Genomic DNA, 69,030 nt, shown 5'->3' on the forward strand with positions numbered 1-69,030 from the left:
GATATACCAAAGACTGCGTTCCGCACCAGATATGGCCATTATGAGTTTACGGTAATGCCTTTTGGGCTTACCAATGCTCCAGCTGTGTTCATGGACCTAATGAACCGCGTGTTCCACCCGTACCTGGACAAGTTCGTTCTGGTCTTCATAGATGACGTGCTCATCTATTCGAAGAACGAAAAGGAACACGAGGAACATTTGAGAGCCACCTTGGAAACGTTAAGAGCCGAGAAACTCTATGCTAAGTTCAGCAAGTGTGAGTTCTGGCTCAATGAAGTGAATTTCCTTGGACACATAGTGACAGCAGAAGGGATCCGAGTAGACCCCGCTAAAGTTGAAGCCGTGCAACGTTGGCAGTCACCAGCAACGCCCAATGAAATTCGAAGTTTCCTAGGTCTGGCAGGATACTACCGAAGATTCATTGAGGGGTTTTCTAAAATAGCAAGGCCGATGACTCAACAACTCAAGAAAGGAGTTAAAGTCAACTGGACCCCAGAATGTGAAGCAAGTTTCCAATTGCTTAAGGAAAAGTTGACCACAGCGCCAGTGCTAGCCGTACCAGAGGCGGGAGTCGACTATGTGGTGTATACCGATGCATCGAAGGTCGGACTCGGGTGCGTGCTGATGCAGAGGGGTAAGGTGATAGCATATGCGTCACGCCAATTGAGGCCGCACGAGTTGAACTATCCGACGCACGATCTGGAATTAGCAGCAGTGGTCCATGCGCTGAAGATTTGGAGACATCACCTCTACGGAGTTCGATGTGAGATCTTCACAGATCATAAGAGTCTCAAATACTTTTTCGAGCAGAAGGATCTGAATATGAGACAGCGCAGATGGCTGGAACTAGTCAAGGACTACGACTGTGGTATAAACTACCACCCAGGCAAAGCCAATGTAGTAGCAGATGCCTTGAGCAGAAAGACAGCGCCTCAAGTAGCTGTTTTCCTCACACAAGAGGAAGAGCTCATCCGGGAATTCGCCAAGATGCGACTGGAAATAGTAAGAGCCCCGGAGACAGTGGACAGCAGAATTTCCACCTTGGTCATAGAACCAGATTTAAGAGCCAGAATCGTGGAAGCCCAGAGAGACGATGACGCTCTAGAAAAGATCCGTCTCAGAGTAAGGACGGGAAAAGGGGAATACTACCGCGAAGAGGCGGATAATGCTCTCACTTTCAAAGGGAGATTATGCGTACCCAATGAGGAGACACTCAGAAATGAGATCATGAGTGAAGCTCATGAGACACCCTATACTGCCCATCCTGGAAGTACGAAGATGTATCAGGACTTGAAGAAGCAATTTTGGTGGGATGGCATGAAGAGAAGCATAGCGTCGTTTGTGGAAAGATGCCTGGCTTGCCAGCAAGTGAAGGCTTTGCATCAACGACCCTATGGAAAGTTGCAGCCTCTCGAGATTCCAGAATGGAAATGGGAGCATATAGCAATGGATTTTGTGACAGGATTGCCAAAATCACAACGGGGAAACACAGCCATCTGGGTTGTAATCGATCGCCTCACCAAAAGTGCTCATTTCATACCAATTCGTATCACATACGGTTCAGACAAGTTGGCACAGATTTACGTGCGAGAGATCGTACGTTTACATGGTGTCCCAGTAACGATCATCTCAGATCGAGATTCAAAATTTACTTCTAGATTTTGGATAAGCCTACAGCGAGAATTAGGCACTCAGCTGAATTTCAGCACAGCGTTCCATCCACAGACGGACGGACAGTCCGAAAGGACGATCCAGACATTGGAAGATATGTTAAGAGCTGTAGTGCTCGACCGTGGAGTAAGCTGGGAGACAGTACTTCCACTTATAGAGTTCGCCTACAATAACAGTTACCAGGCAACTATTGACATGGCTCCATACGAGGCATTATATGGGAAAAAGTGCAGATCACCACTTTACTGGGATGAAGTTGGTGAGAGAAGGATTCTCGGACCGGACTCGGTAGAGGAAATGATAGAAATTGTCCGAAAAATCCGAGGGAGAATCAAGGAAGCTCAAGATAGACAGAAATCCTATGCAGATGCTCGCAGAACGGATTTACAGTTTAAAGCAGGAGACAAGGTCTTTCTGAAAGTATCCCCATCAAAAGGGATAACCAGATTTGGCGTCAAGGGCAAGCTGAAACCGCGTTTTATCGGACCTTACGAGATCCTAGAAACAGTCGGCCCTGTGGCGTACAGATTAGCGCTTCCGCCAAGCTTCGGGAATGTTCATAATGTGTTTCATGTATCACAGTTGAGGAAGTACGTGTTTGACCCCAAACACATAGTGCACCAAGAAGAGATGGTGTTAGAACCAGATTTGAGCTATGAAGAAAAGCCAGAAGCAATTCTGGACAGAAAAGTTAAAGAACTGCGAAATAAAAATATTGTAACAGTGAAAGTCCTTTGGAAGCATCACGACCGCAAGGAGGCGACGTGGGAGCTCGAGGACCAGATGAAAGAGAAGTACCCACAGCTTTTTGCCTAACCGAGACAAAATTTCGGGACGAAATTTTTGTTAAGGGGGGTAGAATGTAATAGCCGAGACTTAGATTTCTCGGGAGTTATGAAATAAAATACTAGAACTTTTATTGACAAATGAAAGAGTATTTTTATTTCTTGAAAAAGGGTACAATTACAATTTTCAGAATCTCAAACTAAATTACAATCTTTGACAATGAAAATAAAAGTCGAGCTACACTACTACATTTAGAAATCCCTAAGGGCTACTTTGGCCTTCGTCATCGGGCCGTCTCGGCCCCAGATTTTTCAAACGAGCCGGGAGGGCGAGACCACGAGGGAAGACAGCCTCGTTGGCCAGTCGCAACTCCTGCCAAAGCGCACGAAAGAGAACTAGTTGCATGAATAGAGACTGTTGGTGGATTGTGATAGCTCGGCACCAAGCTCAGCAGTTCGCCACCAAGCTCGGCAGTTCGGCAGGGAGCTCAGCAGTTCGGTACCAAGCTCGGCAGTTCGGCACCAAGCTCGGCAACTCCGTGATCTGGAGAGAAAGATCAAAACATGAAGAAGAGCTCGGCTGTTATGACAACTCGTTTCAACAGCCGTTAGATCTCCTCAATTGTTTACAGAGACAACAAGAGAAGTGTATTAAGAAAGGGAAGGGGAAACAATACCTTTCAGAAATGTGAGTGAGTGTTGAACCGAAAGAGGCAAACTCCAGCCAGCAGGCTCCCCTCCAGCTAATACTCTGCAAAGCTGCAGGTAACAGCCCTTGCTTCCCCTACCCAAACCGGTTATAGTCCGGAAATCAGCCCCCACAATGCCACCTCTAGTGTGCACCTGCAAAAGAAGACAAAATTCATGAATGAATCAGAGTACAAGGCAGCACAAAACACCAAAATCAGTTAAAGGATGCTGCAAGGTCAGCCAACACTCAGCCTCTGCAGCTTTCAGTTACAAGATATGTGTTTATATACACATTCTAAGCCCCTCGGTTACTATACCACACCACAACACCTTCCACTTAGTAGCAAAGTAACAAGCTAAAGAGAGGGAGGGAGAACCGAGAGAAAGCGGAAGGAATCGAGCAAGAGTAAGAGCAGCCTCACTCAGCAATCACAAGAGGTAAATCCTCCAAACCATACTAGCATCATGTAGTACACAGTAGATAGCCAAGAATGAGAACTTAGGAACACATGAGCTCAAGAACATAGGAGTATGCCTTAGAACCCCACATCAGAACATAATCAGTAACATAGAAACGGCTACCACTGGCTCAACCCCTCCATGAAATCAAATCAATCATAGCAGAATGTAAGAAAATCCCCTAATGCTCAAGTCACAGTATCTTTTTCGCAAGCTTCACTTAACAACACTAGAAAGATTTAAACAAGAAACTTAGCTTTGGAGGGAGAATGGCTCTGGCCGAGGTGCCGTGCTGCCAGAGGCGGAAACGCTAGACGAGAGGCAGCGACCCGACGGCGGGGTGTCAAGAGCGGTGGCGAGCCGAGACAGCAGGCGATCCCGGCGTGCAGTAACGGCAACGGACCCTACCGTGTTCAGCCTAACCCCTGCGAACAGCGACGGCGTAAGCCTCGCGAAGCTGGATGCCTCCCCACTGGCCCCCGACGGTGGCGGCTCGACGAGCTCGCGGGAAGGGGGGACAGCACCGACGAGGGACTGCTGCCTCGACGCGACGGAGGGTGAATCGATGGTGATCCCGCCGAGGAACGGAGGAGCGCGGAGGGTCGCCACTTCCCTTCACTGGCGAGAACGAGACGGAGCCGATGGATGGGAGCACGGCAAGACTCGCCGTGGTTGGAAGGGACCGACGCGGCGAGGATATTCCCAAATCAGGGAGAGAGTTCGCCCTTGCAGGGATGAGCGAGGGTGAGACAACGCGTCGCGCGTCATCGGACCTCTGCCGGAGCTGGAGCTTCGCGGAGGGAGCGGACGTCGAAGAAACTAGGGCATTCTCAATTTGGGGTTTTAATTTCGGAGAAAGGAGGAAATGAAGAATGGGGAAAAGCCGATGGAATCGGCTGATTGAGGAAGGGAGTATGTTTTTTTGGGCCTCCCCAATTTAAAATATTTGGGCCAGAAATTATTTAAGTTGGGCTAGATTTAATGTGAAGGGAGTCTTTGGGCCTTTCCATTTCATCTTTTGGGCCTCTTTTAGAAAAGAAGATAAGGAAAATGCATTTTGGGCCGAGATTAAATGAGCGGGCCGAAAGTTAAGGCTGGGCCAGAATAATTAGTTCCAACCGAGCCCGAGAATTTCATTACTTGGACCCGGATTCTTTTGTTGAAATCTTTAGTTAATTCCATGAATTTATGGTATTAATTTCCTAAGCTACGGAAGAAAATGAAAAGAATGTTCGCCGTGATAAAATAAAAGCCAATAAATAATTAAGCGAACTCTTAGCCCGGAAAGTATTTTAAGATATTTAAATTAATGCGGGAAATAGTTTTCGGCCAGTTTCCGAATAAATTAAATCGCAGATTTAATTAAGAATTAAGATTTCCTAATTTTAGAAGAAAGGAAATAAAATAATAAAGGAGCACGCTTAGGCATGCATTCATGCAAAATCAGTAAATTTTTAAGCCTAATTCAAATATACGAATTTTTGTAAAGGAACGTCGTCGCTCGACGCATAATCTCAGGACAGGGAAGCACCTATTTTGCAAGAGTTAAGCAATTGAGGTGTGGGCTTCTTTCCTTTTTATTTACAGAACTCTATGAGAATAAGTGTGAATATTTGAATGAGTTGTCATGCCATATTTTATTTTGTGATAGCCATTCATGGTTAAATCGAATTCGGGTCCCAGTAGGTCAGTAAATCCTACTCGGACTAGTGTACACATAGGGACCGTGAGCTAGCGCTAGGTTGGCCGGTCCGCGGGTCGTGAGCTAGCGCCAGGTTGGCCGGCCCAGTGATCGTGGAATGTGGCCACATTCCCGATTCACACAGCTTGATATGGTATATCATCAGAAAGTTAAAAGACTGCAGTCTATTTCAGAAAGAAATAACAGATTTTAGTGACCGGGACTTATTTTCAGAAAAACCCCGCGTTCACTCAGTTTGGCTGACAACTAAAAGAAATAGTTTTCGGCATAAGCCACTGAGTATACAAAATACTCAGCCCTGCATGTTGTTTTCCTTAATGTGCAGGTTGATCGATCGGCAAAGGAGGTGTTGGGACTGAAGATAAAATAAAAGAAGGGTAGCTAGTGTAGTATGTCTCCATACATGTTATACTTGTCTTGGAACTCTTCCGCTGCATAGACCTAGCTTTGTCTCAGTAAAGACAATGTCCCACATTTCACTCTGATTTAATAACTTGCTATCTTGATGACTTTTAGACAGTATTTTCCTTGATTTCAGTAATTATGATGATGTGTTGAGACAGTTTAGTATTTTTAGTCGCGAAATAGCTGCGCTTTCTTTGACTAGGAAGATGTGGTCGTGACACAAAAGTATCATTTTATCAACTCAGAGTATCATTCTATCCTGAAAAACTATCATTCTATGCAACAAACCTAACATATATCATTTTATCATTTTAAGTATTATTTGGCGAAATTCAGAATTTAAATGAGGGAAATTACATATTTACCCCCGCGCTTTTATACATACCTACAAATCATTAAAAGTATCATTTTATCAAGCAAAACACATCACTCTTGTTCGTATTTTACTTCACTCTTGTTCACAAAACATTAGTTTCTTATTCAGTGAAGTAAATAGATACAACACAATAGTGAATTAAATAGTAAACAAGATATTAATGTACAATAAGTACTTGCTACCGAATTTAAATGAAGTTTTCTACAATAGTTCATGAACGCTTGAAGTTTACAATCATTTTTTCCACATCTGTATTATTTGTTTTCCCATATTCTTCATAATGCTTTGATGCTAGTGACAAGTTATTCAATGACTCATGGTTTTTTTCCGACAATAATAATGCGCTGCAATACTTTGCTCTTAGTCTTTGGAGTATACCCTTGCTTCTTGTAGTTAATCCACAATTCCAATCTTGTTCACGCTCACCGTAATAACATTCCAAATGTCGTATCAAAAAAACTCCACAATCTTCTACATTTGATGTTGTTCTCCAAGGCATTTTGAGCCTTACTATGCTCGCATCCTTTATTGATTTGCTTTGGTTGTGATACCCCATTTTTGTCAAAAAATGACAAAAAAACAATATCTGCAATATATCATTATGAATATCAAATGTAGTTCACTGTAAAGAGTGATATACTTCACTGTAATCACAAAAATACTTCACTATATATCATGTATACTTATCAAGTTTTCAGGTATGCCACCATATTTGATTAATACGTCCTCATCGTCAGCGTTCTTCGAATTGTCAATCACTACTATACTTTTAGTACTAAATCTTAAGCATATGGTATAGTAATGTTCTGCAGCACATATTGGAAAGAACACCTACATAGATAATAATAATTTCAGAACAAAAACAATTAGTGTAACGCCCCGTCTTTCAAAACCTAATTTGCGAACCCTAAATACTTGTATTTAATGCAATTGGTTTTTTTCGAGGTCCGTGAATTAATTGTTGCGTGGAATGATTGCTGGACTAGATATTTGTGACATAAATTACTACGCGAATTTAAAATAATTTCTTTCCATGAGGAATAAGTATATTGGACTCAACCCGCGAGTTAGATCGGATTAATTGAATAAATGATATAAAGATCCAGTCCGTGATAAATAAAATGTGGGCGGCACAATTTAAAATAAAATACAATGGACTGCGAATTAAACTAGCCTAATTAAATATTTTTTTCCTGTTGACTTGGTCTCCAAGGAAATAATTCAATTTTAATTAAATATTCTATAGAGATTTTCCTCCTCCGTGATGCGATTTTCCTCCTCCGTGATCTGCAAATAAATATCAAATAATTTCAAATTAATCCAAAAAAAAAGAGAGAAGAATTCGAAAATTACTCCCCTCAACGCACGATTAAAACCGTTCCCTCTCACCCCCTATATCTCTCCCATATCTTTTAACCACTCTCCCTCTATATTAATCTTCAAATCAGTTTATTTTTCTTTTCTCTCCTATCGTTCCCGGCAATCAAGAAAACAAGCTCCATTCTCTCAAGGTAATCTCATAAATTCCTCTCTATTTTTCATGATTCAAACCAACTCATCTAATCTCCTTCCGGCAGAAATCGAGAACCCAACTCGAAGGAGGGAGTCATCGGTTATTTTCTCAAAATCCATTCAAGGTATACACCTTTTCACAAACTCAAAGTAAACTACTCAGTTCCATTCCAGTTTCAAACATGTGCAATCTGTGACAGAAACGGATCTGCCAAGCCCAAAGAAATACTCCTTTTTGCACCCCAAATTCAAGTTCGACAGAAGGTACAAATCCCCACCGCTCAATTTCAAATCATGAACATATATTTTACTCCCAACATAGCATCATACATTAATCTCCCACACAAAGAACTAAATCAATAACACAATCGAGCAATGAACAATTTAACCACCTCTTGCTTGCAATAATTCAATCTTTCGAACACACAAACGAACGGAACTGCAATTCGTAAAAACTTACCTGCGGGGCTGTTTCGAGTTGAATCGGAGTTGTTTTCGGATTGTGCGAGTGTAGTCGGGACTGCCGGAAAGCAGATGGTGGCCTTCTAGCAGAAACGCGCAGCGGAGGAGCCTGACGGCAGAGACCGAACGGCGACCACCTCTCTCGCTACAGCGGCGGAGGCGGGCGAAGGGTGACCCGGCGAGGAGGCTGCGCAACAGCGACGGGTCTGGGCAGCGGCTTCGGCCTGACCCCGCGACGGCGACTCCGGAAAGGAGACTGCACATCAGAGACGATCGGCGAACAGCAGCGGCTGACATCGGCCCTACCATGCCCTCGACGACTCTGTGCAGACGGATCTGGACGGCGACGGAGCAGCGGCGCGACAGCAGCACCGGTTCTCCCGGCGAGCGGTGGTCGCCGGCGTGAGGGTCGACGCGACCGGGGAGCGACGATGGGGCAGCCGGATTTTGGTGAAGACGACGGGATGGAGTTTCCCAATTCTGTCGAAGAGAGAGAGAGATAGGGAGAGAGAGGTGTGGAGATGGTGGAGTGTTGGGCTTGGGCCTCTTTTGATTCATTTAAAAAAAATTGGGCCTTTGCTTTACTTAAGGAAAGTGGGCTTAATAAATTAATTGGGTGATCTATTTTAAGTTTGGGCCTTCTTTTATTAGGGGATTAATTAAATTGAAGACATAAGGCAGGGAAAGAATTAAGTTTTGGGCCGATAATTAATCGTGATGAAATTATTTAATTAAATCCCAAATTAATTATGAAGTATGAATAATTTATCTCAAGCCCGGAATATATATACATAATTTTCTTAACAAAGAGAAATGGTTGCAATAATCCAGTTATGCACATAAATAAATTTTGGGAATTTATTTGACATCGTGGTAGAAAGTACGAGGAGCCAACGGAGGAATTAGGGGCGTAAGTGGCCGCCGAATAATAAAAAAAAACGGGAAAAAAACGAGATAAACAACTTTAATTAGGAAGCATGCTTTTTTATTTGAAAAGTGTGTTGATTTATGTATTATCTAAATATTAAAGGTGAATCATCGCAAGTGAAACGTGATACCAAGGGGAAGAAAGTGCTTGTGAATTAAGCAGTCGAGGTGGGCTTTCTTTTACTAAACTCTTTTACGTTTTCAAAAGTATGATTATGGTGGAATAAGGGTGGTTTAAATTGTTATGTCATGCCATGTTTGTTTTGATGATGAGATTGTTGCCTGATGCCTAGTTTGTGAGTTCGCTCCATTAGGCTATAGGGCTATGTTGAGATTGTTGCCTGATGCCTAGTTTGTGAGTTCGCTCCATTAGGCTATAGGGCTATGTTAAACGAATTCGGGTCTGAGTAGGGCCGCAAACCCTATCAGGCTAGTGTACACAAGTGAGATCGTGAGCCGTCCTTGCTAGTCGGCCGGTCTCGTGGGCGAATAGTGTGGCCACACCTTCGTCGCACCATGGAAAGAGGATGTGATTAAATGATGGAAAGAGGATGTGATTGAATGATTGATGAGAAAGTGGGGAGATTGTTTTGACTGGCCAGTCTATGAAATTGTTTGTGATACTCGATGATATTTCTTTTCTAAATGTAAAACTCGAGTTCACTATGGTATGGATGACATAACTTTCATCAAATGTTTTCGGCATGAGCCCACTGAGTATATTTCATAGTACTCAGCCCTGCATGTGTTTTCCCTATGTGCAGGTTGAGCGGCGACGAGGATGTGGTGGTGTTGAGCAAGTGAATTTAAGAGATTATTATTGTCTTTGAACCTTGAGTGCCGTTGTGTCTTCACACATGGCGTCACTCTTTCTCTTGGTCGTTTCCGCTGTGTCGCTTCATTTAATTATGTTATATTTGGGCCGACAACTTTAATTATTAGGATAATGGATATTCTTGGTTATTTATTGGGATATTAATTGTTGGTCCAACTTGTGATTGAAACCCTAATTCTTTTCGTCTGTTCATTTAATACTTTTAATCACGATCGCCCGTATTTATTAACCCTAAAAGGGCGGTCGTGACAATTAGTAATATAACAAAGAATCAATTCTGTTCAGTATTTACCAAATCTACATCGTCCCATTTGAAATACAGAATTTGTTCAACCTCAGTTTGTACATTGTCACAGAATCTATCAATCAGAGTCATGAGGTCGACCCCATAAGGCCGGTCAACAATTGTATACAGCTGAAAGATGAGACAAGTCAAATCTGGATGGAAATAATTGAAAATGATAGGTTCTGGGAATAAAATGATAGTTTCAGTGGGTAAAATGATAAACTTACTAGTTGCACTTGATATAATTATAGTTGCACTTGATAAAATGATGGTTTCAGGGGATAAAATGATAGTTTCAGTGGATAAAATGATACTTTGACTTTATATAATGACATAAATCGTTTAACACACTGAAATCTTTTGTGTATTAGGAGAGAAACTTCCTGATGCTGCTGCTGATGAAGATGATAGACAAGCATATATATAGACATGCTTTATAATGAACATATACCATGCAATTTATTTTTCAAAATTTATATTATTCTTACGGATGGGTATGTTGTGAAAAAGAGGCGCCTTGATGAAGATAGAGCCATGTATCCTTCCATATTATTCAAATAAGAAGCCCATGCATTGATCACACCCACTTCTATTAGAATACGTGGCAATAGTGAACAGAATTCTCTTTTTGTTACCGTTATGACATTATCATCATACACTATGGCATCCCTGTTCAAATATGTGTGTGTGTTAGCACATCTTTTGTATATTTTTCTTCTAAATCACAACTATAATATAAATCTTACTCATTTGATTCATATGTTGTCATAATCCACAAAAAGATTTGTGACTCCTTCAAGGTAAACTTTGTTTTGGCCTGGACCATCCTCTCCAATTGTTCAATCCTAGCAATTGTCTGTCAGGGCAAGAATGATATGAAAACTTCACTATATAAGACATATAGTTCACTTCATGTTTGTTAAAAGTGTTGGTGAATGGATGAGATATATCATTGCTTAACACTTACCTTTTCTGGATTGTAAACTACTATTTCGGTTGAAGGATTATAATCATTTGTCTCCTGCAAATAGTGAAATGTGATATAACATAAGAATAAAAACTCAAAAAAGTAAATAAATTGTTTCCAAATCTTCAACTTACTGGTTTCTTTCCCAAGTTAATATCAGGCAAAATTGATGTGCCTTCATTCACTAATTTGCATTTTTCATCATGGGCTTCCATCATTTTTTCCATAAGCTGAATCCATTCTGGATCATCTTCTTGATCCTCTTCCATAGCTTGTGTCATGTTTTCAATTGTCTTAGACACAGCTTGCTCCCCTTGATCAACCTCAACACCAACCATCTTTAGTGCATTTATAGCTGCAACTTTGAAGCAATTGGTGTTATTGGTATTTCCTGGAGCCTCCTTTATATACCTCATCATTTTACTAATAGCATCTGCAGCCTCCCAAATTGAACTTTTAATTTCATCAGACGAAGGTACTTCCATAACACTCTTTCCTTTATTCTGTTTCTTTCTGGAAAGCATTTCTTCTTCATCGTTGGTTTGTGAGCTCCCACGCTTTGAGGGTGGAAGATATACAAAAAAAGTGGTCAAATTCATGAATACACACTTAATATAGCTCAAAATTATTCACTGAGATACTAAATAATGATAAACTTCTTCGAATAAACCGCTGATTTAGAATCTAAAAACCGCTGAGTTAGTATATGGAACAAGGTATGTATTGATGATACAAAACTAAGTATGAAGTAAATTCGAAGTAAATTCATCATGCTGTCATATGTAACTCTAAATCTACAATAAAAAACTATAGAATATAAAAAAAGGAGAATCGCAGGTAAAATGATAAAATCGAGCAAAAACAAAAGAAAAATACGTAAAAAACTTCATCCAACCTTTCTTCGATGATGCTTGAGGGTTTTCCGACGTCATATTACAGAATTTTGGATGGATTTACCTTCGAAACTGAAGCAACTACGGTTTGAATGCGATCGGAGAGTTTGGAAGCGAATTGGAGGGTTTGAGTGTCAGAGAAATTAAATTTAGCGTCTAGTTCACCTTTTCTATCGACGCGCCAATTTAAAAACGAAATGACAATTTTGCCCTTACAAAACTATCATTTTTTGCCCTGACAATTTTGCCCTTACAAAACTATCATTTTATCGGCTGCAAGTATAATTTTGTCATTTTATAGGTTAGAAATATCATTTTATCTGCTGCGCGTAACATTTATCAATTTATCAACTCAGAGTATCATTCTATCCGGCAAAACTATCATTTTATACAGTAAACCTATCATTTATACACCAAAAATATCTATCATTTTATTGGCTGAAAGTATCATTTTATCGGCTGAAAGTATCATTTTATATCAAATGGCTTCAATCTGTCTTCTCATTCATTCTACCACAATTTCTTGAATCATGACGACCCATCTCATGACATTTACCACACCGTCGTAGAGGCTTATTTGCTTTCCTTATTGCACTCTCCCTCTTTGATACTTTGTCACTAGCTGATCCTTTGGTTCTAACAACATCTGGAGGATGTACATCAATTACATCAGGTACTGTCATTTCATAAAATTCCTCAACCATCTTTTTCTTTTCAATGACTGAAGGTATTGCACAATTTCCAAATATATGCTCTTCCAAATCATCAAGACCAGCACATAACAAAGACAGATGGTCCATACTTCCCTCAGACTTTTGGACTAATCGATAAAAGTTGGAGAACAACTTTTTCTTAACTTCCTGCTTTTCATCCAAATCTGCAAGGTAAAAGATAACATTATTACAATAAATACTATCATTTCTCTGACTGAAAAAATAGAGTTTTTACAATAAGGTTAAAAATGGAGCACACGTTCAAATGGTTGTATCTCCTCAGATGGTAGACCATGTGCTGCCTTAAGTAAAGAGCTCTTCAACCACCTTCGACCAAAATATTTCTCGGGAATGAGATTAGCAGACTAATTCTTCAACAAACAAAATATATGACAGTATAACAAACCAATTCTGGAAAACTTCTTACAACTACACTCGAATGTGTCTTGCTTACAATCATACTTAACATCCCATGTTCTACCATATTGGTCCTTGACCTTATGCATCTTGATGTTATCCTCAACAGTTATCGAAACAATCTCACATACCATACATATTTCATGTTGTACATGTTTGAAAATATTATCAGTGTAGATTGTAGATGCATGCTTCTCAATAGGCAATTGGGTTGACAAATCAGGAATAGTTGAGTAATCCAAGTAGTTCAATCGTGAATTGGCATTCCTTTGATCTCCAACATCACGGTTAAAGAAATTCATGAACTGTACAAGATTTGCACGAGGCTTTGTGTAGTTTTTAAAAAAGCTATTCTCTGATTCAGACATCGATGTAGTCCTAAGAAGCGACCCCATGGGAAAATCTCAAAAATAAGCAGGAACCCAGAATTCTCTATCTTCAAACATCGATCCAAACCAGTGGACGTCTTCTAATCCATACCGTTCCATAGTATCATTCCATATTATATCAAACTCATCAGGCTCTAATAAATCAGACCAAACACATGCATTAAACTCTTTTTTGAAATCTTCACTACCAAGCAAGGATTTGGGCAACTTATCTGACACCTTAACCATAATATGCCACATGCACCATCGGTGCCTTGTTTGTAAAAGTACTTGTTGAACAGCAAGTTTCATCCCCCAATCTTGATCAGTGATAATCATTTTGGGTGCAACCCCCATACATCGAACAAAACAGCCAAACAACCAAGAATATGAGTCTCTGCCTTCACTTGATAACAATCCAGCTCCAAATGTAACTGCTCTGGAATGGTTATCTTTTCCAGTGAATGGAGCAAAAAACATGCAATACCTTCAAAACATAACATAAAACTGAGTTATATTTTCATGCATACAGAAAAGTATCAGTTTATCAGCTATGACTATCATTTTATCAGCAAAAAGTATCATTGTATCCACTGAAATATAATTGTATCAGCAAAAAGTATCATTGTATCAACAAAAAGTATCATTGTATCAGCAAAAAGTATCATTTTAGGTCTTTTAGCAACAAAAGTAATATACCTGTTAGTGTTGTATGTTGAATCAAATGAAATTACATCTCCAAACATATGATAATTTCGTCTTGAAATAGCATCAGCCCAGAAGAGTTTAGTTAACTTTCCATGAGATCCTACATCAATTTCATAATAGAAGGCATCAGATAATTCCTCTTGAGAACGCATATAATCAAAAATCATTTGAGCATCTGAACCATCAATATTGGACATAATACCACGATAACCATTTCTAATATCAATAATATCACATCCAACATTTTCAGGTCCACCCATTATCTCCTTCAAAAGTTTGAATGTTTGAGTGGGACCAATATTACACCTGCCACAATCCTCCATAAAACTTTGATGGATAGGATCCAGACTGCGATTGGCCGTCATAAAATGCCTATGCTCATCCGCAACCATTAAGTGATTATGATACTCAACAAACTGATAAACCTCATACCCACTGCTAATACCATCTGAAAAATATCTCAAGTTGAGCTTAGCAAGACATTCACACCTAAACAACCGACACCTACGCCTCTTAATAGACACTTCAGTTGATTTAGATGTATGACCAGGTATAAAACTCTTAGAGCCTTGTCTGATGCAAGCCAAATACTGCCACTTAATAATATCATGAACTGATTTATTGCCCAGTTTACGAATGCCAAAACCAACTGAACGGGCATAGTGTTCATAGAAACCAGATGCTTATACTAATGTATTGAATTTCATACCAATCATTGGCTTCAAAGCTTCATCACAAACAGGAATGTACAAACCTACAAATCAGTAAAAGTATCATTTTATCAACTCAGAGTATTATTTTATCAGGAAAATCTATCATCAAAAACTATCATTTTATCATTTTTATGTCATTTTTTCAGTTTTATGTCATTTTGTCACGATAAAGTATCATTTTATCAGCTTATATGCAATTTCTCCAGCTAAACTATCATTTTTATAAGCTAACTGTCATTTTATCCGCCTAGATTATCATTTTATAAGGTAAAAGTATCATTTTATTAAACAAAAATGTCATTTTATACACCAAAAATACCTATCATTCTATCGGCTGAAAGTATCATTCTACCCGGCAAAACTATCATTCTATCGGCTGAAAGTATCATTCTATCCGGCAAAACAATCACTTTATCGGTTTTATGTCATTTTGTCACGTTAAAGTATCATTTTATCAGCTTATATGCAATTTCTCCAGCTAAACTATCATTTTTATAAGCTAACTGTCATTTTATCCGCTTAGATTATCATTTTATAAGGTAAAAGTATCATTTTATTAAACAAAAATGTCATTTTATACACCAAAAATACCTATCATTCTATCGGCTGAAAGTATCATTCTACCCAGCAAAATTATCATTCTATCGGCTGAAAGTATCATTCTATCTGGAAAAACAATCATTTTATCAGTTTTATGTCATTTTGTCACGTTAAAGTATCATTTTATCAGCTTATATGCAATTTCTCCAGCTAAACTATCATTTTAAAAAGCTAACTGCTATTTTATCCACTTAGATTATCATTTTATAAGGTAAAAGTATCATTTTATTAAACAAAAATGTCATTTTATACACCAAAAATACATATCATTCTATCGGCTGAAAGTATCATTCTACCCGGCAAAACTATCATTCTATCGGCTGAAAGTATCATTCTATCCGACAAAACTATCATTTTATCAGTTTTATGTCATTTTGTCACGTTAAAGTATCATTTTATCAGCTTATATGCAATTTCTTCAGCTAAACTATCATTTTTATAAGCTAACTGTCATTTTATCCGCTTAAATTATCATTTTATAAGGTAAAAGTATCATTTTATTAAACAAAAATGTCATTTTATACACCAAAAATACCTATCATTCTATCGGCTGAAAGTATCATTCTACCCGGCAAAACTATCATTCTATCGGCTGAAAGTATCATTCTATCCGGCAAAACTATTATTTTATCAGTTTTATGTCATTTTGTCACGTTAAAGTATCATTTTATCAGCTTATATGCAATTTCTTCAGCTAAACTATCATTTTTATAAGCTAACTGTCATTTTATCCGCTTAGATTATCATTTTATAAGGTAAAAGTATCATTTTATTAAACAAAAATGTCATTTTATACACCAAAAATACCTATCATTCTATCGGCTGAAAGTATCATTCTACCCGGCAAAACTATCATTCTATCGGCTGAAAGTATCATTCTATCCGGAAAAAGTATTATTTTATGATGCAAACCTAAAATTTATAAACCAAAACTATCATCTTAAGACAAAAACGGCAATACATAATTTAATTAAATAAGAATTTCAGTACATCAGAAACATAAACCAATCGACAGCTAATATTCATCAAAAATCAAATTCAATACATGAATCAAAACAATCAATAAAATAAAATATGAACACAATCAATAAGCTAAATAATAGATAATGATTGTTACTTTCGTTATTTGCTACGTTCTCCATCGAAGCAAATTTTGACAGCTATTGAACAGATAATCAATGAAAATCTGGAAATTATTGAATAATGAACCAAATCGGAAGGAAATCTGGAGTCTGTTGAAATAATCGGAAGGAAATCTCTATGGAAATAATCGGAAGGAAATCTGGAGTCCATGGAAATAATCGGAAGGAAATCTGGAGATTATGGAAATCTGAAACCAAATCGCGGAGAATAGGAAATAATCGAACTGAGAAAGAGAGAAAGAATGGAGCGAAATTCAGAAATTTAAATGAGCGAAATGACATATTTACCCCCGCACCTTTTTTTTATGAAGTAAATCTAAGTTTGAATCTGGACCGCGTGATTTTAAAAACGTGTGGTCCAGATTTGGTTATAGGGTTATTACGTGATTTAGGAGTTATCATATGATCACAACTCTATATATATATATTCATTTCCTTTTTGTATCTTTTGTTCTTTGTTCTTTTTAATGTCAGCCCCACGATTTTGTCATCCGACGGTTAGATTGGTGCCACATGTCATTTAATAATGCAGATTTTCAGTTGAATAATGCACACCGACTAATAATGCACCATTATTGTGTAATAATGCAGATCATCTGGACCGTTGATGAATGCGATCTAATCACCCATATTAAGAAGAATAAAGGATCTAATGAATGAATAGGAGAATAACGCTGCTTATATATATATATAGAGAGAGAGAGTTGTGATCAATGTCGAACCAATTTTAAAGACCGAACTAGAGACCAAATTTGGGCCATTAGATCTAGTTTTTTTGATGAGATGTGCTGCTGTGTAAATTTTTCGATCTTCATTACAAGCTCATTTTACTTCATTGTATAGGTTTATTACTTCATTCCGTACGTAATACCTTGAAACTACAACATGTTTTTACTTTCTTCCAGTAGGTTTTGAAATGATTCAACATATGTTTCATTTGAATTCATTGACCTGAGTTTTTACTTTATTTACATTAAAAAATGCTATTTATTCAAGTGCGTTTATTACTTCATTCAGAAACGTTATTACTTCATTATATAAGGTTTTTACTTCATTCCAGTAGGACTTCAAATGCTTCTACACATACTTCATTCCAATAATTTATTACATCATTCCATGTGTTTATTACACCATATCAGTGTTGTGGCGGTGGTGATAGATATTGTAGAGAGAAAGAACGGCATGCGACGGCTAAACCGCATTTACGTACTGAAATGAAGTAATAATCCTACTGGAATGAAGTAAAAACCTACTGAAATGAAGTAAAAACCTATTGGAATAAAGTTAAATATTCGTAACATGTTAGTATGACTTATTTACCTTCGGATGAATTAAAATAGGCTCGTGATGAAGGCGGAAATAATTGATAAATTTGTGTCTCTCATCCATAAAAAACTAGATCTAAAAACCCTAATTTGGTATGGTTCGGTGGTTCGGTCTTTAAAAACAATGACATCATCATGCATAATTTAGAAATCTGAAGTTCATTATATGTTTGTTATTAGTTCATTATAATGAACTTCATGTTATCATATAATGATGTTGTTCGGCGTTTAAGGTTTAAGAGTGGTTCGGTATTGATCACAATCTTATATATATATATATATATATATATATATATATATAGGGTAGTGATCAAGATATAACTAATCTTAAGTGTATAACTAGAGAACAAATCTCAGCCACACATCTTAATGGAACAAATATTATTTATTTTAATAATACAAAATAGGCTAAGGGTATATTTGGCAATTACATTATGAAATTTAAAATCACATCAGATTTTTCGTCAATTAGGGATTTCGGAGTAGAGATGGTTGGAATCTCCGATGAGATTAGTGGCATTAAGAAAAAACTGGTTGGAGGTGTGAGGCCATGCGGCATTTTCTGGATTGTTGGGAGGGCTGGCAGCGGAAGAACAGTTACTGCGAGGATCATCCTTGAAGAGCTGTTCTATTAATAAAAATTGCATGGCGACGCCCTCCTCCACCGGCGGAAACGGGGTGGGTGATGCCAGCGGTTAGATCGGGGTGCAGGGGCACCGTGGTGGAGTGTCTGGCCAACGAGGAGGAGGTATTTGAGCTGGATTCGGAGTCGAACAGGCGCATTCTAGCCGCGCGCCGCTGCTCACTGTGCTGAAGATTCTGAATTTATTTTGATTCAGATAATGAAATTTGAATTGAATGTATTGTAATTTTGATTGGAGTATGATAATTGATACCTTTTTTGGATAAAAATATTACTAACCTTTCATCGTTTTCAAAATTTTCACAATAAAACTCATGGCTGCCAATCAACTTCTGTTAAAAAGAAAAGGGTAAATGGAATAACACTGGAATGGTGTTATCATGAGGTTGAAGATTAAGATGAATTGATCTGAATTTTGAATATTTTCTGTTGATTCGAAAGCTTTTTTTGTGAACTCATTTTACTTCACTCTTGTTCACAAAACACGTCACTCTTACTCTGATTTTACTTCACTCTTGTTCACAAAACACGTCACTCTTATTCCGATTTTACTTCACTCTTGTTCACAAGACACGTCACTCTTATTCTGATTTTACTTCACTCTTGTTCACAAAACACGTCACTCTTATTCTGATTTTACTTCACTCTTGTTTACACAACACGTCACTCTTATTCTGATTTTACTTCACTCTTGTTCACAAAACACGTCACTCTTATTCTGATTTTACTTCACTCTTGTTCACAAAACACGTCACTCTTATTCTAATTTTACTTCACTCTTGTTTACTAAACACATCACTCTTATTATGATTTTACTTCACTCTTGTTCACAAAACATGTCACTCTTATTCTGATTTTACTTCACTTTTTTTAGGGTTTAGGTTTAGGGTTCTCTTGTTCACAAAACACGTCACTCTTATTCTGATTTTACCTCACTCTTGTTCACAAAACACGTCACTCTTATTATGATTTTACTTCACTCTTGTTCACAAAACACATCACTCTTATTCTGATTTTACTTCACTCTTGTTCACAAAACACGTCACTCTTATTCTGATTTTACTTCACTCTTGTTCACAAAACACATCACTCTTATTCTGATTTTACTTCACTCTTGTTGACTAAACACATCACTCTTATTATGATTTTACTTCACTCTTGTTCATAAAACACGTCACTCTTATTATGATTTTACTTTACTCTTGTTCACAAAACACGTCACTCTTATTCTGATATTACTTCACTCTTGTTCACAAAACACGTCACTCTTATTATGATTTTACTTCACTCTTGTTCACAAAACACGTCACTCTTATTCTGATTTTACTTCACTCTTGTTCTGATTTAAAACACATCACTCTTACTCTGATTTTACTTCACTCTTGTTCACAAAACACATCACTCTTAATGTTATTTTACTTCACTCTTGTTTACAAAACACTAGTTCCTTATTCAGTGAAGTAAATAGATACAACACAACAGTGAATTAAAGAGTAAACAAGATATTAATGTAAAATAAATACTTGCTATTAAATTTAAATGAAGTTTTCTATAATAGTTCATAAACGCTTGAAGTTTACAAGAGCAAATTTGTTCTTCTTAGCCTTTACAATTATTACGATGGGCATGATTAAACACGTAATCGGTGACGGCTTGTAGCACGGCGTGCTACCGGAGTCTCCCAGCCAGGAACAGGCATTCCTCCGCTATGTAATGGCTGATGTGGACGATCGTGCAATGGGGAATCTCAGTAAGTTCGTCCAATTTGGCGGAGGTGCCGCCGCAGATTTCGATTTTAGCGGCGGCTTTGGTGTGGTGGATCAAGGGATCGGTGGGGAGCAATTTGGGGGAAGCAGCTTCATGCCCTCGCTCCCAATTTTCCCAAACACCAACAGATCCAGTGTTGAGAAGATTGGTTTGGTTCCCAATCCCATTTCTTCAAACACTAATTTTAAATTTCCCCCAAATTTGATGAATTCATCTTCGGTTTCAAACAATCTGGGTGCAACATGTAATATAGGCGACGACTTGAATGCGGTTTAATCGGCGATTTTACGATGGTGAACAGAGAAGAGGAGAAGAGAGAAGAAGAAGCGGTTTCAAATGAATTCAATTTTCAAACGTAACCTGATTTTGGAGTTAATTCACTGTGCAATGACCATAATACCCCTGCCTTGTTATTATTGAGTAAATTTGTGATTGAGGGAGCTAAGATCTCATTAAATTCGAAAATTAATACTAGCCATTGATTTTTTTGATCTTGTGGCTATGATTTACTCTCTATTTATATGGTTAAGAGGTGTTTGCCATAGATCATGACCCTAGGGTCATGATCTATGGCAAACGCCTCTTAACCATATAAATAGAGAATAAATCATAGCCACAAGATCAAAAAATGGCTAGTATTAATTTTCAAATTTAATGAGATCTTAGCTCCCTCAATCACAAATTTACTCAATAATAACAAGGCAGGGGTATTATGGTCTTTGCACATACAAAATTAAGTTACGTCATTGGCAAATTCAATTCATTTGGAAAAGAAACATTGTTCTCCTTCGTCTACGCCGTTGTTGTCAGTTTTCCTCCAGGATTCCGCCTCCTCCTTCGTCTACGCCGCTTTCGGATTGCTCTCAGCCGCTGAATTCATGCTTTGGATTCGCCGGAGACTCATCGAGGAGGATGCTGCCGCTGTTGTCGGTTTTCCTCCAGGATTCCGCCTCCTCCTTCGTCTACGCCGCTTCCGGATTGCTCTCAGCCGCTGAATTCATGCTTTGGATTCGCCGGAGACTCATCGAGGAGGATGCTGCCGCTGAGCGTTAGATTCGGAGATGGCGGATACTCCGTTTCTTCAACACTGTCTATGGAGATTTGGGGGGCAAAGGATTTTGCCGAGATTGCCAGTTTGAACGTGTATGGCAGTAGAAACAGATTTTGTTGTTTTTTTTAGTATAGTTTATAACTCTTACGTTCTGATTAAATAAATATTCCACTGAATTTTATTTTATTTTCTTGTAAGTCTTACTACTATAGTTAATGATGTGTTGTGTACTCCATTTTATCTTGTAAATCATGCTAAGAGTGATGTGTTTTGTAAACAAGAGTGAAGTAAAATCAGAATATGAGTGATTGTTTTGTGAACAACAGTGAACTAAAATCAAAGTAAGAGTGATGTGTTCTGTGAATAAGAGTGAAGTAAAATCAGAATAAGAGTGATGTGTTCTGTGAACAAGAGTGAAGTAAAATCACAGTAAGAGTGATGTGTTTTGTGAATAAGAGTGAAGTAAAATCAGAATAAGAAGAGTGATGTGTTTTATGAACAAGAGTGAAGTAAAATCAGAATAAGAGTGATGTGTTTTGTAAACGAGAGTGAAGTAAAATAATGCTTTTGTGGGGCAGAAAAATGAATTTAAAAAAATGAAAAATGAGTAAACGACAACAGCTTTTCATCAAAACGGCATCTTCGCCAATTCCTCCACATCATTTCCGAGTACACTTCACTCTTGTTCAGAAAACACTTCACTCTTGTTCACAAAACACATCACTCTTATTCTGATTTTACTTCACTCTTGTTCACAAAACACATCACTCTTATTCTGATTTTACTTCACTCTTGTTCACAAAACACATCACTCTTATTCTGATTTTACTTTACTCTTGTTCACAAAACACTTCACTCTTGTTCAGAAAACACTTCACTCTTGTTCACAAAACACATCACTCTTATTCTGATTTTACTTCACTCTTGTTCACAAAACACTTCACACTTGTTCAGAAAACACTTCACTCTTGTTCACAAAACACATCACTCTTATTCTGATTTTACTTCACTCTTGTTCACAAAACACTTCACTCTTGTTCAGAAAACACTTCACTCTTGTTCACAAAACACATCACTCTTATTCTGATTTTACTTCACTCTTGTTCACAAAACACATCACTCTTATTCTGATTTTACTTCACTCTTGTTCAGAAAACGCTTCACTCTTGTTCACAAAACACATCACTCTTATTCTGATTTTACTTCACTCTTGTTCACAAAACACATCACTCTTATTCTGATTTTACTTCACTCTTGTTCACAAAACACATCACTCTTATTCTGATTTTACTTCACTCTTGTTCACAAAACGCTTCACTCTTGTTCACAAAACACATCACTCTTATTCTGATTTTACTTCACTCTTGTTCACAAAACACATCACTCTTATTCTGATTTTACTTTACTCTTGTTCACAAAACACTTCACTCTTGTTCAGAAAACACTCCACTCTTGTTCACAAAACACATCACTCTTATTCTGATTTTACTTCACTCTTGTTCACAAAACACATCACTCTTATTCTGATTTTACTTCACTCTTGTTCAGAAAATGCTTCACCCTTGTTCACAAAACACATCACTCTTATTCTGATTTTACTTCACTCTTGTTCACAAAACACATCACTCTTATTCTGATTTTACTTCACTCTTGTTCACAAAACGCTTCACTCTTGTTCACAAAACACACCACTCTTATTTTTTGAAAATCTCTTCAAACTAAACAATTTACATTTCATAAAATGAATAATTGATCAAGCTTGGGACCAAGGGCCACCTACCAATATACATACATGATACATCCCCTTTCATCACCAAATTCTGATACCACAAACCTTACTTCCAACAATGCCATCCAAAAAATACAAGCCCAAGAAATCATCCATCACTAACACACCGCAGCCGCTGCCGTATCGCTCTCAACAACAGTGTCCTTGGACGGAGTTTCTCTCAACTAACATCACCGCCGCACACAATCCGTGGCGCACCAACGCAGCTCCGCTCCCGCTGTCACCAAATCACGGCTACCACCACCAACATCAACACGATGCGACGCCCATCACAACCAACCGCCCCAACTCTGCCACGTCGCCAGTGCCTGCATCAGCGCCGCCCCAAATCGAAGGAGATTTGATCGCAGATTTGGAAGGAGAAAGAAAGGAAATCACGTAAATTTGAATTTGATAATGTAATTTCCAAAAATACCCTTGGCCTATTTTATATTATTAAAATAAATAATATTTGTTCCATTAAGATGTGTGGCTGAGATTTGTTCTCTAGTTATACACTTAAGATTAGTTATATCTTGATCACTCCCCTATATATATATATATATATATATATATAAAAGGAAGAAACAGCTTCACCGGATTCCTTTCTCTTCAGCTTTGAAGAAATTCGATAATCAATACCGGTGGGGGAGGGAGTATAAATTGAAAGAAAACCCCAATTTTCCCATTCGGCCCCCCCATTTTTCCACGAATTGCACCCTCTGCCACTCTCTTCTCGATCTCATTCAAATCGCTCCTCTCCTTTTCTCTCACTCACCCACCGTTTGGTTGCAGACCAAATACCAACACATATTTTGCTTTTTCTCCAATTTTCCGGTGATCTGAGATCTGTCTTCGCTTAATCACTGCTGCTGTGGCCGTTGTACGTTCAGAGATCCTTCTCGTGGTAAACACACACACACACACTCTCTCTCTGCATTCAAAACGCTTGCTGACATACATGTTTGTTTCTGCATTTTCTCTCTCTAGGTTTTAGCGGTGGCTTTTGGTGTATTAATGCTCAAATTCATGTTCATTTATGGCGAATTTTGGAATACGGACTTATTTTGAGTTGCTTTTTGGTGCAAATTGCTCCAGGTGGTCGAGGTTGCTCGTCGATCTGCCAGTTTTGTTCCTGAAGATTAAGCGTTTTTGAGCTAGAGAGGAGCTAGGGTTTTCGAATTCGTGGATTGTGGAATGTAAATGGGAAGATTAGGGTTTAACTTAACCATTATCGTCTTTTATTTAACTTGTTTTTTGGGATGAACCGGAGTTTTAGGGCTCCCGAAAGGGGGCAACTGGGGAGCCTGAGATTAAGGGATAATAAAGATGATGAGTTGGCGTTGTTTCGGGAAATGCGGAAGCGCGAGAAGGAAAGGAATGATCTTCTTCTTCTTCAAAACGACGAAGAGTTTGATGCTCCACTTGGTAATTTGAAATGAAATTTCGAATTTGTTTCGTTTTACTGAAGATTAAGTGTTTTCTTCTGTGGTTTTGTTGGGACTCGATGCAGGTTGGATGTTTCTTGATTACTTTGCCAGTTTAATTGTTTACTCACACTATGTGGTAGTTTTTCTTCTTGAATATTTTTATCTTAATGCCTTCTGTGATGGCATGTGAGAGTCATTTTTCTCTTGTACTCTTCTCCCAGTTTTGCTAGTGGTTTTTTTATTTAAGGTTTTTATGATAATTCACCCACATCGTCTTTGCAGGACCAAGAAGTGGTAGCTCTCCAATATTTAATATAACATCTGGTACCACTGGGCCGCCAGTCCGGAAGAGCGGTGCTGATGATTTTCTCAATTCGGACAATGATAAAAATGATTATGATTGGTAATTGGAACTGAATTATTGCATGTTACTACACTCTGTACTTCTTTTGATCTCCTGATAAAATGCCTTATATCGTACGTATAGTATTTAAAAAAGGAAGACTTGTCTTTGCTGGTAATGTACAAGCTATGGTGTATTGATCATCACCCTATGAAGGTGAAGTCTTAAGCTACTTATATGAAAAGGCTTAAAAACTTAAGCTGACCTCTTAGTAGTTGGAGGTCAAGGAATGCAATGTGTACATAATGGTAATGAGGATTAGTTTTACATTAAGATAATGAGAGCTAAGTGTAACGTAAGACTTCACCATCTATGGTGATCCCCTATGAAGATGAACTCTTAGTAGTTGTAGCTCAAGGAATGCACAATGTACGTACCATTTCTTCAGGTATTTCTAATGTTATACTGTAATTTTGAATGCTATTACTATCCTTGCAGCTTTTGTTAATTATTGTGTGTTCTTGCTTTGAATTTATGATATATTTGCAATCGAACCGATTAGTTTTTTTGTTCATTAATTAATGTATGTTGGTGCATATATTGTGATAATACACAATGAAGTAGCCCAATGTAGCTCACTATTGTTAAATGATCATGTTAGATATTAACCAATTAAGATAGATTATCGTATGTTGGTTTTGCTCTTGTGCAGATAATTGTTCTGCTAGAGCTTAACCACTGTAAACTTAGATAACCATTCTCCATTCTTTAGTTTTGCTCCCGCGTGTACCATTTCCCTGGAGAGATTACAGAAAAGTCCGGAATAGTCTGACAGTGGTTACTACAGAATTAAGTCCAGCCTTTTTTTAGCTTCTCTGTTTTTCTTATATTGGGAATAGTTTCTGTTGTGGTTGTCCACCAAGATGAATGCGTTAATACTTGAAGATCTTAGCATATTGGAGATGATTTAGCATCTTTAGGAATAATTCACATGTTACTCTAAACCGGAACTTGAAGTGTGGTTTTCTTAAATCTATGTCTACCACTACTGCTGGTGTTTAATTGGATATCTGTTTAGGTTTCCTTGAGATTATTCTTCAAAACTTCTGTATCTGAATCCCCTCCATCGTCTTTTTTATTTACTATTTATAGGTAATTGTGTGTTTTTCAGGCTTTTAACACCTCCGGGCACCCCACTTTTTCCTTCGCTAGAAATGGAAGGACAAAAAACTGTCATGAGCCATCTGGGCACTCCAAAAGCTCGCCCTACTGGTCTCAAGTCTAGAGTAAGTTAATTTTGATTTTTGATTCTGTGCTACAAGCCGACAACAACCATTTAAACGGGTGTAGTGTGAATATGCTACTGAAAGTACAAAAAACTGTTAAGTGACTTCACCCAGTCTGGGCTGAAATATGCGATGCCCATCTGTCCCAAATATTTACTTTTGGCCTTTTTGTGATGTTCCATTATTTGGTATCTTTTTCATAGTCATACAAAATGCCCTCATGTTTCCTGGAAATTAATGTCGACTGCTCATTTACCTTAAATAGTAATTCTCAATTTATGTGAGAGGCCACAGTGAACCAAAAAATATCCGATGGAGGCAGCAATTAATCAGAGCGTGATTAACCTCTGCTGTATGGGCATGTCTTGAACCAGTTGAGTGGAAATATATATAGCTTAGCATTTCAAACTTTCAACATTTATTTCTGTGCCAACCTCCTGAGCTTGTTCTTATGTGATCATATACATTTACAAACATTTTCTTGTACGAACTCTTATCCAATTTATTTATCTGACTGAAGCTAGCCAGTGTACAATCGGAGCCTGCTGCTAGGAGCAATTTATCATCTAGACAGCAAGTCTCATCTCCTGGGTTGAATACTTCAACTGGAGGACTTCGCCGGCCTACTTCTTCTGGTGGTCCTGGGTCAAGACCTGCAACACCAACTGGTCGTCCAACTGTGAGCTCAGTATCTAGACCCACCTTGACCCCAACATCGAATAAGCATTCATTGATTGCATCAGTTAAATCTACCGCCAATGGCACATCTAAAGTAATGTCAACCACAACATCAAAACCTTCAAGATCTTCTACGCCCAATTCTCGCCCCACGTTGTCTTCAGCAAATCCCGTAGGTCCTTCAAGATCGTCCACCCCGACAGCCAGGTCTTCTGTAAGATCCTCAACACCGACAAGCAGAGCCTCCATACCAGCATCTAAGTCGACATCCAGAGCCTCGACTCCTACTCGTAGACCAACAGCATCCACTGCTACAAAAACACCTGCTGTTTCATTGAAATCCCCAACAACCTCTTCAGTTGCGAAGCCAATTCCTACTGCCTCAAAGAATCCCATGCAATCACGGTCAGATTCTCCTACAGTGAGACCTAAGCCGTGGAAGCCTTCAGAGATGCCTGGATTTTCACTTGATGCTCCACCAAATCTGAGAACATCTCTGTCCGACAGGCCTCCTTCAGCCACAAGAGGTAGACCTGGTGCACTAAGTTCTCGGTCATCATCTATTGAACCCACTTCAAATGGAAGGATTAGAAGACAATCTTGTTCTCCTGCAAGAGGCAGACCCCCTAATGGCATGAATCATAATAGTGGAAGCTCTGTGCCTGTTCCTGCTTCACGTCGGTTGCATGCTAAGGCTAATGACAATGTGAGCCCTGCTCTGGTCGGAACTAAAATGGTTGAAAGGGTGATAAATATGCGGAAGCTAGCTCCTCCCAAGCAAGACGATAAACATTCTCCCCACAGCAACTTATCTGGAAAGTCCTCATCACCAGACAGTGCTGGGTTCGGAAGAACACTTTCAAAGAAATCCTTAGATATGGCAATAAGACATATGGTAATATGATTATTCATCATTGAAGTGATCCTTGGCATAATTTTGTCAGCATACTAGACTTAATATATGTGTTGCCTCATGCAGGATATAAGACGGACTATTCCAGGCAATTTGCGGCCTCTTATGACCAACATCCCTGCATCCTCGATGTATAGTGTGAGATCGGGGGCAAACAGAAGGACAACCAGCATATCGGATTCTCCACTTGCAACAAGCAGTAACTGCAGTTCTGAGTTGAGTGTCAACAACGGGGGTGAAGCAGATGAGGATGTGAGCAGTGAGAAGTGTCTCCGCTCTCCAGGTAGCTTACGGGGCAGGTGATGATGATACATATTTTGTGTTGTAGACACCCACTTACTACTGAACCACTACGGGCAAGCATGAGTAACATCTGAGACGTAACCCTCTTCTCCTGAAAGAAAAGAAGGAAAAAAGCTGAAGAGCTGTCTTATATGTTGGTGTAAATTTCAAGTATGCTTCATAAGTAATGTGTATGACATTCAACTATCCTGTATTAATCTGTATCAGCTGCTTCCACACGCACTGCTCTGTCTTTCAGTTTTTTGTTTGTTGGCTAATCGAATGTAACACCTATTATTAAACCCCTAATTTGTTCAAAGCTAATTTGAAAAATGTCCGTCAACATCTTGATTCATGTTAAACTGCAGTAGTTTCAGTTGTTTAGATAGCAGAAGGGGCTTATGAGTTATGAATACTAAACTGCAGAATATGGTATTGGTCACCTGTGCTAGCAAATTATAGTAATAAGTGATGATGCTGAAAACGCCCTTTAAACTGGACCACATTATCTCTGTTTCTTCACTTGTCTTTGTTGGATCAAAGGCCGCTAGTCTTGTTTTAATGTGACACAAGTAGCTGATGCTGTGTCTTTGTTTTTCCTTTTACGTTTGATATTACTTTCAAGACTGTTTTAACTTCATCTTTTCTTAAAGGGCTAAATTATGCGAAGATACGATTTACTCAAAAGACATTATTGAATCTTGTATGTAAGCTGTCCAAATGTAACACCAATTGAAAAGTTGTACTTGTAGAGCCATATCTAGCAACAAATCCTTTAACTACTTAGCAGCCATAGGTTCTTTGGTGACGACGAGCACTGGTTGAGGTGGGGAGGGGTGTTTTGCTTGAGCTTCAGTAGTAGCTGTCGCATTCTGGATAAATCAGTGGGTTTCCCAGGCTTAGGTCCTTGAAGCACCACAACCAACGCCTTCTTCTCCTGCTCTGTCTTTCCTTTCCTCCTCTCTATTGTAGCAACTTCCTTAGGTATCAATTCTGCTATAGATTTCCAATAATCCTTGTCAGCTTCAGCATGGAATTTCTCTAGCTTAGCAACAAGTACCTGATAGAAAACAAGAATCACTCAATTATCGAATTCTTGATTACATCAACCAAGCATCAACCGTTCACAATGATCCACTATTGTTTGCCACTATAAGATGCCAATCCGATGCAGCATGAATACAGACTAGAACAAGGAAACACACCTGTTTGAACAAATGACATTCGATGCATCATACGTTGAAGTAAAACAAGGTAAACTAACGCGATTCTTTAATGTACCTGCTCCTTCTCCCGGTTGGCCACTCTGTTTGTTTCTGATCTAATTTGCCTCTTTCTGTGAAATTCAACCTTGTACTCATCAGCTTCAACTATGACTTGGCTCAACAATTCCTTCTCTCTCTTCTCCTTCTCCTCTAACCGAATTGTGTTTTGTCTGTTAACCACATAAACAAGGAGTAAAAAATAAATGAGAACTTCGACTGCGTGTTTCAGCAGCAATGGTTTATAAAATGCTGACATATCTGGTGAAATATTTAACTATAGCATATATAAACTCTTCTAGCTATACTCTGATAATACTATATTCTTTGAAACATAAACAAAAATCCATTCATTTCCAAGATTAGGTACTAGTCGAATGCCAATATTAAAATTAACAATACAATACAACCAACTAATTAAATTTGACAGATTATATTAACAAAATGTTATCTTCCATTACATAAGCTTTTTGTTTCGAAGAAAAGATTTTTTCCCTAATAATTAATTCCGAATCACAAGAACATTTACACGAACAATGTTCGATTCTTCAATTCCCCAATAGAGATTTCACCCAAACAATTGAAAATCCAATTAACTGCGGAAGAATGCATAGAAAAACAAAAACCCTAAAATTCACTCTGCAAAACCCTCACACGAACATAAAACCTTCAATTCGACAATCAGAAAAAATAAAAAATAAAAGCTTTACCTTCTCCATTCACGGAGCGCATAACTCTCCTCGAGTTCCATCTCCGCCGGTGGCAGAAGAATCAGACCGTTTTCATTGGTATCCGACGAGAAATACGTCGGATCAATGAATTCTCCGCCGGAGACGTAGATCGGCGTGGGGGACTCGGCGACGGTGGAATCAAAGTTGGAAAAGGAGTAGCCGTCGTCAAACGATGCGTCTGCCGGTGAGTTGGCACCGAATTGATCGAGCGAGTCGTTGAAGGGAGACAACATTGTTTATGCGATGATGATAATCTGTTTCACTGATGTTCAGTTCTTCACCAATGGATGAACGGAAAAAACAAGAAATGGGATTGGAAACGGTTTGTAGGCACTAATTATCTGTATCTGATTATTGTATATGGTAAGTTGAAGTAATAATGGTATTCAGAGAAATTGATCAACTTCTTTTTTCCAAATCAAAGTTTTAGAAATTTATTTTTTGTTTTCTGATATTTTGAATTACAAACACAGTTTTGTGAAAATCAATTCTATAAAGTTGTAAAAATAATTTAATCATAAAATTTCAATCCTTTTTTTACACATTGTTTTAAAAGTCGTTTTTCTTTCTTTTTTTCAGTCCTTTTTAAATTATCATTTTGAATAACAAAAGGAATAAAAACTTATGTTAAAAAAATTATTTAAAATCCATTAATGTTTAAAAATTTCCTTGTCTTGTACATTTAGGAAAAAATGATTTTGTTGCATGGTATGCATTATTTGAATGAAAAGTTCTGAAATCCAAACTACTTTATACCAATAATATAACCACCTACAAAGCAAACCCTAACAAACTCCGCATCTCCACCACGAATCCTCCGAATCTGCATCAATGTTGAGCCTGTGGCGAGCGGCGATGAGCGCCAGCGAGGCAAATGGCGACGGCGTCGAGTTTTGGGGCATGGCAGGTGGCTCACGAAGCAAGGCGAATACATCAAAATGTGGCGGCGCCGGTGGTTCATCCTGAAGCAAGGGAAACTGTTCTGGTTCAAGGAATCGAACGTGACACGCGCCTCCAGCCCCCACGGCATCATCCCCTTGGGTGATCGCCTGACCGTGAAGGGCGCTGAGGATGTGCTCAATCGCCAATTCGCCTTCGAATTGTCCACTCGGAATGTATTTCATCGCGGATACGGACAAGGACAAGGACAAGGAGAAAGAGAATTGGATCAATTCCATCGGGCGATCCATTGTTCAGAACTCGAGGTCGGTTACCGACGACGAGATCCTTGACTATGATAGCCGGAAATAGATTCAATGAACTTGCACCTGTTTTGATTTATGGATATGTTCCGAGATTGGTGCGTGTGATTTGTTTCTTATACATTGCTTTCTCATCAGTATATTTCCATATTATTGTAATACACATATTCAGTTCACACACAATTATCCTATAAAGCTTTAAGTAGAAGAAAGAAACACAATGGACAATGCCTATATGATTGATACTCCCTCTTCCCACTATAACTGGAGCATTTCTAATTCGACACGGGATTTTATGTAATACTCCCTCCGTCCCGGGTTAGTCGCACATTTGCTTTTCGGCACGGAGATTAAGGAATAAGTGTATAGCAAAGTCAACAATTGCGGTTGTAGGTGATAATTTTTACTAAAAATGAAAAGAGTGCAAATAACTTGGGACGCCCAGAAAGGAAAATAGTGCAAGTAACACGGGACGGATGGAGTATTATTTTGTGAGTAAGACGGGGGAAAGTAGACAGAGTGATATTTCTACTGCACGATACCCTTCTTTCTACCAAGGCGACCAGCAACAACGTACTGCACGAGCAAAGGGCACGGCAGATACTTACTATCCCCTAAGCCGGCATGCAGGACTTTCATTATTGACAAGCAAACGCCGAGTCCAATATGATCAGCAAGTTCCAAGGGGATCCATTGGATGGTTTGTTCCCAGCTTCATTCCAGCATCGATGTCCTCCTTCGTTGCCACACCCGTATATAGTGCATAAAAAGCTTCATTTATCATTGGCATCAGAACCCTATTTACAATGAAGCCAGAGAAATCCTGGGAACAAACAACCTTCTTGCCAAACCTGCAAGACAGCCCACTATTCAATGTATATTATACACACAAAAAATAATGTTGAGCAATGAACCTCACTGAATGAAGTGAAAGGCGAGAAGAGAAACATGAATTCATTTCTTGATTTTTACCACTAAGACGATTAATTGACTAGTCAAACAAAAATTTGTTTCTAACTTTCCTTTTACCCAAGCTTTAGAAAATAGATTTAGTACCCAACTTTTTTCTTTTCTAACCCACCTCTATGCCAACGATTTTGTGGCACTGAATGTATCATCTGATGTACTAGCTCCTCGAATAATCTCAACTAGCTTCATAACAGGTGGAGGATTCATAAAATGCATGCCTATAACCTGCAAATAAAAGTACTTAGTTCGAGCAATTTACACTTGTTGATAAGTGGATAACAAACAGTTAATGCCAATACAAAGGTTATTATACTTAAACCAGTAAAAATGAAGTCAATCTCAAGTTCCTTTTCGCTTCAGTACCTTTTTCCTGTAGGTAATCGACTTAGAAAACCAACTCACAGTTCCTGTAGAACATATAAACTTGTCCAACATGGATAGAGGAATGAATAGAATTGAACGTATAAAAATAAGAAAATTAAAGGATATGCTGAAATTGTTCATTTAAAAAATTCCCAATCAAAGCTAAAATAAACATTCCTCTCTAACCCAGTTCCCCTCAAAGATGAAAGGTTAAGAACTAAAATGGTAGCTGAAGGAAATCAAGAAAACTTTCTCAACCGGCATTGACAACACATGGATTGCTATATGAATTTAATGCAAAAACAGTCGGGAACCTGCAACGTGCAGTAATTATCAATCAGAAAATCAAACATTAGTTACATCAAGTGAGCATGATGAGAAAACCTTGGTGAGATTGCCTAGGTTTTCAATTCTTGATGAGATAGATTCGCGCGCTTTTGAGAGAGCCATAGAGTCAGCATCATGAAGCCAGACCTCACAGCCATTCACTGCAGCGAGCTGTGCGATTCCCGAACCCATTAAGCCACATCCCACCACACCAATACACCTGCACATATATCTCATAATAACATAGTGTTACCTAAAATCTTACTTAAAAAAAACACAGGTGATATATCATATAATAACTAACAACATCAATCAAACAAAATAAAATATTGACAATTAAGAGAGCAATTTGCAACCACGTTACTAAATAAAAAATAAAATCACTTTAAACATGATACTAACATTTTAACATCTTCGAGTGGGAGACCTTATTCCTCACTCTGAAAGTCCATTTCATAATGAGTATCAGTATAATACTCAGCGGGGAAACAATATAAGCAGTTATAACCAATTGTCGTATGACTAATTCACTTCATAAGAAAACTAAATCAATTGGCATTATAATTCACCACCGCCGGCCATTGGATTGCCGAAGCAGCCTCGTGGTTGGGGCATGGGGGAGCGCGCCGGGTGGCTCATGAAGCAGGGCGAATACATTAAAACCTGGCGGCGCCGATGGTTCATCCTGAAGCAAGGGAAACTGTTCTGGTTCAAGGAATCAAACGTGACATGCGCCTTACCGTGAAGGGTGCTGAGGACGTGCTCAATCGCCAATTCTCCTTCGAATTGTCCACCCAGGATGAAACCATGTATTTCATCGTGGATACGGACAAGGAGGAGGAGGAGATCAATTCCATCGGGCGATCCATTGTTCAGAACTTGAGGTCGGTTACCGACGACGAGATCCTTGATTATGATAGCCGGAAATAGATTCAATGAAGTAGCACCTATTTTGATTTATGGATATGTTCCGAGATTGGTCTGTGTAATTTGTTTCTTACAAATTGCTTTCTCACAAGCATATTTACATATTATTGCAAATCACATATTCAGTTCACACACAATAGCAGAAGAAAGGAACACAGTGGACAATGCCTATTATTGATACTACACTTGATCACAACAGTCAACAGAAGGCATAGCTGAGATCCCAAGTGTGTTGCACACAGCCTGAAACGAACTCTTCAGATTTTACTGTAATTGTATACGCCGACACCCTTCTTTCTACCAAGGCGACCGGCATCAACGTACTGCACGAGCAAAGGGCATGGCAGATACTTACTATCCCCTAAGCCGGCATGCAGGACTTTCATTATTGACAAGCAAACATCGAGTCCAATATGATCAGCGAGTTCCAAGGGACCCATTGGATGGTTTGTTCCCAGCTTCATTCCTGCATCGATGTCCTCCTTCGTTGCCACACCAGTATACAGTGCATAAAAAGCTTCATTTATCATTGGCATCAGAACCCGATTTACAATGAAGCCGGAGAAATCCTGGGAACAAACAATCTTCTTGCCAAACCTGCAATCCAGCCCACTATTCAATGTATATTGTACACAGAGAAAAAATAATGTTGAGCATGAACCTCACTGAATGAAGTGAAAGGCGAGAACCTCTCCTACGATTAGTATGTTTGTGCAATGAATGAACATATGGAATATGAATTCATTTCTTGATTTTTACCAGTTACCACTAAGACGATAAGTGACAAATCGAACAATTTTTTTTGTAGCCGAGTTTTAGAAAATAGTTTTAACACCCAACTTTTAAATGTTAAACACCTACAGCATTACCTGCACAGTTACATAAATCATAATAGTACCAACAAAAATCAACCCTACCACCAACCCCTACAAGGGTATAGTTCTAACCAAAGGCCTAATCATATGATTAGCCCTTTATAAATCAACCCTACCACCAACCCCTACAAGGATATAGTACAAACAAATTATACTCACCTTAATGAATCATAATTGCCCTTAAATGATAATATAAAAACTACCTACTTTTCATGCAGAAAGACAAAATTGCCCTTAAATGATTTTATTTATTAAAATAAACTAAATTCACCCAACCCCTGTCACCCCACCCCCATTGTCTTCCTCACCCCAACTCTACGCCCTCTCACCATTTAGCATCCCTGGAATGTGTATTGCAATTCTTTTTTATCTTTATACAAATTGCAAACATTACACGCTAGCACACTATGTTGTACAAGCAGGTAATCTTACAAGCTAGCTCATGCGCTGTGTGAGCGTGTAAACGCGCATTACCTAAAATTGGCCTAATGCATGCCTACACGCTAAAGGGTAAAATGATAAGAGCAGGTATTATTACAGAGTATGTATTTTTAGTTAATTGCTCTCGTTGATAAAGTTGATCGAATTTACCATTTACTTAGCAGTAAACTGCTACATACAAGGCGGTCCTTATATTTTTCCTGCTTAGCTGTTAGCAATACAGTATTATGCCACTAAAGTTCATTGCAACTGGATAATATGATTGTAAAATTTCGCATGCACATGTAGTAAAGCCAAATTTTTTTATCCATTTTTATTTTCTAACCCACCTCTCTGCCAACGATTTTGTGGCATTGAACGTATCATCTGATGTACTAGCTCCTCGAATAATCTCAACTAGCTTCATAACAGGTGGAGGATTCATAAAATGCATGCCTATAACCTGCACACAAAAGTACTTAATTACAGCAATTTACACTTGTTTATAGGTGGACAAAAAAACAATTAATGCAAATACAAAAGCTATTATACATAAACAAGTAAAACTGAAGCCAATCTGAAGTTGAATACGAAAAAAGAAAAAAAAACTATATAATCTAAGAACAATCAAATGTAGGGATAATCACCACTATGAAAAGAATAATCAAAAAGTCATGTCTAGTCTTTCATATATTATATGAAGACTAGAAAAGAACCTTTTGGAGTATTTTCCATACTACTATATGTTATAGCCTTTGCCTCTCAAATCAGTACATTACCAACCAGTGTTACAAAAGTTGTTCTAGTGCGTTGCGTATTTTGCAGCATTAGTTGGTAAAGATGCAGCATCAAATGGGAAATTACTGGTACGCAACTGCCCACACAATTCAAATTATTGCAGAAGGGATGCTTAAAAAAACAATAATGCTAATTCATAAATAGTATTAATAACAATAAGGCAGCAATCATCAACCACAACTGAACAACTAAATCAATCAAAGTGGTCATATCAAATATTGGATGTGTAACCTGGCTAGGTCGGCTGGTCACAGAAGCTAATCTAGTAATTGAGATTGAGCTGGTGTTTGATGCCAAGATAGAAGAACTTTTAACAATGTTGTCCAATTGAACAAACAACTTCTTTTTCACATCCTCCGACTCCATAATGGCCTCAATTACCATATCTGCAGAGTGAAAATCCTCCAAATTTGATGTACACCTCAAGTTTCTTATTGCTTCAGTACCTTTTTCCTGTAGGTAATCGACTTAGAAAACAAACTCACAGTTCATGTAGAACATATAAACTTGTCCAAAATGGATAGAGGAATGAATAGAATTGAACATATAAAACTAAGAAAATTAAAGGATTCGCTGAAATTGTTTGTTTGAAAAATTCCCAATCAAAGCTAAAATAAAGGTTCCTCTCTAACCAAGTTCCCCTCAAAGATGAAAGGTTAAGAACTAAAATGGTAGCCAGGGAAATCAAGAAAACTTTCTCAACTGGCATTGACACACATGGATTGCTTTATGAATTTAGTGCAAGAACAGTCAGGAACCTGCAATGCGTAGTAATTATGAACCAGAAAATCAAACATTAATTACATCAAGTGAGCATGATGAGAAAACCTTGGTGAGATTGCCTTTGAGGACTAGGTTTTCAATTCTTGATGAGATAGATTCGCGCGCTTTTGAGAGAACCATAGAGTCAGCATCATGAAGCCAGACCTCACAGCCATTCACTGCAGCAAGCTGTGCGATTCCCGAACCCATTTGGCCACATCCCACCACACCAATACACCTGGAGCAGACATACCTCATAATAACATAGTGTTACCTAAAATCTTACTTTACTTAAAAAAACACAGGTGATATAATCATATAATAACTAACAATATCAATTAAACAAAAGATTGATGATTCAGAGAGGAATTCTACTAAATAAATACTCCATAAAATCACTTAAAACATGATACTAACAGTTTAACATCTTCGAGTGGGAGACCTGGTTGGCTCAACATCTATATCCTTGTAGCCTTATTCCTCAATCTGAAATTTCATTCCATTAATGAGCATCGGTATAAAACTTAGCGGTGAAACAATATAAGCAGTTATAAGCAATTGCTGTATGCCTAATTCACTTCATAAGAAAACTAAATCAATTGGCATCATAATTCACCACCGCCGGCCTCGCTGTTGGGAAGTCTATTCCCCGTGCTCTCAAAGCCCTTTATCGATTGCGAGACGCCAAATTGACGCGAAAACCTAGTAAAAACTCGATCACAAAAACACGCGAGCAGAGTATTCTACTGCGATAATTCTCCATACAATTACTTCGTGGTCCGATATCTAAACTACAAATTGGAGTTACAGTTTGATACTGAATGAGTAGGGCTTTTGAAGATGACCAAAATTCCCGGTATATTCACTGGAATTTGCAGAAAATCAGTTATAGTTGGCGAACACATGTATAGGTAAACATCTAATCTCCTCATTCCTTCATCTGCTGGCGCCTCCACAGCGATAACCACATCCTCCTCGCATTACAAGAACAAAAATACGTGCGCAAATAACAATTCCAAGAGAATAAGGGATAGAGAAGAAAGGTGAAGTAACCCGCTTACCTCAACTCAAGCTGAGCTCAAACAAAAATTGAATACGTCTGTATCTAAATCAAATCAGTTAGTAGGCCATCGTTTTTTATTCGAGTACTAATAAAAGTAAATTATTAAATTTGGCATGAGTAGTAGAGTATAGACTAAGCTAACATAGGTAGCTAAATTCTACATTTGCAGAGATAATAAAAATGCATAAACGCAACACCATACGTGTTTTAACATCCGTTTTATAAAGGAATTTAGCATACCCTTTTTATATCTATAACTATATAAAAGAAGGTGAATTTAGACCTTAATTTAAAATATTTATGAATTTTAGGCATGCATTTTAATACTATATGACTAGAGTTTGTAACTAACTTTGAAGCATAAAGAATTTAGGTTTGTCAAATCGGGTATTTCAGGTATCCAAAAACATTTATCCGATTCCCAATCCAAAATTCCAATCGAGTACTACTTAAGTGAGACGGAGGGAGTATGATATATGATAATTCAATAAAATGATAATTGGACTGCCATTTCAAATATAAAAATATTAGATAAACCTTAACGTGTATATATACTAATATAGAGAATATATATGTTTAATGTGTAAATATAATAATAATTATTATTATTATTATTAAATTCATAATAATAATTAATTTATAAAAATTATGGATAAATTGTTACGAGGTTATAATCATAAAATGCACAATAAAATGAGTCGTGCATCGCACGGGTGTGAATCGCGGTTTATTGTAGAAGGGACGCATAAAAAGAACAATGCGGTTTATTGTAGAAGGGACGCATAAAAAGAACAATGATGCTAATTCATTAATAGTGGAGTATTAGATAAAAACTGGAAAACTAAATCAATGAAGGTGGTCATAACAAATATTGGATGTGTAACTTGGCTAGGTCAGCTGGTCACAGAAACTAATCTAGTAATTGAGATTGAGGTAGTGTTTGATGCCAAGATAGAAAAACTTTTAACAATGTTGTCCAATTGAACAAATAACAATGGTGAGATTGCCACATCCCACCACACCAATACACTTGCAGTTGACATATCTCATAATAACAGTGTTACCTAAAATCTTACTTCACTTCAAAAAAAACAGAGGTGATATAATAACTAATGATATCAATCAAACCAAAGACTGAAAATTCAGAGAGGAATTCGCAACCACGTTACTAACTAATTATAAATTACTTAGGCTCCATTCGTTATCATGGAATTGAGCCCGTGGAATTGGAGCCTTAAATTACAAATCATAATTATCAGATTGCACAACAAACACACACTACGCACATTACACACACCCCACACACACAACTATGCACACAAATTGCACACACACACTACGCACACACATGTTGCGCGCACACACACACACTACGTACACAAATTGCACACATACACACATAGTACGCACCCACACATACGCGAGTTCTTTCTTTTTTTGTTATAGCCCACTAATGGAATTCCATTTTAATGAAGGAGATTAGATTTATTCCGAAGGGAGGAGTGACGCATAAGAGTTATGCGTCGTTATTAATGAAACGCACAACCCTTATGCGTCTTTCGTTAATGACGCATAAGGGTTATGCGTCGTTCAAAGACGCATAATGCTTATGCGTCATTAACGAAAGACGCATAATGGTTGTGCGTCTTTCAATCAGCTTTTAACGCACAGAAGGCAGAAGCAGCGCACAGAATACAATTTCATTTCCTCTCTCGGGTTTCCGGCGATTTCAGCGATTTCCAACGTTATCTCCATAAGATCCGGTAATTTGTTCATCAATTTAGCTACATTCATCATTATTCATGTTTATTTTGCTTTCATTTGTTAGTTTTACCAAATTTATAAAATTAGGGCTTGTAGGAAAAATGTTCATAATTGTTGTTGTTTTAAATGTTTTTTATGCAGAAATCATGCAAATATTTGTGAGTTTGTATTGAGGTGGTAGAGTAGTTCAACTACCACATATGGGTATTGGTTATGAACCACCTCGTGCGAGGAGCTCCTTCATATTAAATTCAAGTGTTTCCTATTCTGAATTGGTAGCAATGATATGTGATGCGATGAGAATAGATATGAACCAACACACAATTGAATTATTATGGAGACAATGTTTAGTCTTTGCTTCTGGTATGAGTTATACATGTTCTGTGATTTGCAATGATGAAAGTGTGATGTATATGTTCAACAATGCTCAAAATTCAAGTGGGTGTATTGAATTATTTGTTGAGTATTCACCTGTGAGGAGTTCAGAAATCCCACCAGTTGTTGATTATGGTATTGGGTCATATGCGAGGGTTGAACAAATGAGCTTTGATTGTGGTATTGGATCATCTGCAAGGGTGGAGCATATGAGCTTTGATCGTAGTATGAATGAGCAGAGAGATGTTGTAGATGTTGCTGATGTTGGTGTTGGATTGAACGATGAGGTAGATGTTGCAGATGATCTTGGTGAGCCAAGGCCACTATCTGAGACAGAGCCAGACCCCGATCTCAGTGATGGTGATGGTGCTGATGATGTTGATGATATATCTGATGATGAGATAGTACCATGTAAACCTGTTATGCAAGGTGAACAACCACTTCCGGAGTACAATCCTAGGGGGTTTAGATTCTTTCGTGAATTACCAAGTCGTCCGTCTAGAGTATGTGATGATGTTGGTTGTAATGAACACAGCCTCTTGTATTGGGATGAGAATGCGCCGCATCGGATTGTGTTGGGAACAAAATTTGATTCCAAGCTACATTTGAAGACTGCTATAACTATGTGGAGTTTGTGTAATGAAAAACAGTTTAAGGTCGTCGAGAGCAAATTAAGAAGGTGGCATGCCGTATGCAAATTTCCAGCAGGAACGACAGTAACAGGGGCAGGCATCATCAGCACCACCGACGCTGAAAAGGCGAGGGAATGTAAGTGGGAGGTTTCAGTTACACAAAGGTCGCATGACGATATATGGGAAGTTAGGAAGTGGAAGGATCGACATACTTGTGTAGGCCATCGTGCTAACAGAGATCATGCTAACTTTTCATCGGCAATGATTGCTTTGTTGATTCGACATCATGTGCGACAATGTGCCGATTTCAAGGTCTTCTCAATAATAGCTGATGTTCAAGACAGATTTGGTGTGTTAATCAGTTATAAGAAGGCATGGTATGCAAAGAGAAAGGCTATAGAGTTTTATACGGTGGACGGGAGGAATCATTTAGGAAGTTGCCAAGCTACATGTTTGAACTCCAGTCACAGAATCTGGGCACAATTGTTGAGTGGAAGCACAACGAGCTGTTGAGTCAGAGGCGTACAATGGTGTTCAACTATGTTTTCTGGGCATTTGGGCCTGCAATACATGCGTTCCAGAAGGCCGCACCGGTGTTAACAGTGGACGGGACTCACCTCCGAGGAAGATTTAAAGGTAAGTTGCTTGTTGCTTGTGGTTTTGATGCTAACAAGACATGCTTGCCTATTGCATATGCTGTGGTGGATGAAGAAACTAACGACAGTTGGTCGTGGTTTTTGGATCATGTCAGAACTCATGTGGTGAAATACTAGAGGGAGGTGTGCATTATATCAGATAGGCATAAAGGAATCTTGAATGCAATGGAGTCTGAAATCATGACAAAGGCCCCGCAGATACACCACAAATTTTATTTGCTCCATGTGAGGGCAAATGTGTTGAAGAAGCACAAGGGCCCCAATGTGAAGGCCATTATATGGAAGTTGGGGGTCATTAATCAGGAACGTAAATTTGGCAGAAGACGTTGGGCACTATATGATGTCAACAGTGGTGCGGTTCGAATGCTCAATAGGATTACAAAAGAATGTTGGTCACTGTGCTACGATGGTGGACTTAGGTGGGGGTGGCCACAACAAACATGTCGGAGTGCTACAACAACGTGTTGAGGGGTGTGAGAGAGTTGCCTATTACAGCGTTGGTTGATTTGACATTTTGGAGGACGGTACAATGGTGGGTGCAGAAGAAGACAACAATAGAACACACCGAAGGTGAGTTAACCCCATGGGCGAGGGACAGACTTGCTAAGAATGACTCAAAGGGGCGAGAACATTACATTACTGTCATTGACCGAGATACAGGGAAGTACCATATTCGAACTCGAGGAAGAATAGAAAAAGGAGTGTCAAAGGGCAACAATGTTCAACTTCAATTGACAACGACAATCTATATTCCAATTTGGAGACATCATCAAGATTCAAATTAGGCAACAAAAGAGGCGCAATTACAAAAACTGAATCAATTACTTCTACCTATTTAATTATATGCATATGAAATACACAAAATACGGAAAATCGACCAAAAAATCCATCAATTTCATCATAAACCCTAATTTTGCTAAATAATATGCATATGAAATACACAAATTACGGAAAATCGACCAAAAATTCCCATCAATTTCATCACAACCCCTAATTTCATCATAATCCCTAAGTATAGGCAACAAAACAACAAAAATCGACCAAAAATCCATCAATTTCATCATAAACCCTAATTTTGCTAAATTACGGAAAACCTGCACAAATTAAGCCATAAATGATGTATTTAGCCAAATTTAAGAACAATTACCGGAATATGGTTGCAAAATGGTGGAAAATTCACCGGAAATTGCTGGGAATCGTCGCTTGGGTCGCGGCTTTCTGTCTGTGATGCGAAGTGTTCTGCCTTCTCTGTCTGTTTTAAAACCCGCCGGAAGACGCATAAGCTTTATGCTTCACTAGCCAAAGATGCATAAGTGTTATGCGCCGCTAAGGAAAGACGCATAATACTTATGCGTCACTATTTAAAGACGCATAATGCTTATGTGGCACTAAACAACGACGCATGATGGTTATGCGTCACTAAACAACGACGCATGATGGTTATGCGTCTCTCCCAGAGCGACGCATAACGGTTGTGCGTCACTCCCTGAGTCGGAATACAACTAAAGCTCTTCATTAAAATGGAATTCCATTAACATGCATTACCAAAAAAAGAATTTTTCCCACATACGCACACTAAACACACAAATTGCACACACTCACACACAAAGACACACACATTGCTCACACACTACACACATAGCACACACCCTGAATACACAAAACACACATCTTAGACAGCATCTTAGATGCATAATTTGGTGCACGCGCACACACACACACTAATGCAATAAATTTATTTTGTACTATATGGAGCTACTCACAGTAACCAAAATAACATTCTCGGTTCCATACATACACAAACAAAGTAAAGGCAAAATGACTCTAAATTGAGATACATTCTCTATTGTGTGAAAGTGTATGTTTTCAGCAAATGTGTATGTGTGTGTAGCGTGTGAGTATCCTACTAAGAAATTGATTTCTAATTGATTTCTTAGTGGAATAACCCTATGAAAACACACAGAGTAATGAGAAAAAATTATCTAGTCATGGCATACCAAAGTGACAATGTTATACGGTATGTCTTATAATAAAATTTTGACAAGTGGAAACATATAAAGTCTCATTTCCAACTAGATGCATAAATTATGAAAATTCATTTACTTTTTCTATAAAAAGATATTATTGTAAATTATGGAAACTAGGCCAAATATTTTGTACAAGCAAATATACACGTAATATGTACTCCCTCTGTCCCATTAGAAATGAAACGTTTGCTTTTTCACACATGTTTTGAAAAAATAATAATAAATAGTTAAAGTGGAGAAAAAATAAAGTAAAAAAGAGAATAATATAAAGGGGACTCTCCGCTACATTATTATATCTCTTACTTTATTTTTTCACCACTTTAGTTATTTATTATAATTTTTCCAAAATAAATGCGCAAAAGCAAACGTTGCATATTTAATGAGACAGAGGGAGTATATAGATATATACACACACAAGTGATAATAAAATGCAATAATCGTCAAGTCAAGTGAGTATTAAAATAATATTGCACCCTCATTTAAGATTTGATGAAATTGTTTTAAGTATATATACATATATATACAAAAATCTAGACAAATAAAAAATTATAATTAAATTTTATTAGCATTGAATGCTAATTAAATTGATTATATAAATAATTATATAATGTAATTCTTTTTTTATTTTACTGTTGCACATTAACCATATAAATGTATATTTGTTATATTAAAATATAAAAATAGTTAATAAAAATAAAATGATCTAAATTTCACTACTTTAAATCATATTCAACGTATCATGTCAAAGTTTCACAAAAAAAAATATATTAGATGATTGCGGCAGGAAATAACAATCATATTTAAAATTTTAAAAAACAACTAAAATTAATACGAACATGCAAAAATTAGAGTAATATGGTCCATTTATTATATATGGAATGTGCAAAAATATTTCTTATAATTTCATGGTTTACTTCTATAGTTTATCTAGTTGGAAGTGGGACCTTAAATGCTTCCATTTGTTACTTTTAGAGTTAAAAGTGGGACCATAAATGCTTCCATTTGTAAAAAATTTATTAGTAAGACATACCACATCATTTTACCAAAGATCATATTACCATTTTGGTATGTTATGATTACGAAATTTTTAGCATATCAGCCAATAGAATATATCTCTATTAATAGAATGTATCAACCAAGAAAATTAACAGAATCAATACACCCACAACAAATCGAGATACATTCTTTATTAATGGAAGCTATTCACACTTTCACAGTAAGGCAGGTGCAGTGTGTGTTATTAGCAAATGTGCGTGTGTGAGAGAGCGAGTGATGTGCGTGTTATGTATGTGTGTGAATTGTGTATATGTGGGGTGTGTGGGGGTGGTGTGTAGTGTGTGTTTTCAGTGTGTGCACAATTTCTTCAAATTCAATTTCATATAAATTATATAACTTTAACGAAAGGGGATTTGAAACTGAATTATAATTCAGTTTCATATGAATTATATAACTTTACCGAACATGGGATTTGGAATTGAATTCAATTCCTTTCAATTCAGAGGATCGTTAACTTGTGGGCTAAAATAGCAGCAACCTACAAGGCATTTTGCCCAGAGGGGGGGCCACGCAGAGGGGAGGAGTGCCGGAAGGGGTGGGACCGAATCCGGGCTGTGGTGCCCCGATTTTCGGGCTTGTACACCAACACCCTCCGAATGAAGTCCAACGGCCAAACTGACGACGACTGCAGGAGGCTGGCGGAGAAAGAGTTCCCCCTGCCCGGGCTTTACAAGGACTTCACCTACTGGAACTGCTACGAGGTGCTAATGGACTCCGAGAAGTTTCGGGCAGGTGTCGACGCGGGCTGGCCGAAGAAGCAGCGCCTGAACTATTCAGGTGATTACGCCGGAGGTAGCAGCGGCGGTTCCCACGACCTCCCCGAAGATGCTCAGGAGACCCCGTCCCCTCCCTCGTTTACTCGCCGCACTCGCCCAGTTGGTCAAAGACGGGCGCAACGGCCTCGCCAGAGGTCCCAAGAGGTCCAGTCAGCATCCCCCCTGTTGGCAGCTCGACAGCCGACCTCGTCTTCTTGGCGCGTCAACAAGCGCGGGCTCAGATGATCAAGGTCATAGATCAATGGAAGAATGCAACTGACCCCGAGGAGAAGAGTTTTTTTCACGTTGTGCTCGTGAGTATGCGACAGGATTTGAATCCCAGCGCGGCACAGGTGGGGGGCTCTGACACGGGCTCAGATGCCGCAGATTTGGGGGTCCCCGATAGCGGCGACGACGGCGAGGAGTGAGGCGGACCCGGAAGGGGTGGGCCCGTGCGTGGATTAGGATTTTTTTTAAGTAATGTAATTTTTTTTTTACTTTTTTTTAATTAATGTATTTTTAAAAATTTAATATTATTAGAGAATTTTCCCGTATATGTGTCGTAAATTTAATTCCGTATTTTGTGTAATTGTTAATTATTTATTTTTAGTGCTGATGATGTGGCAAGGCTGTGGCTAGGCAGTTGCTTGTCCAGTTGCTTGTCCAGCTGCTTGTCCAGCTGATGTGGCAGGAGGAATTTAATGTTGCTGATGTGGCATGACTGGCCTATTGCTTGTCCGCCGACCACTGTGGATGCTCTTAATGTGCTACTTGCTAACTAAATCAACACATTATATTAAAAAGAGGGAACATCATTTTAGGTCTACGAACTTTGACAAAGTATCATTTTAGGTCCGTAAACTTTGAAAATCTTATTTTAGGTCCGTGAACTTTGAGTTAGTATCATTTTAGGTCCTTTTTACTATTTCCAAGTTTTTTTGGACGAAAATACCCTCAATACATTAAATGTATATATTTTTAATAAATTTATCATATACTCATATTTTTTTTATAAATATCTTTACAATATATTTTTGACAAATTTTCTAAATATAATTTGACCTTAAATATTATCACTTAATTTTGTGACATGCAAGTAAAATTGCTTCTTCAATTTTTTATCTTATTTTTTTTAATGTTGAATAAATAACTTTTCTCTAATAAAAAAAAATTGAATAAAGATCTTTTCTTGCATGTCACAAAATTAAATTATAATATTGAAGGTCAAATTATATTTAGAAAATTTGTCAAAAATATATTGTAAAGATATTTATAAAAAATATGAGTATATGATAAATTTATTAAAAATATATATATTTTAAGGTATTGAGGGTATTTTCGTCCCAAAAAACTTGGAAATAGTAAAAAGGACCTAAAATGATACTAACTCAAAGTTCACGGACCTAAAATAAGATTTTCAAAGTTCACGGACCTAAAATGATACTTTGGCAAAGTTCGTTGACCTAAAATGATGTTCCCTCTATTAAAAATGCCAACATTGTGACGGGATGAGATCCCCTATTGTGTACAAAAACACAGCATTTGGTGTTGTGCATGAAACGCACATAATACTAAATGAAACTCAGCCCATGTTTCTTTATGATAAAATATTAAACAAATTGGAGTATAAATCATCTAAAGAAATGCACAAATTATATGGAGTACGTATATTTTCAAGAAAGGAAGCAGCGCTAGTTTTCTATGTGTCTTTATTTTGTTTAATAAGTTTACTTTTACTGTTGGATAATCTTTTATTTAAAAATTTATAGTGATACTTTATAAATTAGTTATATTCATAATCAAACGAACAAAATATAGATTCATAAAAGTATATTCATAAATATACGTAACATATTTTGTTAGATTCATAAATTTTAAAACATATTTTGTGAATCTAACTGAATTTAAAAAATAGTGTGTTATGTTTTATTTAATATTTTTATTTTAATATCTTATCATATGAATTTATGTTTTTTGTGAAAAAAGATACTACTAAAATATAAACAAAAACATAAAACATACATATAATATACTCCCTCCGTCCCAAAAGATTATGCACTTTGGGTTTGACATGAGTTTTAATGTAAAATTAGTAAAGTAAGAGAGAGGTGGGAAAAAAAAGTAATTAAAGTATTTTAAGTGGAGAATGAGTCTCACCTCATTAAAGATAAAAGAGTTTCTAGAAAGTCAATATTCTTGTGGGACGGACTATATGTAACGGATGGAGTAATAATTAGAATTGGTGGGTTTTAAAGTTTTAATTTTGAATCTAACTAAATTTTAAAAATAGTATTAGTATAAATTTATAAATGAAAATAGTATATATCGAATGAAAAATCAATTTATTGAAAAAAGTAAAGACAGAAAAAACGTACGCTGCTTCCTTTCTTGAAAATATACGTACTCCATATAATTTGTGCATTTCTTTAGATGATTTATATTCCTATTTGTTTAATATTTTATCATAAAGAAACATGGGCTGCGTTTCATTTAGTATTATGTGCGTTTCATGCACAACACCAAATGTTGTGTTTTTGTAGACAGTAGGGGATCTCATTCCCATTGTGACATGAATATGTGAACACATTTTTGTAAATATTTGATATTTTTAATATAATGTGTTAATTAGTAAACAAGTAGCATATTAAGCAAAATGTCAAGATAAATTAGTATTGACATTTTTAATTTAATATATTGATTAATTAGCAAGTAGCACATTAAGATATTTGGCATACTAAAGCAACCCGTTGTTAGAATCAATTGTTGTATGCCTAATTCACTTCATAAGAAAACTAAATCAATTGGCATCATAATTCACCACCGCCGCCGTTAAATCGCCAAAGCGGCCTCGCGGTTGGGCAGCCCAGTCCCCAGGCTCTCAAAGCCCTCTATCGATTGCGAGACGACGAATTGACGCTGAAAACCTAGTAAAAACTCGAGCACAAAAACAAGCGAGCAAAATATTCTACTGCTCCGAGTGTAAACATCACCATTCTTCGTGAAATACAGATTCGAGATTATCAAATGCAAAACATGTGTATAAACCAACAATATTAATCTATATCTATACACAGCGGCGGATCCAGGTGGGGTCGGGTGGGGTCGGCCGACCCCACCACCGTCTCCGGAGTGCCACCGGAAAGCTGCCTCCGACCCTACGGCATCCATGAATCCACCCATATTCCACGCAGAGAGAGATGAGCAGTGAGGCAGTGACTACGTCTGGAATATGGAGGCGGCACAGTGGACGTAGCCACCCACCGTGAATGAAGAGAGGGGAAGAAGAAGCTTTTTTTCAGTTTATGCTCGTCGTGTTGTGGGCGAGGAGAGAGAGACAGAGAGGCAATAATTAGAAGTCATTTAATTTTCTTTTTTTTCCATGTACTCCATTTACTAGGTAAATTTAAATAGCATAGCTGGCATCACTTTCTATTATAGATAATTAATTCTAATTTTAAATTAGTCTCAGAATTTATTCTTTACTTCTTTATTTCAAATAGAGTAAAGTAATTATTTTGATATCTATTTTAGCCAAATAAGATTTTGAATAATTTGTATATTATATTTTAATAAATTATCTTATTAAAACTTAGGACATAAGTTGAAATGATTGATGATAATATAAGTATCATTTTTTGATTTTTTAAAAAAATTAGTTCTATAATTTAACATTTCAAACATTGTTTTTATACTTTCTAAATTTTGGTAAAAAAAAAAAACTATACTCCCTCCGTCACATAAAAATATATGCACTTTTCATTTTTTTCGTTTTTCCTATAAAAATATGGGCATTTCCATTTATAGAAAGTTATCCCAATTTATTACTCATATACATCAAGTTATTTACAACTTATACCACTATTAAAACACTATATCCACTAACACTACTTTAACTATCATTCTGTTCATCTTTCTTACTTTATCAATTTTGTCTTAATTCTCGTATCATATCATATGCCCATATTTTTATGGGATTGAGGGAGTATGTCTTTCTTACATTAAACAAAGTACTCATTGGCCCTAATTAAATTAATATTTTTTTATTAAAAAATAATTCTATTATTATTTTTGTTGTTTGGTTCGAGTTCGACCCCACGATATTCAGTTCCTGGATTCGCCATTGTCTATACATATATAAAAGTTGAGTTTTGGCCATTATTATGAATACTTAAAAGTTTTGGGCAAAATTTTGAATAATTATGTATACACACGCATTACTATCATATTGATGGGAATTTATTTGGTTTGAGGCACTAATTAAGAAACGTTTGTATTGAATTAAAATAAACATTACAGTTATTTTGCCCTAAATCTATCAATGTATAAATTTGGCGGTTACAAATCATCCAATTAATCATGGCGTGGGGAAATAATTACATTACACACAATTGTCACACGTATAATAAAGCGTATGAATTAATGGTTTTCAATTAATGACATTTCCATAATTTTTAAAAAATAGTATTTTTTTATTTAAGTTTTTGAGCTGGGATGTATTCTTTTCATTTTGATATTTTTAATATTGAAGCATTACGTATAATAAAAGGGAGTGTGAATTAATAGTCTAACGGAACTTGAAACGTATGGACTAATTAATGGTATGAATTACAGAATTAGTATGGAACAAAATAAACCTCTACAAATACTCATTCACAAAACAAATTATTTCTATCAAAATTCAAACAATGAAAAAAGGAAGAAAAAGAAGGGTGGCTTGCTTCGATTACTCAATACTAATAGAGAATGAGCATCACCGAATCTGGTTCTGAAATTGGTGAGTATTTTATTATCATAAACTTTTGCGGATTGTGATTTTCAATATTGAGCTTCTTGCACAATTCTTTATCATGAACTTTTGAAGTGCAAACACAAAGTTGCAATATAGGATCTATAATTGATTTTTGTTTGAAGTACTTACCTACAAATGGAGACAAACTAGCTTGATAGAGAAGATTTCACCGGCAGGATGATGAAGTGCTAGGGACTGTTATATGTGAAGATAAAGCCTACTGAAGATAGATAGAGGCGGACAGAAAGGGTCGGGGAAGAAGCATAAGAAATTACTTATATATATTTTTTTAACTTAAATGAATTTATTTGTAATTATTTCTTGCTTTCTGATTGACTATTTCTTGATTAATGGAGTTGATTGATAGTCAATTGTTAATTAATTTTTAATTGAGATAATTATTGAATGCTAATTGATTTTTAATTAAGGGGTGTGATGAGTTGTTTTGTAAAATAAACATTACATATAATATAAATTTGCAATGTTACTAAAAATAATCAATAAAGAATCAGTGGTGGAAAGCAATTTTGAATTTTGAGAATTACCAAAAATAATCAATAACATACTTGAATTGCTTCGTAATTAATGGATTAATTTGTGATTAATGAGAATAATGACATTGATTGCTTAGTAAGATTAATGGGGTTATTCTTTTACATATATAAAAGTTGAGTTTTGGCCATTATTATGAATACTTAAAAGTTTTGGGTAAAATTTTGAAAAATTATGTATACACACGCATTACTATCATATTGATGGGAATTTATTTGGTTTGAGGCACTAATTAAGAAACGTTTGTATTGAATTAAAATAAACATTACAGTTATTTTGCCCTAAATCTATCAATGTATAAATTTGGCGGTTACAAATCGTCCAATTAATCATGGCGTGGGGAAATAATTACATTACACACAATTGTCACACGTATAATAAAGCGTATGAATTAATGGTTTTCAATTAATGACATTTCCATAATTTTTAAAAAATAGTATTTTTTTATTTAAGTTTTTGAGCTGGGATGTATTCTTTTCATTTTGATATTTTTAATATTGAAGCATTACGTATAATAAAAGGGAGTGTGAATTAATAGTCTAACGGAACTTGAAACGTATGGACTAATTAATGGTATGAATTACAGAATTAGTATGGAACAAAATAAACCTCTATAAATACTCATTCACAAAACAAATTATTTCTATCAAAATTCAAACAATGAAAAAAAGGAAGAAAAAGAAGGGTGGCTTGCTTCGATTACTCAATACTAATAGAGAATGAGCATCACCGAATCTGGTTCTGAAATTGGTGAGTATTTTATTATCATAAACTTTTGCGGATTGTGATTTTCAATATTGAGCTTCTTGCACAATTCTATATCATGAACTTTTGAAGTGCAAACACAAAGTTGCAATATAGGATCTATAATTGATTTTTGTTTGAAGTACTTACCTACAAATGGAGACAAACTAGCTTGATAGAGAAGATTTCGCCGGCAGGATGATGAAGTGCTAGGGACTGTTATATGTGAAGATAAAGCCTACTGAAGATAGATAGAGGCGGACAGAAAGGGTCGGGGAAGAAGCATAAGAAATTACTTATATATATTTTTTTAACTTAAATGAATTTATTTGTAATTATTTCTTGCTTTCTGATTGACTATTTCTTGATTAATGGAGTTGATTGATAGTCAATTGTTAATTAATTTTTAATTGAGAGAATTATTGAATGCTAATTGATTTTTAATTAAGGGGATTGATGAGTTGTTTTGTAAAATAAACATTACATATAATATAAATTTGCAATGTTACTAAAAATAATCAATAAAGAATCAGTGGTGGAAAGCAATTTTGAATTTTGAGAATTACCAAAAATAATCAATAACATACTTGAATTGCTTCGTAATTAATGGATTAATTTGTGATTAATGAGAATAATGACATTGATTGCTTAGTAAGATTAATGGGGTTATTCTTTTACATATATAAAAGTTGAGTTTTGGCCATTATTATGAATACTTAAAAGTTTTGGGCAAAATTTTGAAAAATTATGTATACACACGCATTACTATCATATTGATGGGAATTTATTTGGTTTGAGGCACTAATTAAGATGTCACGACCGCATTTTCTAAGGATAGAAAACACAGTTGATCGCGACTAGGGGAGGATTAAAGAAGCGGGGAAAGAAATAAGGGGAAAAATAAAATCAAGCATTGGTTGCGAGACATGACTAATTAAATGCTGATACATAGAAGAAAGATACTCGATCATGAAGACTCGAGTAATTGTTTGAAAAAAATTTCAAAATATCAGAGTTTTGAACAAAATAGACTTGAGTCTTTTAAAATGCACAACGGAAGCAAATGAACGCGGTTCCATGTATGAAGACATGAACCTCCGAGAGTCAAAATCTAACTGAATTAAATGTCTTGTCTCAATAGCACTTCCTCCACCACTTCGCTGCTCAACCTGCACATTTAGAAATATATGCAGGGTTGAGTACAAAAAGTACTCAGTGAACACATTGCCGAAAATTACACATATACATTTGAAAATATTGTCAAGCCATCATCACAGTAACACTCGGGGTGTTGTTGAAAAGACCCGAGCTTACTAAAAATATCACATTGGGTTGCAACCCCTTTTTCTGGTACTTAGCCATATCTGATCACATTGTGCCGTCGAGATGGTGTTCTCGCACGGTCACCTTCTCTGCCCATCATGTCAGAGGTATTCTTGTGCCCCGGGAAGGTGGCCACCTTCCACGGTCACCTGCTCTGCCCAACATGTCAGAGGGAGCTTGTGTACACTAGTCCGAGTGGGGACACCACCCTCACTGGGACCCGAATTCGACTTATATCATCATTCATAATTCACTTGGCCGTAGCCAACAGATAGGCATCATACACAAAAACATTTATGGCAAGACAACATCTTTAAAAATCACGAACATGTGTTCAAGTTTTCATAAAATAAAATTTGTATTTTTAGTATAAGAAAGCTCACCTTGATCGCTTAGTTTCCTTAACTTGAATCTTTCGTTCCGACTTTACTTGCGAACAAAACCTTTTTGAAAACTTCATGATATAATAATACACTAATTAGAATCAAAGACAAATCTACTTAAATTAGAATGCATGCCTCATAATAATTCTCATTTTCTTACTTCACTTATCTTTAAGAAATTTCTTAAACTCATATATTATTTGATGCGTCTTCATTCACTATTCGGGCTTCGATTAAATTGGATCTATGTATCTTTTTACTTTGAAAATTTTACTCTTAACCAAAACTCTAAAATAAATTGAAAGATCAATTATTTTCGCTAGTTATATTAATGGAAGAAATCATAAAAAAAAATTAATTAAAGATTTAATTAATGAAATCTTATTTTAAAACTTAGGCTAAAAGTTAATATAAATTTTTGCTTTCAAAAGATATCATTCTCTATTTCTTTTAGCCCAAAAATAGTTAAATTTCGAAATAGGCTTAATATTTCCTATGCATTGCAGCCCCAAAATAATTTGAGGTAGTTGGGCTCTCATTTGTAGTTGGGCTCAATTAATTGTATAACCCATTTAATAAATTCATGAGCCCAAATTTAGAAAACCCACATTCAAAATACCCTACTATTGTCTTCCTCTATCATTTCATCAATTACGCAGCAGCCTCTCCTCTCTCACTTGGACTCCGCCGCCACCAGCCTCTCCGCCGCCGCTCGCCAGCGCCAGCCTCAGCACCACCGCCCGCCGCCGTCTCCTCTCTCTTCTCCCCCCTTTCTCTCTTTCACTCTTCTCTCCCTCTCACCGCCGGCATGCAGAGGCAGCGGCTTCGCCGCCCTCCTCCGGCAGTCCGGCCGTCTCCGGACAACAGAACGGTGCTCCCTTCCTCCTCGTCTCTCTCTCTCTTCGCCGTACCGTCGCCACCACCGCTGCGGATCCGCCTCAGCTGCCGTCGCCGAGAGCTTCCCCAGCCGCCGTCCACTTCCTCCAGTTGATAAGAAATTCATCCTAGTTTCTCTAAATTCTTACTTTGTTAATTTATACATATATAAGGATCTTGGTGTTTGAAACATGTAGATGGGTGAAAGTTACGATTTTGGTGGTCGATTTGGGGTTATGGAACTGTTTTTATCGACGACGGAGTGCCGAAGCTTGCTGCCGGAAGTCCGGCAGATTCATCTTCTAAGATAAGTATTACTAGCTGTCCTTTGTTAGTTCTATTGTTCAACAGTTTGGGGAAAAACTTGGTTTTAGCTTGCTACTTGTAAGTTTTGGTGAAATTTGGAGCATTTGTTGTGTTATTGAGAGTCTTAGATGTAATATGTGGTATGGTGGTGCCTAGCATGTGTGTTTCCATTTTCATTCCTACTGTAAATGGATGTATATGCATAAAGAAAATGAAAGGAGGCTTGTGGTTACCTTTTTGATGTGGGGACGAAGAAGTGTTGTTGGATTGGGGAACTTGATCCTATAATTATCTGCAACTCTCCTTCCTCTATTCTATGTGGAAACTTTGGAAAGCTTGCTTGTGATGTGGGTGGTGAAAGTGATTGTGAAAAAGAGCTGCCGAATTTGCTTCCTCCTCTTGCTTCAGCTTTGTTGGGAGATTGATGCGGAGAAAAAATGTTTGTGTGGGGGGTTTTGTGAAGGGAAAAATTATGACATCCGATGGTGATGTCTTATGGTGAAAGAAAGTGATTTGCATAAATGTATCTATACATAAAAGATTGCAAGTGGCGTATGTTGCAAATATTTTGTCAATTTCTACTGCAAATCCATTAATGCACATTTAATGTTGTATATGATAAGGTTCACATTTAATATTGTATATGATAAGGTTCATTAATGCACATTTAATGTATCCGATAAGGTTGATCCTCTAGGATCCGCCCTCTCCCTTTTAATTTTATTTTATTTGCTTATTAATTTAATTATTTGAGTACTTGTTTACTTATTCATTTAATTTGGTGTAGGAAAACAAATAACATTCATAGTCTTCCCTGATGATGTACCGGACTTTCTTGGAGTACGAGCACGATCGTTGAACGGGCTGCGTGAACTTTTCCCTAATTGTACTAGATAGGGATTTTATAAATTTGTATAATAGTGCCAGACATTATAAATTTTTATTTGGTGTTATATTTTTTTTTTTTTCTCTCTCTCTTTTTTTTAGTTGTATTTGAAATATTCGTTTGAGAACGAAGCAATGATTATTTATAATTTATCTTTTGGCTAATAATAATAATAAGGTACGAAAGTTAGGGTTGTTACATTCTACCCCTCTTAAAAGAAATTTCGTCCCGAAATTTAGAAAGTATCTAGGCAAAAACTCGAGATATTTTTCCTCCGTTTTCTCTTCTAGCTCTCATGTTGCTTCTTCTTGTCCGTGGTTTTTCCACAAAACCTTCACTGTAGTAATCGACTTATTCCGAAGCTGCTGCGCCTTTCGATCTAGTATTTTTACCGGCTTTTCTTCGTAACTCAGGTCAGGTTCTAGAGCGATTCCTTCGTGACGAATCACATGTTTTTGGTCGAACACGTACCTTCGAAGTTGGGAGACGTGGAATTCATTGTGTACGTTTCCAAAGTTGGGTGGTAATGCCAAGCGATATGCTACTGGGCCCACTTCCTCTAGAAATTCATAGGGTCTCCCACGAGGAAATATAGAGTTGATCTAACCGTTTTAACTTCGATAGGAACTGAATTTGGGATTCCAAGAGAAATATTCGAATCGTTCTTGTTTGTGTAGGCTCCAGGGTAGCCATGAAAATAAAACGATTATAATTATTTCAGTTACGTGAGTGTTTGGTTCACCACAAACTCTCACCAGTAGCTTGCAACAAAATTTTCATGAAGTGCAAAGACTAGGCTCAATTGGGCTCATTATGCTCACTCCCAGAAGAGAAAAGATACAACTTCAAAGGGCTTGAGCTATACCCATAGAACTTGAGAATTTCATTGTGGGCAGAGCTTGCCAGATGGAATAAATTTCGAAAGTGATGGTATGATGAATAGAATGTAGATGTCAATAATAGGTTGCCAATAATATTCAAAATGAACAATCAAGTAGAAAAGTTTCAAGTATCCCCAGGTGGTAACAGGAAAACCTGAGATGGTTGGTTACAAATGGATTTGAAAAGAATAGGAAAGACAAACAATTGCAATTTGCTCAACAACACTGTGATAGAAGATCATATCAACGAAATTTTTAGAGTTTATAAGCAGTTCAGGGAAACTGACTAATAAAGAGGGCAACAAGAGGAAACTAGCCAATGGAGAAGTATTGTGCCAGCTTTAACATGAAGCTTGCAGAAAAGCTCAAATCAAGAGACAACAGTCATATTTGAATTCAGAAGATGAGAGTACTCATGTAAAACAAAGAGCTTGTCAATAAGTATGTCTGAAAACTCAAAGGGTCAAATTAAAAGGTTTAAGGTCTCACCAGATGACAGCTCCAATATAGTAAAACTGAAAATGATTGGTCTCAAGTGGATTTCAGAAAGAAGAATAACTAGGAGCTACCCTTTTGGGTCAACAACATCGTGATACTATATCACGTTCATGAATTCACAAAGTTTGTAACCAAATCACGGAAATTAATTAGTAGAGAATACAACCAGACCAAACTGGTTCGGGAAGAGAGCAAATTACTTTAGACTTGGAGTTGCTAAAGAGCTCAAAGCATGATGGAATAATTATGGTGGAATTAAGAAGAGGGGACTATTCTTTAAAAATTAAAGAGTGTCAACAAGCACATTTGAAAACACTAAAGATCTACTAATGATCTTTGAAGAATATATTATCATTGAAGAGGCAATAGTTTAGGGAAACATGTTCATTCTGAAGGCTATAAATCAAGCAGCTCCGAGTATAGGAGTTCGGTGTCAAGAATTCAGAGAGTCAAAATATTGCTTATATACAGAACGAGTAAAGAAGGACCGTAGTAACTGGAGGTTATCAGAAAACATGAGGGAGCAAGCTCAAAACTATAAGTGATGCACAACCTTGACATAGAAGAGTGAAAATAATGGCACATTACCTTGCAAAAAGGAGTCATTTAAGGTCTTAATTCAACAAAAGTATTTTGATCAAGGGGAATGCGAGAAAATGAAATTCATGGGAATCCAAATAAGCGTTGTTGATGAATCTTCCTAGTTAACTACGATGGTGATACTCTCTGTTTAATTCTGTATAGAGAATGGTAAACGAGTTATGAGAAACTTTGGTCACAAGCTATTTTCACCTTACGATCACGTCAGATGACCATATGTGGAGATTATGACTCTTTGGTACTCTTGGTTCGTCAGAACGCTCATCTTCGTAACACACCGTTTCTGTTTACTTATTATTGTAGAGCTAGGTTCTTTGTTTACATGGTAATCTTATTCTCTTGCTATGTATGTATACATCGCTTAGTGGGGTCAAAGGTATGATCCTTTGGAGTGATTAGATTGTCTTTGGAGTGATTGGATTGTCAAGAAAGACAATGACTAACCCAGATTATTCGTGTCATTGGGACGTAAAAAAAATTGCCTTTAGCCCCCACCATCTTTCTAGAAACATCGTTTTGTTTTGTTCTATGCTGGATTGCTTTTCTCGTGACGAAGTTTCTTTCTATCGCGTCCCTTTTCTTTTCGTCGCTCGGGAAAGCGAGAAATGTTCATACTGTACTTCTAAGTTCGAGTTCATATTGTTTTCTAGAAGGAACACATAACTAAGTATTCTAAGTTCTTGGAAATTTTGATTTCCCCATTCTAGCAACATGATTCAATGATTACTCAAAAAGAGGTATCATTTCACAAACTCAAAAAGAGACATTATTTCAACAATTGGTATCAGACTAGTACACTTTATACTTTCATATTTCAGTACCTTTTTCCATTTAGGAAAGATACTTCTTTTATTCATACATTCACAGTCTTTAGACAAGAAAAGACATACTAACTCTTTCTTTAAGCACGCTACCAAATCAAGAAACATCAACTCTTTCTTTAAACTTAGTGTTTTCATCTGTTCACTCAAATTAACTGCATGAGTTATTTCCCATTTCAAACTTTCAAACATCTTGATTTTCTTTTGAAAAAGAACAAGTTACCTTTTTCCTCATTGAGCGCGATTGGTGGGAGTGCTAAGAGTATTTTCATTAGACAGTCTAGTGGAACAAGGCTAGACCAAGATTTTCAAAGAAGACTCTCGGGTTCAGAGCGAGAAAGAATGCTCTGATACCACTCTGTCACGACCGCATTTTCTAAGGATAGAAAACACAGTTGATCGCGACTAGGGGAGGATTAAAGAAGCGGGGAAAGAAATAAGGGGAAAAATAAAATCAAGCATTGGTTGCGAGACATGACTAATTAAATGCTGATACATAGAAGAAAGATACTCGATCATGAAGACTCGAGTAATTGTTTGAAAAAAATTTCAAAATATCAGAGTTTTGAACAAAATAGACTTGAGTCTTTTAAAATGCACAACGGAAGCAAATGAACGCGGTTCCATGTATGAAGACATGAACCTCCGAGAGTCAAAATCTAACTGAATTAAATGTCTTGTCTCAATAGCACTTCCTCCACCACTTCGCTGCTCAACCTGCACATTTAGAAATATATGCAGGGTTGAGTACAAAAAGTACTCAGTGAACACATTGCCGAAAATTACACATATACATTTGAAAATATTGTCAAGCCATCATCACAGTAACACTCGGGGTGTTGTTGAAAAGACCCGAGCTTACTAAAAATATCACATTGGGTTGCAACCCCTTTTTCTGGTACTTAGCCATATCTGATCACATTGTGCCGTCGAGATGGTGTTCTCGCACGGTCACCTTCTCTGCCCATCATGTCAGAGGTATTCTTGTGCCCCGGGAAGGTGGCCACCTTCCACGGTCACCTGCTCTGCCCAACATGTCAGAGGGAGCTTGTGTACACTAGTCCGAGTGGGGACACCACCCTCACTGGGACCCGAATTCGACTTATATCATCATTCATAATTCACTTGGCCGTAGCCAACAGATAGGCATCATACACAAAAACATTTATGGCAAGACAACATCTTTAAAAATCACGAACATGTGTTCAAGTTTTCATAAAATAAAATTTGTATTTTTAGTATAAGAAAGCTCACCTTGATCGCTTAGTTTCCTTAACTTGAATCTTTCGTTCCGACTTTACTTGCGAACAAAACCTTTTTGAAAACTTCATGATATAATAATACACTAATTAGAATCAAAGACAAATCTACTTAAATTAGAATGCATGCCTCATAATAATTCTCATTTTCTTACTTCACTTATCTTTAAGAAATTTCTTAAACTCATATATTATTTGATGCGTCTTCATTCACTATTCGGGCTTCGATTAAATTGGATCTATGTATCTTTTTACTTTGAAAATTTTACTCTTAACCAAAACTCTAAAATAAATTGAAAGATCAATTATTTTCGCTAGTTATATTAATGGAAGAAATCATAAAAAAAAATTAATTAAAGATTTAATTAATGAAATCTTATTTTAAAACTTAGGCTAAAAGTTAATATAAATTTTTGCTTTCAAAAGATATCATTCTCTATTTCTTTTAGCCCAAAAATAGTTAAATTTCGAAATAGGCTTAATATTTCCTATGCATTGCAGCCCCAAAATAATTTGAGGTAGTTGGGCTCTCATTTGTAGTTGGGCTCAATTAATTGTATAACCCATTTAATAAATTCATGAGCCCAAATTTAGAAAACCCACATTCAAAATACCCTACTATTGTCTTCCTCTATCATTTCATCAATTACGCAGCAGCCTCTCCTCTCTCACTTGGACTCCGCCGCCACCAGCCTCTCCGCCGCCGCTCGCCAGCGCCAGCCTCAGCACCACCGCCCGCCGCCGTCTCCTCTCTCTTCTCCCCCCTTTCTCTCTTTCACTCTTCTCTCCCTCTCACCGCCGGCATGCAGAGGCAGCGGCTTCGCCGCCCTCCTCCGGCAGTCCGGCCGTCTCCGGACAACAGAACGGTGCTCCCTTCCTCCTCGTCTCTCTCTCTCTTCGCCGTACCGTCGCCACCACCGCTGCGGATCCGCCTTAGCTGCCGTCGCCGAGAGCTTCCCCAGCCGCCGTCCACTTCCTCCAGTTGATAAGAAATTCATCCTAGTTTCTCTAAATTCTTACTTTGTTAATTTATACATATATAAGGATCTTGGTGTTTGAAACATGTAGATGGGTGAAAGTTACGATTTTGGTGGTCGATTTGGGGTTATGGAACTGTTTTTATCGACGACGGAGTGCCGAAGCTTGCTGCCGGAAGTCCGGCAGATTCATCTTCTTAGATAAGTATTACTAGCTGTCCTTTGTTAGTTCTATTGTTCAACAGTTTGGGGAAAAACTTGGTTTTAGCTTGCTACTTGTAAGTTTTGGTGAAATTTGGAGCATTTGTTGTGTTATTGAGAGTCTTAGATGTAATATGTGGTATGGTGGTGCCTAGCATGTGTGTTTCCATTTTCATTCCTACTGTAAATGGATGTATATGCATAAAGAAAATGAAAGGAGGCTTGTGGTTACCTTTTTGATGTGGGGACGAAGAAGTGTTGTTGGATTGGGGAACTTGATCCTACAATTATCTGCAACTCTCCTTCCTCTATTCTATGTGGAAACTTTGGAAAGCTTGCTTGTGATGTGGGTGGTGAAAGTGATTGTGAAAAAGAGCTGCCGAATTTGCTTCCTCCTCTTGCTTCAGCTTTGTTGGGAGATTGATGTGGAGAAAAAATGTTTGTGTGGGGGGTTTTGTGAAGGGAAAAATTATGACATCCGATGGTGATGTCTTATGGTGAAAGAAAGTGATTTGCATAAATGTATCTATACATAAAAGATTGCAAGTGGCGTATGTTGCAAATATTTTGTCAATTTCTACTGCAAATCCATTAATGCACATTTAATGTTGTATATGATAAGGTTCACATTTAATATTGTATATGATAAGGTTCATTAATGCACATTTAATGTATCCGATAAGGTTGATCCTCTAGGATCCGCCCTCTCCCTTTTAATTTTATTTTATTTGCTTATTAATTTAATTATTTGAGTACTTGTTTACTTATTCATTTAATTTGGTGTAGGAAAACAAATAACATTCATAGTCTTCCCTGATGATGTACCGGACTTTCTTGGAGTACGAGCACGACCGTTGAACGGGCTGCGTGAACTTTTCCCTAATTGTACTAGATAGGGATTTTATAAATTTGTATAATAGTGCCAGACATTATAAATTTTTATTTGGTGTTATATTTTTTTTTCTCTCTCTCTCTTTTTTAGTTGTATTTGAAATATTCGTTTGAGAACGAAGCAATGATTATTTATAATTTATCTTTTGGCTAATAATAATAATAAGGTACGAAAGTTCGGGTTGTTACATAAGAAACGTTTGTATTGAATTAAAATAAACATTACAGTTATTTTGCCCTAAATCTATCAATGTATAAATTTGGCGGTTACAAATCGTCCAATTAATCATGGCGTGGGGAAATAATTACATTACACACAATTGTCACACGTATAATAAAGCGTATGAATTAATGGTTTTCAATTAATGACATTTCCATAATTTTTAAAAAATAGTATTTTTTTATTTAAGTTTTTGAGCTGGGATGTATTCTTTTCATTTTGATATTTTTAATATTGAAGCATTACGTATAATAAAAGGGAGTGTGAATTAATAGTCTAACGGAACTTGAAACGTATGGACTAATTAATGGTATGAATTACAGAATTAGTATGGAACAAAATAAACCTCTATAAATACTCATTCACAAAACAAATTATTTCTATCAAAATTCAAACAATGAAAAAAAGGAAGAAAAAGAAGGGTGGCTTGCTTCGATTACTCAATACTAATAGAGAATGAGCATCACCGAATCTGGTTCTGAAATTGGTGAGTATTTTATTATCATAAACTTTTGCGGATTGTGATTTTCAATATTGAGCTTCTTGCACAATTCTATATCATGAACTTTTGAAGTGCAAACACAAAGTTGCAATATAGGATCTATAATTGATTTTTGTTTGAAGTACTTACCTACAAATGGAGACAAACTAGCTTGATAGAGAAGATTTCCCCGGCAGGATGATGAAGTGCTAGGGACTGTTATATGTGAAGATAAAGCCTACTGAAGATAGATAGAGGCGGACAGAAAGGGTGGGGGAAGAAGCATAAGAAATTACTTATATATATTTTTTAACTTAAATGAATTTATTTGTAATTATTTCTTGCTTTCTGATTGACTATTTCTTGATTAATGGAGTTGATTGATAGTCAATTGTTAATTGATTTTTAATTGAGAGAATTATTGAATGCTAATTGATTTTTAATTAAGGGGATTGATGAGTTGTTTTGTAAAATAAACATTACATATAATATAAATTTGCAATGTTACTAAAAATAATCAATAAAGAATCAGTGGTGGAAAGCAATTTTGAATTTTGAGAATTACCAAAAATAATCAATAACATACTTGAATTGCTTCGTAATTAATGGATTAATTTGTGATTAATGAGAATAATGACATTGATTGCTTAGTAAGATTAATGGGGTTATTCTTTTACATATATAAAAGTTGAGTTTTGGCCATTATTATGAATACTTAAAAGTTTTGGGCAAAATTTTGAATAATTATGTATACACACGCATTACTATCATATTGATGGGAATTTATTTGGTTTGAGGCACTAATTAAGAAACGTTTGTATTGAATTAAAATAAACATTACAGTTATTTTGCCCTAAATCTATCAATGTATAAATTTGGCGGTTACAAATCGTCCAATTAATCATGGCGTGGGAAAATAATTACATTACACACAATTGTCACACGTATAATAAAGCGTATGAATTAATGGTTTTCAATTAATGACATTTCCATAATTTTTAAAAAATAGTATTTTTTTTATTTAAGTTTTTGAGCTGGGATGTATTCTTTTCATTTTGATATTTTTAATATTGAAGCATTACGTATAATAAAAGGGAGTGTGAATTAATAGTCTAACGGAACTTGAAACGTATGGACTAATTAATGGTATGAATTACAGAATTAGTATGGAACAAAATAAACCTCTATAAATACTCATTCACAAAACAAATTATTTCTATCAAAATTCAAACAATGAAAAAAAGGAAGAAAAAGAAGGGTGGCTTGCTTCGATTACTCAATACTAATAGAGAATGAGCATCACCGAATCTGGTTCTGAAATTGGTGAGTATTTTATTATCATAAACTTTTGCGGATTGTGATTTTCAATATTGAGCTTCTTGCACAATTCTATATCATGAACTTTTGAAGTGCAAACACAAAGTTGCAATATAGGATCTATAATTGATTTTTGTTTGAAGTACTTACCTACAAATGGAGACAAACTAGCTTGATAGAGAAGATTTCCCCGGCAGGATGATGAAGTGCTAGGGACTGTTATATGTGAAGATAAAGCCTACTGAAGATAGATAGAGGCGGACAGAAAGGGTGGGGGAAGAAGCATAAGAAATTACTTATATATATTTTTTAACTTAAATGAATTTATTTGTAATTATTTCTTGCTTTCTGATTGACTATTTCTTGATTAATGGAGTTGATTGATAGTCAATTGTTAATTGATTTTTAATTGAGAGAATTATTGAATGCTAATTGATTTTTAATTAAGGGGATTGATGAGTTGTTTTGTAAAATAAACATTACATATAATATAAATTTGCAATGTTACTAAAAATAATCAATAAAGAATCAGTGGTGGAAAGCAATTTTGAATTTTGAGAATTACCAAAAATAATCAATAACATACTTGAATTGCTTCGTAATTAATGGATTAATTTGTGATTAATGAGAATAATGACATTGATTGCTTAGTAAGATTAATGGGGTTATTATTTTAAATATTTGTTTTTATGTTTATTTTTATCACTTCCTGATTCTCAATGATTAATTTTTATTTAATTGAATAATTAATTAAAATTTTAAAATTGATTAAAAATTATTATAATAAAATTTTAAATTAATTGAATCTATAATTTTAATCATATAACCTAGCATTTTATAATGATTATCTTAGATATAATCTAATAATTAAACAATAATATAAAATTAAATACTAATTTGTCATAGAAAAAGTCCAAACTTGATCAAATATGTAATGAGATTATGATTATCTTAGATATAATCTAACAATTAAACAATAATATAAAATTCAATACTAATTTGTCATAGAAAAAGTCCAAACTTGATCAAATATGTAATGATATTATGATTATCTTAGATATAATCTAACAATTAAACAATAATATAAAATTCAATACTAATTTGTCATAGAAAAAGTCCAAACTTGATCAAATATGTACTCAGATTGATGAGTATAATGGGTCATTTAATATGCACCATACATAAATGAATTTCGAATTTTCTACATTCCCAAAAATAATTAACAAATGTAATGGGGAATAAGAGCATTAATTGATTAATGAGATTAATTAATGTTGTTTGAATGTCCTTTTTTATTTTTTCCGTTTCTTCGTTCAATAATTGAATAACTTTCCATTCTCATTTACATCAATTAGGTAATTTATCATATTCATTTAAAATTTTATAAAATATAAAATCTATACATATATAAAAGGGGAGTTTTGGGGATATTTACAAAACTGTCATTTAAGATTTAAAAGTATATAATTCTGATAAAACTGATTTAAGAATAAAAATTACTCCATAATCTAGACATTTATGAATAAAAATCTAGACGTTGCCTTCCCATGCCTTAAATCATTTCACACCTTCCACTGAATATCATAAATCTATAGTAATATTTTAGTAATTAATCATACTCAAATTGTTTTCATACTCATATATGATTATTACTTTTATGGTCATAGATATTTTATGCATTTAACATTCTAATTTGTGATTTATTATTCTATATTGATATTTTGAATATTATTATAATTTTTTAAAGTTGTAATAGAGATCCAAAAGTATTATAGTCAAAATATATTGGAGTATGTATTTGAGTTAATTAAATGTCAAATTGATTGAGTTTTATGTTTTTTTTTTAAAATTCTTATACATTTTCTTACTTTTAGATTTTGTACAATGATATCATTTTCCATTTCAATTATTTAATCGATAATGTGAAGTTAGTACCAAAAAAATAAATGAGACCCATAGCTCTTATTAACGTTGTTTCACTATTGAAGTACACGTGTTCTTGATTATATATTTTTGTGTTTGTAGTTTTTGCATTAGATATAAAAAAATATTTTAATCACTATTTATAAGTTATATTTAATGAATGAGTTTTTTTTATATTCTGACTTTTACGCATAATAATTTCATAATATAATTTTGAAGGAAATACAATGGGTCGTGCATATAATTGCTATAAAATACTGCTATGTCTTAGTGAGGAAAGTCAAATATTTTTCCAATTGTTATGATATATGTTTAGAGTTTAGGGTTTAGGATTAAAATTTTTAAAATGAAAAGGTTTTTAAATTAAATAACATAAATGTTATTGAATATCAAATGTTAAATATTAAGTGATAGTAAATTTATTTAAAAGATTTCTTTAGTTACAATATTATTAGTATTTGATTAAAATGACAAGCCAAAAGCTGAAAATCCCCAATTTAGTAGCATATGAAATGTAAAATTAATTCACACAGATTTTTTTTACATTTAAACGGCATCTTGACCTTCTCATTTCTAACTGTTCTCTTTCCTAATTTCCAAAATAAATAACTACACAAGTTATGTAACTGAAGAAATCTTTTAAATAAATTTACTACCCAATTTAGTAGCATATGAAATGTAAAATTAATTCACACAGATTTGTTTTTACATTTAAACGGCATCTTGACCTTCTCAATTCCAACCGTTCTCTTTCATAATTTCCAAAATAAATAATTACACAAGTTATGTAACTGAAGAAATATTTTAAATAAATTTACTATCACTTCTAATATTTAACGTTTGATATTTCAATAGCCATTTATGTTATTTGATTTAAAAACCTTTTCATTTTAATGCTTGGATGAATGCAAGCAAGATTGTTTTTGTTTACCGTTCACATAGCCCTATTGTAAAACACTTTCTTGATATGAGCATATAAACAGATATACAGACAAGATTCAGGTAAAAAAACCTCCACTATTAGTAAGGATTATTAAGTAGGCCGACCCAGTGTAAGATATCGAATACAGATCTAAAACCCCCAAAATAGAATAAGTGATCAACAAAGTAAAATTGAACTGGGACGGAGGGAGAATTTTATTGATATTTGGCTCATTTGTTGGTCATGATGAGTATATTTTGAATAAGTGATCAACAAAGCAAAATTGAACTGGGGCAGAGGGAGAATTTTATTGATATTTGGCTCATTTGTTGGTCACGATGAGTATATTTTACAGTTAAGGGTTTATGATTTAGGTTTCAAGGTTTGAGTTTTTAGTGTATAGGGTCACTATATTGCAATGAAATAAAGCTCGACTAGGAAGTGTCTCACCAGTGCAATCTTAAATTATTGCAACGTAAACTTGCTCCTGCAGTTATAACTCAACGGTTAATTCATATTTTCACAGAATTAAAATGCTGTTTAATTTTAAGTCTGATATTTAAATGTCAAGACAATTTATTAAAATGTCAACACAAATATGTGTTGAAATTTTAATGTGATCGTATTGACATTTTTAAGAAAAGTTAGCATTTAAACTCACTCTTGTGGCCATGTGAGGTTAATGTGATTTAAAAAGTATAATCCAAAGTAAGAGGATATCAAATATTCTTTTGTTTATCATTTCACAAATTTTATTTCGCATAATGAAATAAATATGAAGAAATTAAAATGACCCGTGCATCGCACGGGCGTGATATTAGAGCAAAAGAGAAGATGGAGGTGGAAAACAGATTTTAACCTAATTGAATTTATTGAAATTTTCATTTTCTTTCTAATCTATAATTTCTTGATTAAAAGTGTTTATTAATAGTACTTTATTGTTAATTGATTTTCAATTAATGAAATTCTTAAATGGTAGTAATCGGATTTAGCTTAGAAAGTCTAATATACAACCACATACTAATATAGTACTATTAATTACCACTTTCAATAATATTGATGTCAATGGGGTAAATTTACTTCCCGATTGAAAGATTTAGATCATTCCTTATTCAAATATTAGATGTATAATAAAATATATATTATGCGAATTATTTTTTTTCAATCAGCATAATGTATTAAAGTGGGATTGACTTTTCTACCTGGTAATCAAGAATTATTGATGAAAAGTGAGATTGCCTTTTTTTTGTTGGGTATTAAAGTGTAATAGATGAGTTATATTTTTAATTTTCAACATTATTAATAATAATCAATAATAGAATCACTTATGGAAAACTATTTTGAATTTTCAATATTACCAAAAATAATTAATAACATAATCAATTATAGGATTGCATTGCATGGTACGTAATAAAATTTAATTGAGATTAATAATATGGATTGCTTAATAAAATTAATGAGTATGTTAAGTGAAAATGCTTTTTTTATTTTTGTCATTACTTGATTCTCAATAATTAAATAATTTTTTAATATTTTATTTAATTTTAACTAATTAATTAAAATTGATTCAAAAAGTATTATAATATGTAGTAATTTAATTTAATTTATAGTTTTAATCATATCATAAATACTGAAAATGAAAAGAGTAATTATTTGTAGTACAATTGGTGGAAAATTGTAAAATAAAATTTAGCAGTTACGATTTTTATTTTTATTCAATGCGGCAGTTTCCAAAATAGAGAGTTACTATTATTTTCTAAAAGATGAATGACATACATTTAATGAGGAAATTCAAAGGACATACGTATCAGTAGCCTCAACATTTACTATCAATAAGAGTCATTTCAGAGAAGAATATCAAAGGGATTGTAAGAATACCAAAAGGGAATAATGTCAATCGCCACCAATTATTTTATAAATACCAACCCATAAACCAAAAGTATCATGGACTCATGGCCATGGAGGAGAAACGAGTGTGGTCGGTGGGCGTTATCATGTGATGGTGTTGCATCCAATACAATGTGGTTATCGACAGAGGAATATCCAATGCGATAAGCATGCTAAAATAAAATCTTTGAAGGGTTGAAAAGATGGAATCCACAAGAAGAGGAGCTATGCCTGCAGCTAGAATAATGAGTAGATAGATTTTTTTAGAACCGAGTACTCGGCGGGTGACTATAGTTCCTTTGCAACAGTAGTGAAGGAGGAAGTAGAATGAGAGTAGTGTGAGAGATGGTGATGTGAAGAGCTTCTACTACTATCATGGTCTCCCAATATGTTGGTATAGCTAATACCAACGTATTCCTCTAAAATCTATAATAATATTTTAGTAATTAATCTTACTCAAATTGTTTTCTTACTCATATATGATTATTACTTTTATGGTCATAGATATTTTATGCATTTAACGTTATAATTTGTGATTTATTATTCTATATTGATATTTTGAATATTAGTATAATTTTTTAAAGTTGATATAGAGATCCAAAAGTATTATAGTCAAAATATATCGGAGTATGTATTTGCGTTATTTAAATGTCAAATTGATTGAGTTTTATGTTTTTTTTTTAAATTCTTATACATTTTCTTAGTTTTAGATTTTGTACAATGATATCATTTTCCATTTCAATTAATTAATCGATAATGTGAAGTTAGTACCGAAAAATAAATGAGACCCATATTTCTTATTAACGTTGTTTCACTATTGAAGTACACGTGTTCTTGATTATATATTGTTGTGTTTGTAGTTTTTGCATTAGATATAAAAAAATATTTTAGTCACTATTTATAGGTTATATTTAATGAATGATTGTTTTTTATATTCTAACTTTAACGCATAATAATTTCATAATATAATTTTGAAGGAAATACAATGGGTCGTGCGTATAATTGCTATAAAATACTGCTATGTCTTAGTGAGGAAAGTCAAATGTTTTTCCAATTGTTAAGATATATGTTTAGAGTTTAGGGTTTAGCATTTAAATTTTTAAAATTAAAAGGTTTTTAAATCAAATAACATAAATGTTATTGAAATATCAAATGTTAAATATTAGAAGTGATAGTAAATTTATTTAAAAGATTTCTTCAGTTACAATATTA

General features: G+C 35.9%; 4 protein-coding genes and 2 pseudogenes across 9 annotated transcripts in view; 3 read left to right on the forward strand and 3 right to left on the reverse strand.

The window, feature by feature from the left end:
* The window catches only part of LOC121806482, a 3,568-nt gene extending 2,061 nt beyond the window's left edge, over nucleotides 1-1,507 (forward strand). Inside the window, exons 2-3 of the mRNA XM_042206573.1 lie at nucleotides 1-51; nucleotides 1,463-1,507. The exon at nucleotides 1-51 is cut by the window's left edge and continues 114 nt beyond it. Of these exons, the coding sequence (XP_042062507.1) occupies nucleotides 1-51; nucleotides 1,463-1,507 (96 nt within the window). The remainder of the gene's footprint in view (nucleotides 52-1,462) is intronic.
* Nucleotides 1,508-23,782: 22,275 nt separating this feature from the next.
* Nucleotides 23,783-28,460, forward strand: LOC121744142 (nuclear pore complex protein DDB_G0274915-like). Of its 5 annotated transcripts, none has more exons than XM_042137594.1 (6): nucleotides 23,783-24,092; nucleotides 24,176-24,613; nucleotides 24,898-25,018; nucleotides 26,130-26,244; nucleotides 26,765-27,817; nucleotides 27,902-28,460. In XM_042137594.1, exons 2-6 carry the CDS (start codon nucleotides 24,448-24,450, stop codon nucleotides 28,136-28,138), a joined length of 1,692 nt encoding a protein of 563 aa, XP_041993528.1. In that variant the 5' UTR covers nucleotides 23,783-24,092; nucleotides 24,176-24,447; the 3' UTR covers nucleotides 28,139-28,460. The 5 variants fall into 5 exon arrangements, with proteins under 5 accessions (XP_041993528.1, XP_041993519.1, XP_041993534.1 ...); XM_042137585.1 differs by having other exon boundaries at nucleotides 24,284-24,613; XM_042137600.1 differs by having other exon boundaries at nucleotides 23,783-24,089.
* Nucleotides 28,461-28,793: 333 nt separating this feature from the next.
* Nucleotides 28,794-30,515, reverse strand: LOC121744172 (clathrin light chain 2-like). Its single transcript, XM_042137623.1, has 3 exons — nucleotides 30,090-30,515; nucleotides 29,399-29,552; nucleotides 28,794-29,177 (listed from the first exon to the last, which is right to left on the reverse strand). The coding sequence occupies exons 1-3, from the start codon at nucleotides 30,341-30,343 to the stop codon at nucleotides 28,893-28,895; spliced, it is 693 nt and encodes a 230-aa protein (XP_041993557.1). The 5' UTR covers nucleotides 30,344-30,515; the 3' UTR covers nucleotides 28,794-28,892.
* Nucleotides 30,516-30,784: 269 nt separating this feature from the next.
* On the forward strand, nucleotides 30,785-31,460 carry LOC121744195 (annotated as a pseudogene).
* Nucleotides 31,421-33,756, reverse strand: LOC121744191 (annotated as a pseudogene).
* Nucleotides 33,757-33,979: 223 nt separating this feature from the next.
* On the reverse strand, nucleotides 33,980-37,957 carry LOC121744183 (3-hydroxybutyryl-CoA dehydrogenase-like). 2 transcript variants are annotated; one of them, XM_042137637.1, is made up of 6 exons: nucleotides 37,815-37,957; nucleotides 37,171-37,239; nucleotides 36,820-36,991; nucleotides 36,223-36,444; nucleotides 35,544-35,656; nucleotides 33,980-34,495 (listed from the first exon to the last, which is right to left on the reverse strand). In XM_042137637.1, the coding sequence occupies exons 2-6, from the start codon at nucleotides 37,209-37,211 to the stop codon at nucleotides 34,156-34,158; spliced, it is 888 nt and encodes a 295-aa protein (XP_041993571.1). In that variant the 5' UTR covers nucleotides 37,212-37,239; nucleotides 37,815-37,957; the 3' UTR covers nucleotides 33,980-34,155. The 2 variants fall into 2 exon arrangements, with proteins under 2 accessions (XP_041993571.1, XP_041993578.1); XM_042137644.1 differs by lacking the exon at nucleotides 37,815-37,957 and adding an exon at nucleotides 37,370-37,808.
* Nucleotides 37,958-69,030: the final 31,073 nt, after the last annotated feature.

The sequence above is a fragment of the Salvia splendens genome, chromosome 1 (genome assembly GCF_004379255.2).
Source record: "Salvia splendens isolate huo1 chromosome 1, SspV2, whole genome shotgun sequence".
In the NCBI taxonomy this organism is placed as follows: Eukaryota; Viridiplantae; Streptophyta; class Magnoliopsida; order Lamiales; family Lamiaceae; genus Salvia; species Salvia splendens.

Bases quoted from the DNA above. Each gene is read 5' to 3' on its own strand.
- LOC121744142 (XM_042137594.1), top strand. From the start codon at position 24,448: ATGAACCGGAGTTTTAGGGCTCCCGAAAGGGGGCAACTGGGGAGCCTG. The intron at 25,019-26,129 runs GTAATTGGAACT...TGTGTTTTTCAG, and splicing joins GATAAAAATGATTATGATTG to GCTTTTAACACCTCCGGGCA. The intron at 27,818-27,901 runs GTAATATGATTA...TGCCTCATGCAG, and splicing joins ATATGGCAATAAGACATATG to GATATAAGACGGACTATTCC.
- LOC121744172 (XM_042137623.1), bottom strand. From the start codon at position 30,343: ATGTTGTCTCCCTTCAACGACTCGCTCGATCAATTCGGTGCCAACTCA. The intron at 29,553-30,089 runs GTAAAGCTTTTA...TGTGGTTAACAG, and splicing joins GCGCTCCGTGAATGGAGAAG to ACAAAACACAATTCGGTTAG. The intron at 29,178-29,398 runs GTACATTAAAGA...GTTTTCTATCAG, and splicing joins CCAACCGGGAGAAGGAGCAG to GTACTTGTTGCTAAGCTAGA.
- LOC121744183 (XM_042137637.1), bottom strand. From the start codon at position 37,211: ATGTTGAGCCAACCAGGTCTCCCACTCGAAGATGTTAAACT. The intron at 35,657-36,222 runs GTTACACATCCA...TTTTGTGTGCAG, and splicing joins TGACCAGCCGACCTAGCCAG to GTTATAGGCATGCATTTTAT. The intron at 34,496-35,543 runs GTGGGTTAGAAA...GCTGGATTGCAG, and splicing joins ACAAAATCGTTGGCAGAGAG to GTTTGGCAAGAAGATTGTTT.